This window comes from Camellia sinensis, chromosome 9 (genome assembly GCF_055761805.1).
Source record: "Camellia sinensis isolate YWXY chromosome 9, ASM5576180v1, whole genome shotgun sequence".
In the NCBI taxonomy this organism is placed as follows: Eukaryota; Viridiplantae; Streptophyta; class Magnoliopsida; order Ericales; family Theaceae; genus Camellia; species Camellia sinensis.
The window spans coordinates 98,315,948-98,388,036 of NC_138969.1; the positions used below are offsets into that span (position 1 = coordinate 98,315,948).

At 38.7% G+C, this 72,089-nt stretch overlaps 1 pseudogene across 1 annotated transcript; it reads left to right on the top strand.

Moving 5' to 3' along the window:
* Positions 1-6,965: 6,965 nt before the first annotated feature.
* Positions 6,966-49,217, top strand: LOC145799644 (ABC transporter C family member 2-like; annotated as a pseudogene). Its single transcript, XR_014341302.1, has 13 exons — positions 6,966-6,974; positions 8,952-9,008; positions 11,228-11,293; positions 12,813-12,887; positions 13,807-13,914; positions 14,765-14,953; positions 17,971-18,035; positions 19,675-19,855; positions 20,138-20,481; positions 21,290-22,044; positions 36,445-36,566; positions 48,239-48,484; positions 48,578-49,217. The product of XR_014341302.1 is annotated as an ABC transporter C family member 2-like (transcript).
* Positions 49,218-72,089: the final 22,872 nt, after the last annotated feature.

Consider the following 72,089-nt stretch of genomic DNA (forward strand, 5'->3'; position numbering starts at 1 on the left):
TGGCCCCCGATAGCTTATTTTCGAGCTTAAGTGTAAAAAAAGTGCATTTTTTGATTTAGTTCTCAAACCGAGAGTCCCGTGCTAGTTCCGTAATTCTCCGCAACTTATCTTGGACCCTCCCGAGGTGTTTGGGGCATTTCCTGGTCCTTCTCGTAACTATTACACGATTTTGGCCACCCCGGTGTTCCTATTTCCAAGCTTAAGTGTGAAAAAAGTGTCTCTTTCTAACTTAGTTTTCAAACCGAGAGTCCCGTGCTAGTTCCGTAAGTTTTCACAACTTGCGTTGGTCACTCCCGAGGTGTTTAAGGTGTTCCCGGCCCTTCCTACGACTGTTACATGATTTTGGCACCCCAATGGCCTACTTCCAAGCTTAAGTGTTAGAAAAGTGTATTTTCCGATCTAGTTTTCAAATCGGGAGTCTCGTGCCTGTTCGTTAAGTTTTCACAACTCAAATTGGTCCCTCCTGAGATGTTCGAGGTGTTCCCCAGGCCTTCTCGTGACTGTTACACGATTTCGGCCCGCCGAGGACTATTCTCAAACTTAAGTGTGAAAATAGTACCTTTTCCCACCTAGTTTTCAAACCCCGAGTCCCGCGCTAGTTCCATAAGTTTCCCCAACTTATATCGGTTTCTCCCGAGGTGTTGGAGGAGTTCCATGGGCCTTCTCGGAACTGTTACAGGATTTTGGGGGCCCCCGATGGCCTATTTTCAAACTGAAGTGTTTAGGAAGTGCATTTTTTGACTTAGTTTTCAAACCAGGATTCCTATGCAAGTTCCGTAAGTTTCCACAAGTCGCTTTGATCCCTCCCTAGGTGTTTGCGGTGTTCCCCGAACCTTCTCTTGACTTTCACACGATTTAGGCCTCCCGATGGACTATTTTCAAGCTTAGGTGCGAGAAAAGTGTCGCTTCAGACTTAGTTTTCAAACCGAGAGTCCCGTGCTAATTCTGTAAGTTTTCACGACTTACATTGGTCCCTCCCGGGGTGTTTGACGTGTTCGGCCTTCTCGTGACTGTTACATGATTTTGGCCCCCGACGGCTTATTTTCGAGCTTAAGTGTGAAAAAAGTACATTTTTTGATTTAGTTCTCAAACCGAGAGTCCCGTGCTAGTTCCGTAAGTCCCCGCAACTTACCTTGGACCCTCTTGAGGTGTTTGGGGCATTTTTCGGTCCTTCTCGTGACTGTTACATGGTTCTGGCACCCCCGGTGGTCCTATTTGCAAGCTAAGTGTGGAAAAAGTGTCTCTTTCTAAGTTAGTTTTCAAACCGGGAGTCCCTTGCTAGTTCCGTAAGTTTTCACGACTGCATTGGTCACTCCCAAGGTGTTCGATATGTTCCCGGCCCTTTTTGCAACTGTTACATGATTTTGGCCCCCCGATGACCTACTTCCAAGCTTAAATGTTAGAAAAGTGCATTTTCTGACCTAGTTTTCAAATTTGAGTTGTGAAAACTTAACGAACAGGCACGGGACTCCCGATTTGAAAACTAGGTCGGAAAATACAGTTTTTTAACACTTAAGCTTGAAAGTAGGCCATTGGGGGGTCAAAATCATGTAATAGTCGCAAGAAGGGCCGGGAACACCTCAAACACCTCGGGAGTGGCCAACGCGAGTTGTGAAAACTTACGGAACTAGCATGGGACTCCTGGTTTGAAAACTAAGTTGGAAAAAGACACTTTTTCCACACTGAAGCTTGGAAATAGGACCACCGGGGGTGCCAAAACCGTGCAACAGTCACGAGAAGGACCGGGAAATGCCCCAAACACCTCGGGAGGGTCCAAGGTAATTTTCAGAGACTTACAGAACTAGCACATGACTCTCGGTTTGAGAACCAAATCAAAAAATGCACTTTTTTCAAACCAGGATTCCCATGCGAGTTCCGTAAGTTTCCACAAGTCGCGTTGATCCCTCCCTAGGTGTTTACGGTGTTTCCCGGACCTTCTCCTGACTGTCACACGATTTAGGCCTCCCGATAGACTATTTTCAAGCTTAGATGCGAGAAAAGTGCCGCTTCGGACTTAGTTTTCAAACCGGGAGTCCCGTGCTAGTTCCGTAAGTTTTCATAGCTTACATTGGTCCCTTCCGAGGTGTTCGACGTGTTCCCCGGGCCTTATCATGACTATTACACGATTTTGGCCCCCGACGGCTTATTTTCGAGCTTAAGTGTGAAAAAAGTGCATTTTTTGATTTAGTTCTCAAGCCGAGAGTCCCGTGCTAGTTCCGTAAGTCTCCGCAACTTACCTTGGACCCTCAACTTTACATCACTCAAATATATATAAAAAACCTAAAGTAACAATATGACCATCGTACCATCAACTTAAGTAAATATTAACAAGAGAACAAAAATAACTAAAAGAACTATTCTAACACTCCCCCTCAAGTTGGAGCATAGAGATCGAACATGCCCAACTTGGCAGACAAACGAAGAAATGAAGGCCGAGCCAAAGGTTTGGTGTGAATATCACCCAATTGATCCTCAGAACGAACATAAGGAGTCACCAGTTGCTTGCGGAGTAAGAGATCACGAATAAAATGGCAATCAACTTCGATATGTTTGGTGCGTTCATGAAACACAGGGTTATTGGCAATGAAGTTAGCAGCCTGATTGTCACAAAACATGCGCATAGGAGTGGAAACAGAAAAGCCAAAATCTTGGAGAAGAGACTGAACCCAGAGCATCTCAGAAGCAGTATGAGCCATGGCGCGATATTCAGCCTCGACACTAGAACGAGCAATGACGGTCTGTTTCTTGCTACGCCAAGTGACAGTATTACCACCAACAAAAGTACAATAGCCTGAGGTGGAACGGCGGTCAGTCGTATTACTAGCCCAATCAGCATCACTGAAGCCAGTGACAGACAAGGAGGAAGATGGGCGATAGAGCAACCCCCGACCTGGAGCACGCTTTAAGTATTGCAAGATGCGACATACAGCCACAAAATGGGGTTGGCGGGGAGCATGCATAAACTGACTGACCACACCCACAGCATAGGTAATATCTGGACGAGTGACAGTGAGATATATTAACTTGCCAACCAACCTACGATAACGACCAATATCAAGAAAGAAGTCGTCAGTGTCACCAGCAAGCTTGACACTAGAATCCATGGGAGTATCACTGGGGCGAGTGCCTAAGAGACCAGTCTCAGTAAGAAGATCAAGAACATACTTCCGTTGAGAAAGAAACAAGCCCTGAGAAGAACGGCCAACTTCAATCCCAAGAAAATACCGAAGATGGCCCAAGTCTTTGGTGTAAAATTGTTGTCCCAAATACTACTTCAAATCAGCAATACCATTGGAGTCACTCCCTGAAATGATGATGTCATCCACATAGACAATAAGAACAATACTCCCAGTAGACAAGTGGCGAACAAAAATAGAGTGATCAAAAGTGGAACGGTGAAAGCCATAGGCAAGCACAACAGCACTGAAGCGATCAAACCAGGCACGAGGGGACTGCTTAAGACCATACAAGGCCTTCCTCAATCAACAAACAAGATGCTCTTGGCCGGGAACAACATAGCCAGGGGGCTGATCCATATAGACCTCCTCGTGGAGATCACCATGGAGAAAAGCATTCTTGATATCCAGTTGATATAAAGGCCAAGACTGATTAACGGCAACAGAGAGAAGAATCTGAACAGAGTTAAGACGGGCCACAGTAGAAAAGGTCTCCAAGTAATTAACACCATAGGTTTGGGTGTAGCCTTTAGCTACCAGGCGAGCCTTAAGTCACTCAACAGTTCCATCAAGAAGATACTTAACAGTATAAATCCAACGACAACCCACAATAGATTTGCCAGATGGCAGAGGGGTAAGGTCCCAGGTCTGATTTTGATGAAGAGCATGCATTTCCTCATCCATGGCAAACTTCCAACTAGAGATGGACATAGCCTCAAGATAGGTGCGAGGAATGGAAATACTAGACAAGCTACAAGCAAAAGAGTGAAGGCCAGGAGAGAGGCGATCATAAGAAATGAAATGAGCAATAGGATGTTGAGTGCAAGTGCGTTTACCTTTGCGGAGGGCAATAGGAAGGTCATTAGATGGTAAAGCAGCAGGTGGAACAGGGGCCTCAGACGAAGGAGATGAACTGGTCGGGCCACAAGACACAATGCGACGAGCTTGAGACCGTTGATAAACCTGCAAAGGAGGGGTAGAAGTGAGAGGAGAGGGAGAGGATAGAGGAGTGGATGTGGAAGGAGCATAAGAGGGAAGAGTAGGAGTGAGAGAGACGGGCTCCCCCTCATGAGAAGAGAGAAGATCAGTAGATAATTGTTGCCCAGAGGAAGAAAAAACGGAGTAGACTCAAAAAACGTTACATCAGCACTAACAAAGTAGCGACGAGACTCAAGATGATAACACCGGTACCCTTTTTGAGTGCGAGAATAACCTAAGAACACACACTTGCGTGCACGAGGAGATAACTTATCCAACCCAGGGTCAAGAACATGGACAAAGGCCACACACCCAAAAATGCGAGGAGGCAAGGGAAAAGGAGATGTGGTGGATATAACAGAGAATAGGGAGATGTGTGTACAACACTAGAGGGCATGCAATTGATAAGCAAACAAGCAGTGAGAACAGCATCGCTCTAAAACTGTTTGGGGACATGCATATTAAACATCAGGGTGCGAGCAACATCTAGCACATGGTGGTGTTTCCGTTCTGCAACACCATTTTGTGGGGATGTATGAGGACAACTAGTTTGATGAATAATACCATGAGCATCACAAAAGGTAGTTACAATAGATTGCACATATTCTAAGGCATTATCAGATCGAAATATCTTAATACGTTTGCCAAATTCAGTAAAGATTTCATTATAAAACTTAGAGATGATGGAAGGCAAATTAGATCTTTGTTTCATTAAAAACAACCAAGTCATCCGAGAGTAATCATCCACAAAAATAACAAAATAAAAGAACCCATTAACAGTGGGAGTTCTAGAAGGACCCCAAATATCTGTATGGACAAGAGCAAAAGACTCAGACACACGACTAACACTACGACGAGGAAAAGAACTACGATGATGCTTCCCAAATTGACAGGCTTCACACTCAATCTGAGAAACATGACTCAAACCCGGAACAGCTAACTTGAGCTTGGCCAAGGAGGGATGACCCAAGCGAAAATGCCACTGAAGAGGAGATACACTAGTACTCAACACAGCAGATGGAGGAGGAGACGTCTCAGCGTCCAAAAAGTATAAGCCATCCTTCTCATGCCCCGAACCAATCATTCTCTTGGTCTGGAGGTCCTGCAAAACACATGAAGTAGAAGAAAAGGTTATCAAACAATGGAGAGCTTGAGTCAATTGGCTAACAGAAAGCAAATTAAATGGAAATTTAGGAACATAAAGACCAGAAGGTAAGGACATGGATGGAGTGGGATGAAGAGGACCTTGACCACAGACAGGCCGAGAAGATCCATCAGCAAGTATAGTGGTATGATCAACAGGTCTAAGAGAGGAATTACCAGAGACATGAGAACTAGCACTAGAGTCTAGGAGCCAAGGCTGAGAGGACTTAGCCACACATGCAATATTACCTGAACTAGCCATGGTAGCAGTAGAGGAAGAAGGTAGACTAGGCCGGAGAGACTGGACAAGGGTAGTAAGCTCACTAATTTGAGTAGTAAGTGTCTCATGCGAAGTAACAGGAGAAGCATCCGAGCCAATGGACAACAAAGAAGACTGTGAGGAGGGGACATCCATAACCTGATGGACATGATTAGGTCTGCCATACTTTTGCCAACACCAAGGTTCAGTATGACCTTGGGAACCACAATGAGTACACTTGCGATCGCCACGTATACGAGAACTAGGTCCACTACTACTTCCACCACGGAAACCACCACGTGAGCCACCACTACGAGAACCACCTCCACGAGAGCCCCGTGAACCAGAAGAAGAGCTCCGGGAACCAAAAGAACTATGAAAACCCCCGCGAGTAGACCCATGATCACCACTACTAGAAACCAATGCAGAAGATGATAAAGAAGAGGACCCAGCAGTGGATTGTGCTTGTCCCAATGAAGAGCGTAACAGCCTAGAATAGGCATTGGCAGCTGAAGGTAAAGTGTCACTGGCAAGAATCTGATCTTTGAACCCTCGCAACTCAGGATCTAAGCCAGAAAGTAAAGAAGCCATCATAAACTCCTCCCAATGTTGTTTCTGGGTGGTCTCATCAGTAGTGAAAGGTCGATGCTGCAGTAACTGATCCCACAAAGTCTTGAGACTACTATAATAATCAGGGAGAGACCGGCCAAATTGACGCATAGCAAAAATCTGTTCATATAACTCGTAGACCCGAGAGACATTACTTTGATTTGAAAAAGACTCAGCAAGGGAGTCCCAAATGGCCTTAGAGGTATCACAAAATTCCACGGTAGTAGCAACCTGTGGTTCCAGACTATGCTAAATCCAACCCATCACACAAGAATCCTCACAACACCAATCATCATAATCCTTATCATCAGTAGGAGGAGGGAGTTGACTAATATAGCGGGACTTCTTCTTACCTCATAAAAAAATCTTGACAGCATGGGCCCAAGCCAAATAATTAGCACCATTCAATTTCTTTGTAGTGATAGATTTAGGCATGTCATCATCTTTACCCATAGTTATAGCCTTAGCCTCAATCTCAACCATAATGATCAACCAGACTTGCAAACAGCCAATACCCACACCCACAATCACCAATATAAACACAGAACTAGCTCAACAACCAAGTTTGGACCCAAATGAGACCAACACATCAACTCAACAGTAGCAATCAATAAAGAGAGGACAAATATCCCCTGCTAGAAGGGTTTTAACCCTTATAGAGGAGCCTTCAATAGGTAGAACCGAAGAACACAAGGTGACTGGACCAGAAACAGCCAAAAATCGAACAGAATATCAACCCAACAGGAGTAAAACGACAAATTAAGATCAAGGACCCTTGGAGGGGTAATTGAAACTGCATAATGGATGAGGTAAATAGCCTAAAGGGGAGGGAGGTGAATAGGCTTCAATGGTAATTATACCATTCAATTGAAATTTCTATGATAATTGTTAGGAAAGATAGTAAACAGTAAATCAAAGCATCCACATGAATGCACAAAAGATTAATAGAAAAACCCTCCAAAATAGAAAAACCAAAGACACCTTTCCGGTTAAGATAATACACTATTCAAAAGATTAATACAAGACCGAAGTTAAGTGACTTATAACTAGTACCTCAGATGCACGCACTTACCACATTTGAACTCTTGTAGTCCACGAAAACTCATTTCCTCCCAAACACAACGAATCTTATAGCCACAACCCACATGACTTTGAAACCCTTTTTCTTGAATGTGAACTCATCTTCCATGGATTTTGCAAAATTCGATCCTTGTTGCAACGTCTCTAACCAATGGCAATCAATGGTGCACTCCGATGATTTTCTCTTTCAACTCTTGTTGCCTTTGGAGTATAACTAAGACACCTCAATTTTGTTACAAATGGTGATGAGGTGAATTGGAAGAATTTCGGCATAGCTCCTCTCTAAAAGATGAACGCTTCGAAGAATATAGAGAGGTTGGAAAAACCTTTGAGTGCTTGGAGAGGTAAATGTGGAGTATCCTTATCATGTGTTTCTCTCACCGAGTTTCTAGAGAACCTCCATTTCTTTTCTCTCTGTCTCTCTCTCTCTATATATATAGAATGTCCATCTCACAAATCTCCAAGACAAGGCCATTTGGACTTCATAGATTCTACAATAAAAGCTTTATTCATGACTCCATAGATTTTACTCCATGATTCATGACTCCATATGCCATGTTCCATGATGGCTTTACCCCATCCTTCCATCCACGTTTAGGGAAACATTCATTAGATTTTCTCTACTCCTAGTGAAAGACAAATTAAAGTTGTGTCATAAATCCATCTTTACCTCATGTTCCTGTGAAATCCACCTTTGTTTTTTCACCGTACGGCTTTGTCTTCATAGGCACGCGTGGAGACATTTTTATAGAGAATATCAATATCTTAGCTTCAAAAGATGTCATAAATATGATAAATAGCTCTATCGCTTGGCACTACAACAACAGTACCAGTAAACATTTCTACGGTACCTGAATAGTGTCATCGCTCAAGCGACTATCTAATGTAATTTGAGCAATGTATGTGGGCTCACATTTTTATTGAGTTGAAGTCCACAACTTGAGCAATTGATCCACCTTTTGAGCGATTGCTCTTTATCCTAGGCTAAGGTGTTGCTCTTCTAGTAGGAGAGACACTTTCCTGTTTGTGCCCCATCTCGCTTTGTTAAGTCTTCCAGGCACATTTACAACTCACTCATGCATCTGCAAAAGTACAATTGAACAACCAATGCTCATTTCAAACAGAAATTGAGTCATTAACAAAAAGTTTTGTCCCTTGAAATTGTTATCTCCATTTTCTATGATAAAACTTGACTCAACCAAATACCAATACATATTTACGTAGACTAAGTGTTCTCAAATACAAATGAAAGGGAAACAATACATGACAGTGTACCATGTTTGTTCTTCGAAATGAATCCTGCATAATAAGTTAGAAACTCAACACAACAACACAAGTGAGTATGTCCAATGTAAACATCATATAAATCAAATCAAAGCAGATTAAACAAGACAAGTAGAACCTATAACAAAACATGTGAATAATCAACACAAAGATTTGTCCACGCAAATTTGCCAACCCAAAAAAACTAACAGAGCTCGTATCATGTGCATTCATTATGGTTATTTAATTTTGTTGTAAAGTATGGCTAGAGCTTGCATTACATTTCTTCAATGTAGTTGTCCTAGGACAAATAGTCAACCTTGGTGAAATTTTTATTAATTTGCTCTTTGTTTTTCTTCATATTTTGAAAATCTTATGATTCGTATGATAATCACTTATATTATGTTTGTTGTCTTACTCATCATTCTTCAACAATCTTGTAGATTGGGGATGATCTTTCTCAGTTTGTTGGGCCAGTTTTGTTGAATCATCTCTTATAGGTTAGTCTTACCATTCAAATGCATAGTGATGCATCCCATCTTTGTTCCTTTGTGATCCAAGGCCCATAAAAGGGCCTTTGACTTATTTGTACACTAGCAAATTACTCGTGCCTAAAGGCACTTACGACACAATTTGATCCCAGGTAAATTAAACACCCTTTCATGCCTTTGACCAATCATAGCCCCCACAGCTGAAACCAAACCAACCACTACTAAAACCCAGATAAACCACCAGACTCTTGAAATCCGGTTTAATCTGCCGCTGATGAAAAAGGTTGTACCATTGCTTGACATCGTCAGCCATCACTGCTATTGTCACATCTACTACTATCACCTAGTTGTTGGAAAAGAGAAATCACAAGTAGAAGAAAAAGACGAGAGTTCAAAAATTAGAATTTGGGGCACAACCAATTATCAAGTAATTACTAGAAATTTAGGTTTTACAATTTAGGAAAGTGGATGTTAGTATTGAGTTTAATTCGACTCATTAAAATATTTAAATGAAATTTTATTATCACATATGGGTTTTTTTTTTATTATTTATTTTTTATGGAGGAGAGGACTATTAATTTGAAAGAAAATATTAAAAATAGTTTTAATAATTGATAGTAAAATATTAGTATTTGAACTAAGAAGGTTCATTAATTGTTAAATTCTAAATTTGAAATGTATAACTCATTTTCAATATAAAAGTTTTGGAATAACAATTATTTAAGAAAAGTGAAAAATTAGCATATATCAAAGAACCCGACACATAATTCATGTTGAAAGGCCATAAAATTTAAGAAAACTTGAAAATATTGCCTTATAAAAGGGTTGAAAGTTGAAAGTGAACAAACTACATTAACAGTAGAATTGAAAGCAAGATTAATCCTACATTCTAACCAATTGTATTTCATAGACATTTCAAAAAGTGATGAGTTTTATTATATAAATTTTCAATATAAAAGTTTTGAAATAACTACTATTTAAGAAAATTAAATTTTTATTTACTTTTATTGTATACATGTTGAAAGTCTATAATTTAAGAAAATTTAGATCTATTGCCTTATAAATCAATTGATCAATAATATCAAGATGAGTATAGATTTGCTAAAGTTGAAGATCGCAACTTCACTGTGAAGTTGACCCATTACAGGGCAAACTTGGACCTACTTCGGTAATCTAAACCGTTCATCTCATACAACTAACAGAGAAAATTATCCATGCAAAAAATCAATTTGATCCAACATCGATTGTCATACCATTATATTGTTTTTATCCATATGACATACATGTTTTTTAGAATGGACAGTTCATTTGTTATAATATATATGTGATTACTTACGTTTGATCAACCAAATTTTTTGCATGCATGTTCTTCTCTACTTATCATATGAGATGAGCGGTTCAAATTATTGTGATGAGTACAGATTGGTCCCACAATGCACCAACTTCATCTATGGAGTTGAGATCTTCAACTTCAAGAAATTCGAACTCCATAAGGACATATTTATTTATATTTTATAAATTCAAAATTCTATTAAAATTGATTAAAAACTTTCAAATCCAAATAACTAAAAATGTTTTGTAATAATCTATTTAATTTGCTGAATTAACAAATTTGTTGAATTGGCATGGGTAACTATAATCTATAATTTATATTTGTACCAAAAAAATTAGTTCCTAAAAATTTGCTTTTTTATCAAATTTTATAGTGCTTAATACTTTCCTAAAAGTATTCATTTTAATCCTAACACAACCAATAATGCAATATGAAGCACTTCCACTTTGCTTTTTGAGATATAATATGGATCTTGTAATTCTAAGCAATTTTTCAAAATTCCATGTCATCTTATTGATACACATGCTTTTTGGATGTTTGTCCATCTCCTCTTTTTACTTTTTTTTTATTATTATTTATTAATCCCTTATAAAAGATTGTGCAAAAATGTACCTAAAAATAGTTTTGTAGCCAATTAAATCATTCACAGTTAGGAACACTTATATATTGAAAAAAGTAGGTTGAGCTCATGAAGTCAATATTCACTGAAATAAGAAATTATAATATATACTTACTGGGTAAGCTCATAATTTCTTTATAATACTATAAATCTTGTATATTTTTTTCCCACTCTTGTGTTCGCCCTTTACTTCTCATTTTTATGTATGCAAAGGATGCCATTTGAGCTTTATAGTTTGTATTTGGCCTACAAAGTTTATGATACTACTGATTACAGTCAATGGAACGAGGTGATCCAGCATGGGTTGGCTACATTTATGCCTTCTCAATCTTTGTTGGGGTGGTATGATTTCTATCCTTCTTATTTTTACAAAGTATTTATGTTAAAAAAAAATATGTATCAGATTTATCTCATATTTATTTTTCTCAAGGGAGTAAATTGCTCTTCCTTTAGTATTTCTTTTTATTTTTCCTCCTTTGCATGCTATTAATTTCATTAAATAATCACTAATAAATATTACATGTCATTTGGCATTCTGGAGATATCACATGTACGGGTTTAGTATTAATTATCTGGGTCATTTTTCTTCTTTAATTTAACTTCAACTAACATCACAAAATTTATTAATTGAAATTAAATTCAAAATCCACTAGGAAATACAATATACATAAAAAAGAGAGAGGAAATCATTCGAAACAGGACCAACACCGGCCAAAGTTGTGGAGATGCCATTGACAGCCATCACATTAGTAGAAGAAGGAGGAGAGAAAATAGAAATAAGCAAAGAAGGATCATTTTCCATATGGTGTGTAGCACCTGAATCAAATACCCAAGTGGAGTGAGATGCGGAAGACAAACCTAATGAATTGGGATTGGTCCTCTACAGATGGGGCAGTAGCTGAACCTTTCTTCCAAGGCAACTAGTGTCCAAGATACCTATCTCTGTTGCTGCCCAAAATTCTGTCAATGTAAAAGTTTAGGACACTGAGCCTTCCAGTGACCTTTCTGGTGACAAGAACGGCATTCATCCAAATGTGAATGAGTGAATGATTTGCCTTGTGTACTAATTCGATGGCCAGTAAACAGTGTCCAAACTTTTTATATCATGACCATAGGATGGGCTTGGATTGAACTTGAAATTTTGAGGAAGAATAGTATCTTGCAATTATCTTTCAGACTCAACATCATAAGGCATACAATTAGGTGTTTCAAATATTTAAAGCAATTACTCATTTGAAGTTGCCAAAAGCTGTCTAAGTCTTGAAATGGGAGATGCACCCTAAAAGATATACGAAAATGGCAATGAGACATGAATGGGAAGACAATCTGAGACATTTGTTGAAAAATAAAAAGGAAAGGGAAGAAAGAGATCTATATTCAGACGTTAATGATATTTGACGTTTTTTTGGGAACTAAGTGAAACTCAGGCTCTTTCCGAGGACTTAAAATTTCTTGGGAGAAGTTTTTGGAGGTTTTATCTTTCTTTTATTTTGACTGTGCAATCTAACCCCTTCCAGACCCCCATCAAATAGAAACTAAATTGGTTGTGTTTTTATTCTCTTCCACAATTTATTAATTCTGTCCTTATATTTATGTTGTTGAATATTGAAGTCACATTCCACAGTTTTCGGATGAGAGCAAAAAGTCCTAGGACTGCATATTCTTGAATATGTTATTTTGAATGTTCTCTATGCTGAACATTAAACTGCCGTTGTTAATCTTTGTTACTACAAGATTTAAGAAGTTGCTTTCTATAAGCATTCTTTTCTAAGATAATTTATGCCTAGAGTACAACTGATCATGGAAGTTGTACTTGTAGTTTGTGATCATTGCATTGACTAGATGATTTTCCATGGTTCAGTCAGTTGGAGTGCTTTGTGAAGCTCAGTATTATCAAAATGTTTTACGTGTTGGTTTCAGGCTAAGATCAACTTTGGTAAATTCTCTTTCTCCAATAATAGTGTTAAGATCTGCATGTGGTTTATTTCTGTATTTCTCTTTCAATTTTGGTTGTTTTTTTGTATCACTTAACATGTTTCTTTTACTGCATTAGCATTACTTGTTTGACCCGGGGCGGCCACAAATACAAGAAAACCAACAGTACACTGCATACCATATCAGATTTTGGGGATAAACTAGATTTATATAATCGGATTAGGGGTTTCTTCTAGCATACCGAGGGCTTGGGTGGAGAGTTTGAATGAATCTGCTTGTGGCAGAAGTTTGTTCTCTATTCAATTTACATCATCCGGCATGTCTATTTATCAATTTTTCTCTAGGTTTTGATATGAACAGACCAGGATTCTTGAGCATGTCTTATGCCTGAGGTTTAAAACTTTCTGATTTTTGGCAAAAAACTTTGGCTCAAGGAGGAGGCTGAATGATATAGTTTAGAAAAGTCACTGACCAAGAGAAGAAGCATAAGATAGAAAACAGCTGGTATATTATTCTAATTGTGTGATAGGTATTTTATTTATTTTGGTGAGAATGGTGCTCTTGAAATAAGTAATGCATCTCTTTTACAAGAGGAAGAAAATAAAACTCTACGTAAACTGTGGGCCCTTCAAATGCCAGAATAGATATTAACCATGGTCATATTATTAGTTTTCTCATGAAAACTTCTTGATCATATTTCCCTTTTTCAAACTTTTGTGATGCCTGACCCAGACACTTGTCCAAATGCTGTCAAATATAGCTCACAAAGAATTTTCATTTCCCATTTTTAGATGTCAATGAAATGTTAATCAGTTGTTATGGTTGGTGATATTGGTAATGTTCAATGTAGATTCTTTTGGAGTTCTATGATGTCTTGCCAATTTGAAAGCACCAACTTAATTTGACTTTCTCGTTTGTAGGTGGCTGCTGTATTTCACAAATCCTTAAGACTAACCCATGAAGGTCACAAGCAGTTCTCATCTGGAAAGATAACAAATTTGATGACAACCGATGCTAATGCACTTCAGGCATGCTATTTTTAATAATTATGCACATGCACACAACCTCACATGTAAATAAACCTTATTATGCCCAATGCTAAATTCATTATGCTTTTATATTATACTCTATTTGAGGACACTACAAGTATGAAATTTTGATGAAGCTTTGGGAAGTCAGACAATGGTTTGTCCTCTTTCTATTCTGAATAATATTATGATATCATCAATTTCACCATGATTGTTTCCAAAGAGAATAAGTTGACAATTCTCAATTGTCAGAACTTTTCATGGGACTTCTCTGTATGTATGAAGAAAACTAGTGATGATTCACATGTAATTGCATTATTTGGGAAATGTGTCTGCAACAAGTATGCCATGTCTGAAAGTATACGTGTCAAGTAAAAAAATTCTTGGATTTTCATTTTTTTGAAATTCAGCTGGTAATTTTTTTCTTTCCAGTCCGTTGTTTTTTATTTTAAGTTGGGAATCGGAACCTAGTTGGTCTCTCAAACAAAATATCAGGGGCTCTAGTCCCCTTGTCTTTTGAATACAAAATAATAATAATAATATTAATAATAATAATAATAATTGTTATAATAATAATAATTTTGACCTTATAGTTTTAAAATGAAGTCGAATTTTCTGTCCCCCACCAAGGGTTATAAATCTGCAATAGTACAACTTATATAAAAAATTAAAGACAATCTGCAATAATACAGACTCGTTATAGTTAGAAATTTTGATTTGCAAGGTATGCATTTTATGATATGACTGACTTTGGTCTATACTTGATTTTGGTACCAATCATGTCTGCATATTTTGGTAGTCTTTTGCAGTTGCTTGGATTGAATTATAAACTCGTATGTCCTTTGTTCAGCAAATATGCCAACAACTTCATGGTTTATGGTCAGCTCCATTTCGTATCATTATTGCTATGGTTCTTCTTTATCAGCGATTGGGTGCTGCATCACTTCCTAGTTCCCTAATGTTAGCTCTAATGTTCCCCATACAGGTAACCATAGTTTTTCCTGCTGCTTTGAAGCTGCATATGGGTTTTGTCTTAATGGTGTGTTGCATGTGATGATCTTTTTCTTTCAAGTCTTGTCATTACTTATTAATGTTGTTTCTGACTTCTTCTTTTTTTTTTTTTTTTTTTTTTGTGTGTGTGTGTGTGTGTGTGTGTGTGTGGGTGGGTGTGTGTGTTTTGAAAATTTTTGGATTCCATGTACTTTGAATAAAATCTTAACCATCTTTTTTGGTTGACCCTGTTTAGCATTTTCTATTCCCATTCTATTTTGTCTAGGGAATGGTTGTTAAATGGCCTCAGTAGCTAGGAAGGCACCCAGAATTTCATAAGCACTCCTCTTGTTCATCTATTTGAATGTTTTTCTGATATTATACTATTTTTGATGATTTAACATTTCAAAATATTTTAAGGAACAAAAGTCATGCTTGTGTGAGTGTTCTTAAATCAAGGAGCTACAAATTTTAGAAAGAGATGAAAGTTAGGCATGGCTCAAAATGAAATATTGAGGGGTTCTAAAAGAAATAATAGAAAAAAGAAAAGAAATAAAGGAGGTAGGAGTAGTGTGCGTGTGTCCACGGTTTTGAAGTAAACAGTTCAATTAAAGTCCAATTATCCAATCTACTAAATTATCATACTTCTGTATGCTTTAGTTTAATTGTTTTCTACGTCTAAATCTGCTTTATTTATTCATTTGAGCTGATAATATTATCTCTATTATCTCTCTATATTCAACCTTAATGCCTTATTACAAAATTCAACTGTCAGTTTATTTTATGGAAGAACCCCTGGTGTCTTTGAAGGCAGATATAGTAGTAATACTCAATAGGGGCCACCACCGCCCTCCCCTCCCCTCCCCTCCCCCCCCCACCCCCACCCAACCAAACTTTTGAAAAATTGCATTTTGGCCATGCAATTTTGAATATTTATAAAAGAAGTTTGTATTTTGGAACAAAAGTTACAATCAGCAAGATCAAACAAAGTAAACAAAGCAAACTAAAAATGATTTCAAGATGAAACCACCAATGTTTAAAAAGATGACAAATTACGGAGAGAAACTACTTCTAAACTAAGAAAGCTACTCCTAGATTATGCCAAGTCTAAAACTAAGTTGTTGTATTGTTGATGATGTCCATTCCCTTTGGGCACCTTCTGCTTTTATACCTCCCCATTTTTCTCTGGCCCATGATTGCATGATTCCCCTATATCCTGCAACTGCTACTGCACAACTGCTGCAACTGCTCTCGCTTCCCAACCCTCAAACTTCGCCAACTCTTCATTTCTATCTGTCGAACCACCTCTCCTTCATGTTGCCACGTGTCCCTCAGTCCTTTGGACCTTCCATCGACAGAGAAAAACTTCCATTATGCACATGACTCTTCTTGTAAGTTGCCCACTAAGCCCATGACCTAGCCTGATAACTGCTCCATCATCTGGACTTATCCTGATAATTGCTCCATCATCTGAACCATCCGATGCATGTGATTAGCCTCTCTAATGCCACCAGCCCCTTGACTGCTGAAAGACTTCATTTTGACTTCATTGCCACATGCCATCATCCGATTAATCCACCTGTCGATAGGAATTTTACAAAAATGGGTGCAAACGCCACCCCAAAAATAAATAAAATGGTAAAAAGGTAAAACTTCAATCAAAATAGCAGTCTTGGTGTCTCAATCACAAGATTAAAACGTTGTAACGAAGGGAATGAAAATAAAGATAGTTCAATCGGACCATCGGCTGACTAGATTTACTTGTCGGAGCTGTATGGAGATGAGAGGTCGACCAGACAGGCTAGTCGAAGTTCCAAGGCAGACCAGAAGTGTTAGTTGGAGTCGCATGAGTGACTAGATGGTTTGGGTTGAATCATGAAGCAGAGTTGGATGACCTAGGTGAATCACAAACTGGCCAGAGGCCTGGGTGACAAGCGACGAAGGTCAGAGGGGATCTAACGAGTGTCATGACCCCTCCTAGGGCAGGAGGAGCAGCCAAAAAACAAGTACAATCAGTCGTAGGTGATGGGTAGCCTTCGAAATTGGCTGGGTAGTGGTCTGTGCTCTTTGATTGGTGTTGGGTGATGATGAGACGATGATGGGTGCTAGGATTAAAACCCTAAGGCTCTGATGCACTGTTTGATTTAGAGAAAAACTTAGGGAATGATACTGATATCACCCCCTTTTATATTAATCAACCAAAACTATTACAAAGAAAATCCTAAGGCACTCACAATATAATCTAAATAAGGAATAAATAATAGAATGATTCTAACATATATTCTAACAAAACTTTGATTAGGGCTAGAGAGAAAGAGATGAGGAACAAAAAGAAGACTATCTATTAAATGTATGTTTTTAGGTTCTTGAATAAACCTAAAACCATCGGCAAATATTTATATAAAATACAATATGACCATATGACCATAGTACCCTCAACACAAAAATAACATATATCACTGTATATTCTAACATGTTCATTGATTTCTTAATTGCTTCTAGGGAAAACAAAATTAAATGACCAAAATTAATATGAATCTTTTCTTGAATAGGTTTGCAATTGTGTTATGTTGTATGAACTTATATGATTTTAGGTAACTTTAAGTATATCTACCTGGAAGTGGTTTTGTGGTATTTTTAAAGAAAAAAAAGGTTGTCGGTTTTGGCTTCAATAAGGTAGGTAGAATGAGTTTCACTGCTGTAATAAATTTTCAAACACATTAAATAAACTCATTCTGTTTCAACCTCTATATTTCAGCTCAAAAATAAGAATCCTAGAATACTTGATCAAAATCTCATGTTGTATGTTGGACATGTGACTGACAATGATTGAAAATGATATCCACTGACATTGCTATATTTTTCATATTCTCTAATAAAAACATGTGATATTAGGGGGAAAATCCTATGTTATACATCCAAAACATGGACCATGATTAAAAAAATGTAGAAGTAAAATAAAATGATGGTTCAGATAGGAGATCAACTTAAAACGTGTCCTATTCTTTTGAATCGTTGTGTTGCTAATCCAAGTGACAGTTCTAATTTTTGTCTGGATTTCTTCAGAGCTGCTCTGACAGAATAACAGTTCTTGTGAACCTGATAGAAATCATCTTCTTTGCTTGTTTTGTGTATTCAAAGCTAAAAGTTGGAAGTTACATTAAAGTCATTATGACATAAATGTCCAATCTGAAGCAATTTTATTTTTCTAATTATAGTTTATACACTTATGAGTCATTTAAAAAATATTGTGAAGCATCCAACATCATTAGGGATGTTTCTTTTTCTTTTTATTTTCTTCTTTTTTTTCTTTCTAGTAGGAAATGAAGATGTAAAGTGGAATTCTTTGCTTAAGCAAAATGATCTAGAAACATGTTTTTTAATGAACAAATTTGGGTCTTCTGACTGATATTTGGTTAAATCACTCAAATAGAGATCCTACATTCATCTTTGTCACCTTCTTGGATGCACAGATTGTACTTAAGACAAAGATAGATATTTTTAAGTTTACACTGCTTAAGATTAGATGTTCTGGGTCAACTTTCTTCAAGGCCAACATAAAGAAGTCCATATGATTTTATTTGTCTTCTGCATGTGCATTGTCATAGCAGCTGAAGACTAGTCCTAATGAGATTGGCATTTACAGCGGTGGCAAAATTGGTAAAACACACTGTATAATGAAAAACAGTTGAAGAAAATAGACGGAAGTATGAAGTTGGAACTTGGTTTTGTGTTGATTGCATGCACATGGCATGCCTCAATTTTCATAATCATATCTACTCAGCTGCATAACAACAGATGAAACATCATAAGTGATTCTTTGAAAAGCAATTTGTAGATCAGTTAAACTGACACTACACAAAGCCATTTCCAAAAAAAGCGCATGAGAAAAAATTGAATGAAATTATGGAATCTTTTTTCAACTAGATTCATTATCATTTGTCCATGAGATGGAGATTAAAAAAGTCACTACCCTTTAATTTACTGTGAGATCGATATAGTTTAGAACATTCTTCTTATCTTCCTTCCTGATCGATACATACATACATACTTATATGCCTATACTTTTATTCACTCAACAGTAAGCACTTACCTTATCCCTCTAAATGCCATTATAGTAATGTTACTGTGGTGGGATGAAAATTATGCTCTTGCTTTCCCTTGTTGGCCGATAACTCTTCTTGACTCTACACCTGCACACAAGAAAACAATGAAGCCCTGACGAGTTGTTTTCGCTGGGTAAGTCCTCCGACGATCAGATTAGTTCTCTTTTGCTTTTCTTTCTTGCTTTGTGCTAATTTCTACTACTTGCATCTATTTTTTCACATATCTCTTCCTTCAGTTCTGAGTCCCTATTCATAGAATTCCTTCCTTTCAATTCTTCGTCATAACCTTTCTTTTTCTTTATCATGTCAATCCCATTTTTTCCCTCTCGATGGGACGTCCTCCCTTATACGATATTTTCATACACCTCCTTTTTCTCTTCGGTCAACCTCTCTTCTTCGGAAATCACTCCGGTCAGGCCTAATGTTGGTCGCCAAAGAACGGCACAAATCTTTGGCAAATGTTGCTGAAGAAGATGGATTTTCTTGTTCACCACAATCACAGTAGCAATACATGTCAATAGAGTAAGTACAGCTAATTGGTGAATATTATCTATACATAGGAGGCAAATAGTTGTGCTGTACAAGTCTCTTCCAATGTTGCCTCTTGAATTAAACCTGTTTGGAAATACCATGTCTTAATGTGTTTATATTGCTTCTCTTCCAGGTATAAAGATGCTTTAGGAGGTTTGTGGGTTGTCATGATACTGTTTATGTGCTACATTTTAACTGAAGTTCTTCGAGTCTTGAGTAGCACGTGGTTAAGTGTTTGGACAAAACAAAGCAGCCGAAGCAGTTTTGGACCAGGTTTCTTCATTCTGATTCACGCACTTTTGTCATTTGGTCAGGTATTTTGCCAACTTCATCTTTCAACTTACCTTCACCCTCCTGCAATTGCTTATCCCAATTTTCTTTTCTGTATTGTTTATCTTATTTAACTCAATAATTTCATGTGTTTATAATCATCTGTCCAGATATTATGTTCTTGGTTGGTAATACTAAAACCAAGTAGGAAAGAATATTGCACACACACAACATATATATATGTTATGCACAACAATGCCTATGCACTGGCTATGTTAGTTGAAAACAGAAAATGAGGTTTCTTACTCTGCATGTGCTGTATTCAGGTGATTGTGACACTGACAAACTCCTTTTGGTTGATTACATCAAGCCTTAACGCAGCTAGAAAATTACATGATACCATGCTACAGTCTGTACTCAGAGCTCCTATGGTATTCTTCCATACCAATCCAATTGGGCGGTTAATCAACAGATTTGCAAGGGATGTGGGTGATATAGATCGCAATGTTGCCAGTCTTATGAATTCATTTCTCAGCCAAGTTTGGCAGCTTCTGTCAACTATTGTGCTGATTGGCATAGTGAGCACAATCTCCCTCTGGGCCATAATGCCACTTCTGATTTTGTTTTATGCAGCCTATCTATATTATCAGGTTGGTTTTCTTTCTCTTCTGTTTTATTTTTTGATTTGTTGGTTTCCAAGTTGATAGCCTAAACCTACAATCCTGAGCTAACTTCTTTACCTGCACTAATTCAAAAAAGAACAGGGAACCTAACTTATTTTTCAGCGATGCAGCGCCCCTTGTCCATTTTTTGAAATGTCTGAAGGCAGGCAGAAAGCATCACTTACAGGAAACGACCTAGCCCTTACTCATATATTCATATTGGGATTCATGTTACAATAAGGCTGCCTAACACAAAACCTCCTTAACCAGGCTTGGACCAGCTGTGTAAAAGATGAAGCACTAAGGATGACACAGTCGGAGTTAGAAATTTCATTTAGCCAAAACTAGTAAAAGTGTCTATACTAGGCTAGCATATGTAGAAGCTTAAAAAACTCTCCAATTGAACTTGGGATTTCCTAAAACTTCCTTCTAGAAAAAGGATATCCAAAACTAATTAAGACACAAACATAATCCAATTAAAATTTCTCAGTTCACATTACTTTTCCTTTAGGATATCAACTTTAGAACAAAAAAATTAGGGGCTGATCCTCGTCAAAATAGGAGGTACATCTTTGGTCCCCATGGGAAATGTGTAGTGAGGGAAGGCAAAATAAAATAAGAAAATACGGGGCTAGTATCTTAAATCTGTCATCTTCAGCCATTCCTTATAGTGTATTTTTTGCAAATCAAACATTTACATAGCTTCACATATGCTTGTCATATCAAAATTGAAAATCATCAAATATTTCTCACATTGCTCATTTTATGTCAATTGAACCCTTGACTATAAACAATATATATGTCTGTTTCCCAAAGCACGAGCCGGGAAGTAAAACGCTTAGATTCCATTACCAGATCTCCAGTTTATGCACAATTTGGGGAAGCACTAAATGGTTTGTCAACGATTCGTGCCTACAAAGCATATGACTGGATGGCCAACATTAATGGAAAATCTATGGATAATAATATCATATTCACTCTTGTCAACACAGGTTCCAACTGCTGGCTTTACATAAGATTGGAAACATTGGGAGGCATCATAATATGGTTGACCGCAAGCTTTGCCGTCATGCAGAATGGAAAAGCAGAAAGCCAGTTAGCATTCGCATCTACGATGGGTTTGCTTCTCAGTTATTCTCTAAACATCACAAATCTACTGAGTAATGTTTTAAGACAAGCAAGTAGGGCTGAAAATAGTCTAAATGCTGTTGAGCGTGTTGGCACATATATAGATTTACCTTCTGAGGCTCCAGCTATCATAGAGAGCCATCGTCCACCACCTGGATGGCCTTCATTAGGATCGATTGAATTTGAAGATATTGTCTTACGTTACAGGCCTGAACTTTCTCCTGTCTTGCATGGATTGTCCTTCACTATCTCACCAAGTAAGATGGTAGGCATAGTAGGAAGGACTGGAGCAGGGAAATCTAGCTTGGTCAATGCTTTCTTTCGGATTGTAGAACTGGAAGGAGGAAGAATCTTGATTGATGATTGTGATGTTGCAAAGTTTGGGTTGATGGATCTGCGTAAAGTTTTGAGTATTATTCCACAATCACCAGTTCTTTTCTCAGGTATGCATTGTCCATAAACTGGGTTGCAGAGAATATAAGTTCCAAGTATACCCTACATTTTTTTTAATTATTATATTTCTCTTGAACTAGCCTCATTTGCTTTCCTCTTTGCGTAATTGGTACTTTCTCAACATAAAAGTCACATGTCTAGTATTATTTTGTCCTCACTTTTAAAAAATTGTTCAAGTTGACATCAGCCTTGGGATGAGTAGAATGCCTCTCCTGTGGTTCAGGAAAAACTAAATCCTTGACACTCTTTCTAGAATTTCAATTTCTTACCTTATAATTGTAGAATATTGAAATTTCCTAGATACTTTTGATAAATTAACTATCGTTTGCCGATTGGCAGTCTCCCAATCACCTTTTTCTATATGTGGGTGTTGCAACTGCTGTCTGCCTATTGCATCTTAGTAGAGGGTAATATAATGACATAGAAAACACAAGAAATGGTAGTTTGCTAGGTTGTGCATTATCCTGCCACCTCAGGCTAATATATATTTTCATGCACGTTTTCTTGCTTGTGATATTCTTTTGTTTATCTTTTGTACATAAGGACATAAAAATGTTCTACAATTATAACATGGCTGGTATTAGTTTTGCACACAGTTCATATTTGTCACATAAATCCTATGAAAAGGATGCTAGTATGCTACGTAATATATTTGTGCATGGAAGTGCAGGGCCAGCCCTAGCCCAAGGCAAGCAAGGCGGCTGCCTTGGGCCCCCAAATTTTGTCAAATTTTAACTCTTATGACATTTATTGGTTTAAAAATTAAAACCCAAATTAACTAATTTAACTTCACAATCGAAATTAAAGATTCTTAGAGTATTTCCAACCCTTCATAACTTTTTTTTCATCTAATTTTATTCTAAATTTGAAAAAAAAAATTTGATTTGATATAAACAACTCCAACCCTTTCATCAACTTTTAAAAGGATGAAAAGAATGATTTGGCTTTCCAATGAATAAGGAAGTGGCCATGTATATATAATAGAATCATGATACAATTTAGGAAACGATATAAATAAGGCACCAAATCAATGATTGACACAATTACAGATTATATACATAATACTAAAAATAAAAAGATTCTATATATTCTAATTTATATTCAACACTCCCCACTAAGCTGGTGTGAAGATATTCAACAATCGTAGCTTGCCAGTGGATGACTGAAGCAATGTTGGTCCTGCAAACTTTGTGAACATATCTGCTAACTACTGAGAGGAAGAGACAAAGGATGGACTCACAATACCAGTTCGAACATTTTCTCGAATGAAATGAATATCAACCTCTATATGCTTAGTAGTTAGTATGCTCATAAAGGACAAAATCAGAGGACAACATAATAGCAGACTCGTTCTCACAAAACAAGGAGGCAGGACCAATCTCCTCAAAACCCAACTTTGCTAAGATAGAATGAAGCCATAGTACCTCACATGTTCCCTGTGTTATAGCTCGATACTCAGCTTGTACAGAAGATCTAGAAACAACTGTCTGCTTCTTACTCTTCCATGATATAAGATGATCACCATAGAAAGTACAGAAGCCAGAAGTAGCACGTTGATCAATTCTAGATCCTACATAGTCAACATCAGTGAAAGAAGAGAGCCCAGATTGAGGAGCGACTGTAAAGAATAATCCGAAGCCAGGAGAGGTCTTCAAATATCTCAAAATGTGATGAACCACATCAAGATGTTCTGTATGAGGTGCATGCACGAATTGACTAACAACACTGACTGCAAATGTGAAGTCAGGTCTAGTGTTAGTCAAATAAATTAGACGTCCAACAAGATGCTGATACATGCCTGGGTCCTTTAGCAAATTGCTAGACTCTGATGTGAGCTTGACATTGCGATCCATAGGAGTAGAAGTAGGTTTACACCCTAACATACCAATATCCTGAAGTAGGTCAAGAGTGTACTTTCTTTGAGATGAGGAAATCTCTTGCTGTGAGCAAGTCACCTCAATCCCAAGAAAATACGTGAGACTCCCCAAATCCTTAATATCAAAGGTGTGTCCCAAATCCCTTTTTACTTGGTCAATGCCTACAGAATCATCACGTGTAAGAATAATATAATCCACATAAACCAACAAGACTATACACTGACCGGCTGAATTATGATGGATAAAGCAAGTATGGTTTGAGTGGCACTGAACAAACCCTATGGAGATAATGACAGAACTGAACCAAACCAAACTCGTGAAGACTGTTTCAAGACATACAAAGACTTGGGCAATCGACACACTTTTCCCAAATACTCCCCTTCAACCCGAAAACCAGGAGGTGTAATTTAAGAGGATACAAAGCTTGGGTGATGATTATGATATCATCACCTTTTATATTAATCAATCAACTATTACAAAAGGAAGCCCTCAGGCACTGATTAAGTAATCACCTTTTATATTGATTGATTGATTGACTGATTAAGGAATCACAATCAATCAATCAATCACAATCTAATCTAAATAAGGAAATAAGAAAGTATTCTAATACTCTCCCTCAAGCTGGTGTGAAGATATCTTGCATGCCCAGCTTGCCTAGAATGTCATGAAATGGTTTACTCCCAGCTCCCTTGGTGAGGATGTCTACAAATTGGTCACTTGACTTCACAAAGGGAGTACATATCATGCTGCTGGTGAGTTTCTCCTTGATGAAGTGGCGATCAATCTCAACATGTTTTGTCCTGTCATGTTGAATAAGATTGTGAGCTATGGTGATGGCAACTTTATTATCACAATATAGACACATAGAGTCTGTCTGGCCTATCCCCAGGTCACTCAACAACAGTCTAATCCATAAGAGTTCACACACATATTGTGCAATAGCTCTAAACTTAGCTTATGCACTCAATCTAGCCACCACATTCTGTTTCTTACTCCTCCAAGTAGATATCCTATCAGTTATTGACACTGCCCAATCAGCATCTGTATAGGCTTCCACTCTAAGGTGATCATGTCTGGAAAAGTAAAGGCCCTTTCCAAGAGAAGATTTCAAGTACTTTAGAATTCTTATAACAGCCTCTACATTTGATGAAGAGTATGCATAAACTGGCTAACCATGCTAACAACAATAACAATATCAGGACGAAAGTGAGATAAGTAAATGAGCTTACCCACTAGTCACTAATAACTCCCCTTATCAACAGTTGCTCCTCCTTCATCATCGCCAAGTTTCTTATTAGGTTCCAATGGGGTATCACATGCCTTACATCCAAGCATCCATGTTTCCTTCAAAAGGTCAAGAACATATTTCCTTTGTGAGATTAAAATCCCATCCTTAGAGTGAGCAACTTCGATTCCCAGAAAATACTTCAAGTTCCCCAAGTCTTTGATTTCAAACTCACTAGCTAAATATTTATTCAACAGGGGTATTTCCTCACTATTATCGCTTCTAAGCACTATGTCATCAACATAAACAATGAGAGCTGTAGGTCTTATCATATGAGGAATGTTTCACAAACAAAGTGTGATCTGCCTGACTTTATTTGAAACCATATTTAAGCATAGCTTGAGTGAATCTCTCCAACCAAGCCTTTGGAGACTGTTTGAGACCATAAAACGACTTCTGAAGCCTGCATACTTTACCCTTTGTCTGATGATCCTCAAAACCAGAAGGAATGTCCATATATGCCTCTTCTTCTAGATCACAATATAAGAAAGCATTCTTTACATCAAACTGATAAAGTGACCAATCTAAATTAGTTGCTAGAGAGAGAAGTATCCTGACTGAATTCATCTTAGCCACACTGGTGCAAAATTCCCCTGATAGTCTACTTCATAAGTCTGAGTGAAGCCTTTTGCCATAAGTTGAGCCTTGTAATGCTCAATGGAACCATCTGTTTTGTGCTTCACAGTATACACCCATTTGCATCCTACCGATCGTTTACCCTTAGGTAACTCAATTGATTCCCTAATACCATTCTTACGAAGTGCTTTCATTTCCTCAATCATGGGAACTTTCCATTCAGAGGCAGCGAAAGCATTCTGAAAATGGTTAGGAATACTAACAGAGGAAATCTTTGACATAAAGGCTCTATAAGAGGAAGACAAATGAGAGTAGGACAAGGTTTGAGATAGGATGTTGAGTACAAGATCTCACACCCTTTCTTTTGGCAATAGGAATATCAAGATCAGAAGTGTCAAGAATAGTAATATCAGTAGACTCAAGAGAAACAAGAGGTTTTTTATTAGAAGCAGAAGTGGTCTCTTGTATCCAAGAAACTTTTTATCTGTCTTTGTTCCTGACATAAACTTGCCATTCCTTGTCCTTGGTGGCATTGGATTCTATAGTCCCAGTAATAGGTGGTGCAGGAACAACTGGTTCCACCATAGGAGCAACAGGGATAACAGGAATCTCTTTACACCAAGGCTCCCCCCGAAAGGCTGATTGTGACACCGGAGAAGACAAGAAGTATGATTGGGACTCAAAGAAGGTGACATTCATGGACACAAACCACTTACGAGAAGGAGGGTGATAACACTTGTATCCCTTTTGAGTAGGCGAGTATCCGAGAAAAACACACTTGAGAGAACGATGGTCCAACTTACCACGAGTGGGAGAATGATTGTGGACAAAACAGACACAGCTAAATATTTTAAGGGGAATGGAAAACACTCTGAACGAAGAAGGACTTGAAGTGGATCTTGTTTTTGCAAAACCTGGGTAGGAAGATGATTAATGAGCTAGGCTGCGGTGAGAACGGCCTTGCCCCAGTAGGACCGAGGCACACTCATAGAAAAACACATGTAGCGAGCCATATCAAGAAGATGATGATTCTTGCGTTCTGTAACCCCATTTTGTTGAGGGGTATTGGTGTAAGATGTTTGATGTATAATGCCATGAGTGGAAAAATATCTCTAACCCCGAATCGATGTATTCACCCCCATTATCAGAATACAAGATTTTGACAATTGCCCTAAACTGGGTACAAATCATTTTATGAAAATTTTGAGACATAGGGAAAACCTCACTTTTTTCTTTCATGAGATACACTCAAGTAGTACGAGAAAAATCATCGATAAAGGTAACAAACCATCTATGGCCTTTTAAAGACACCACACGAGATGGACCCCACACATCAGAATGTATTAAAGAAAAAGGAGCTAAACTTTTATTAAGACTTGGAGCAAAAAAAGCTTTGTGTTGTTTGTTAAGTTGACAAGACTTACAAAGAAACTCAGACACATTATTGTTTGTAAAAACAAACGAAAATTAATGCCTAAATAAATAAAAATAAGGATGCCCAAGACGCCGATGCCACAACCATAAACCCTCCTTGGTGGTTGGGAACTGGATGGAATGATGAGCAAGCTTGTTCGGATGATCCAAGAAATAGAGACCATTTTCTGCACTACCACTGCCAATCGTCCTCCTTGTGACAAGGTCCTGAAAAAGACAATGATCAGGAAAAAAATGTCACACTACAATTCAAATCCCTAGTAATACGACTCGAGGATAGAAAATTAATAGAAAAATTGGGAAAGTGGAGCACTGAAGACAGAGGTAAACCTTTCCCAGAGATCGAAGAAATAGTACCATCTGCAATCCTAACTTTGTCTTAATCTAAAGAGGGCTTGTATGTTGAGAAAAGGTCAGAAGACCCATACATATGATCTAAGGCACTAGAATAAATAATCTATAGCAAATACTTATGGGAAAGAAAAGCACTAGAAGAAGAGGCTAAGTTACCTGCACGGGTAAACGACGAGGAAGATGCATTGGGAGCAGTAGAAGACTGGTGGGCCAGTAAATGATGCAAAACAACCTCAAGCTCAAGAGAAGTCATGCTAGATAAACTATCAAAAGTCGAACCAACTGAAGCGGAAGTAGAATCAAAGGTATCAACAGCACTAGATTGATGGGCCTGTGGATTAGAGCCACGTCCTCTAGACTAGCCTGATCAGCCACCTCTAGTACCAAACCAATCACCCCGACTCCCTAATGGAGCCCCATGAACCTTCCAATATGTCTCACGAGTATTCCGCAGCTTGCGGCAGTAATCACAGAACACAGTATCCTTACCTGAAGGATGGGAAAGAGGTAGTGACAAACTAGCTCCATCTTGAGAAAGAGCAGAAAGTATTGCTGAATGGTCTCCAGTAGCCGGTGGTAACATAACAGAACGACGACTCTCCTTATTCTGTACATATGCAAAGGCCTCTTAAAGAGATGGAAGAGTATCTATGCCAAGGACACGACTTCGGACCGGATCAAACTCCACGTTGAGGCCTTCCAGAAACTTGAAGACCCTTTCCTGTGCAAGAAACTTCTGGTAACCAACTAAGTCAACTGTACAAACAAGCTTGTAATCTAGGAGATGATCTAGGCTTTAAGGTGTAATACTAGAGAACTGTCTGCTCCCCTTATACTGAGTGCTCAATAGACCGGTGCAGCTCAAAAGATTGAGAAAAATTCCCTTTTCGAGTACGTAGCAGCGACTATTTTCCAAATATCCTAGGCAGTATCCATGGATAAATAGCCTTCACCATTCTCCGGAACTATGGAATGAATGAGCTACCCCATAATTAAAGAGTTGGTAATCTCCCATTGGTCATAGCCAGGATCCGTAATACCTGGTGCTTGAACTCTCTCGTTAACATATCTCATCTTTCCCTTACTCTTCAGAAAAAGTGTCAGACACTGAGACCATGAAACGTAATTCTGACTATTAAATAGAGCAGCGGTGATTTTGAGGCTAGGGTTTAGATTCTCAGATGTAGTAGAACTGGACTAGAGCTCTCCCCTTTAGATGGGTGAGAAGTAGTGGTGGATTCACTAGTTAGGTCAGCCATAAGAACTCTACAATTTCAACCCAAAAAACCTTGCATGAATCATAAGAATGAAAAGAGGAATGAAATAAGCTGAAACAAGTAAAATCACATACAGACCACTTTAGGAGCATAACAATCAAATTAATGGGTCATCTATGAACCCAAAAAATAAATCAAATACAGAAAAATGAACCTCCAATCAAAACAAGTGTTGAATTGTGTTCAAGAAAGTAGAGGGAAAAAAACTTGGGGCAACAGAAGATGGGCAGCCCTTAAACACTCATCCACAGGAGCTGAAATACACAAAGAGAGGCTAGGACAACCCTCACAACGGTTGACTAGGCCAGAAGGGCCTTCGGTTGAAGCTGAAATAGCTCTGTAGGACCTTGACTGGTTTCGACAGAGAATCAGGGACCAGCAGTGGAGGATGGGTGGTGATACGTGATGGCTGGTTGGTGCCAGCGGCTGTGTGGGTGACAGTTTTTAGGGTTTTGGCTCTGATGCCATGTAATTTAAGAGAATACAAAGCTTGGGAGATGATTAAGATATCATCACCTTTATATTAATCAATCAACTGTTACAAAAGGAAGCCCTAAAGCACTGATTAAGATATCATCACCTTTATATTAATCAATCAACTGTTACAAAAGGAAGCCCTAAAGCACTGATTAAGGAATCACCTTTTATATTGATTGATTGATTAACTGATTAGGGAATCACAATCAATCAATCACAATCTAATCTAAATAAGGAAATAAGAAAATATTATAACAAGAGGAGATGCCATATAAATCGTCTCAAGAAGATCCCCATAAAGAAAGGCATTCTTGACCGCAAACTGATGAAGAGGCCAAAAATGGGATGCTGCAAGAGAGATAAGAAGACGACCGAACGTAAGCTTGGCAACAAAGGCAAAAGGTGCGCCAAAATCCTTGCCAAGAACCTGGGTGAAGCCCTTCGCCACTAAGCGAGCTTTGTAACGGTCAACGAAGCCATCAGCTAGATACTTAATAGTGAATACCCATTTGCAACCTCTAGTCAGACGGTAAAGGAACCAGATCCCAAGTATAATTTTGTTCTAAAGTTGTCATCTCAACTTGCATAGTCTCCACCCATTTTGGATTCTGAAGGGCCTCTGACACAAAACAAGGAATGACCTTTGATTCAAGCTTGCCAAGAAAAAAATGATAGGTAGGGGAGACCCTGTCATATGAAACATACTGGAAAATGAGATGATTAATACTACTCAAATAACCCCAACAGTCTGGAGGGTGTCGATCCTGAGGAGGATTACGAAGAGGAGGTGGAAGGGATGTATATAAAGGAGAAGAAGTACCTAACCCGAAGACCGGAGAGGTGGCAGGGGGGAGCTGAGAGCGAGGATGACAACAGTATACCCAACTTCCAAAACTAGTCGTAACCAACTTCCAAAAATATATACTAAATGGAACACAAATCACCCATAAAATAAAATAATTCTAACTAAAATCTAACCACAATGTATGCACAAAACCGACATAACAAACTAAAACAAAAAAATGAATGTCCTAGAGGTCCGTGTAATTGAGTCCTCGCTATGCCATGAGTCCATTCTAAGTCCTAACACCTGGAAATGATAAACAACTAAGTCAGCTGATAGTTTAGTGAGTAGCAACATGTATAGTTAAAATATACAGTTTGAAAACAGGGATCAATTTCAAAATAAGATATATATATATATATATCACAGAAATTAGATTGGCATACAGTTTGATAAGGATAATCTGTTTCAAAAAGAAGGTTCCACAGTTCAACAGTTAAAATACTCATGTCTCTTAAGAACATGATAAATGACATTTTTCACTTAAAACATATTACAACATGAACACCAATAATTTTCTGGGTACTAAGAATAACAAGTAACATGCCACACAGTTCTCAAGACAATAAGCCCTTTGGATCCAATATCGAACCAAGAGTCATCCTCGGGGTGGCAACCCGGGCCTTTTCTCTAAGACGATCAGATTGAAGGTCACCTAGCCTGCCCTAGGTCTTTCCTTACAATCGTTAAGCACTAAAGTCATCACAGCTCAACCTGGATCTGTTCCCTAGTGGCCAAAGTCACCTCATACAATGGAATAATTTCCCTGGACTAAAATATACAGATGGTCCCAATAATCAATACAATTTAGTTTAGCAAAACATGTTGTTTCACCATTATAAACATGAGACCATAACAAATAGTTTACAGTATGCCAAGTTTACACATGTTTCAGAAATAGTTTAATTCCATTGATAATATAATAGATTATCAAAACAGTTTAGTCCTGAAATAACAATTTAATTTTCCAACAATTCAAGGTAGGGGAACATTTATGAAAATATGTAGCATGAAACTACTCAATTGAAAACGGAATAATGTAATCCTCGAATAAAGTATAAATGTCCAACTAGTGTCTTGAACCAAGTATGAAAACTACACGTCACTACTAATTTAAAAATACTAAAGAATAAGAAACTAGGGAACCTCAAACTAAAGCGCACTAATACGGCTCAACCCAACTCACCGTTACTCTTAAATATTACCTAAACTCATGTTCTTCAAGGTCTAAAATCACCCAAGACAGGTTCAAATCGAAACTTAATTAAAAGTAACTTTAAAATAAAATAGAATTTTAAACAAGCTTTCCCAATCCATTCGCTAACTTTGAAAATTACAAAACCCACTCCACGCTATTCGAAAAATTCCAAAACCCTACAGATATCAATTAATATATCCTAAGTTTCAAATCCAATTGGTTTTACTTGATTTGCTTATCAAAATAATTATTTACAATTAATTATATTAAAACAGGTTATTTTTTGCAGCACTTTAAAGAAATTAATGGTTCTCTTAGTATACACGATCAATCAATGCAAGGCCAAAAATGTAAGAAACTAGACTTTTAACCGGTTCTAATGATGCTGATTTGATAAATTTCGGATTTATACCCAAAGAGAATAACACTTTTGTAGTTACTGTTTTACACTAGTTTTCTGGACAAATTTGAATGCACCAGTTAATATAGATTTTGACTCCCACAAATTATATGAAAATTTTGGCATGCAATTCCATATGTAATTAATCTATTGTAAAAATTTCAATTCAAAATTCATTCGTTTGATATGGTTTCTTGATTTTTAAATTTTGTAGTTCTGAACAGATTTTCTTTTTGTATTAAGAAATACTCCGTTGTTAAGTTACCAATTTAAGTCCTATTTTCCAGCACTCAACTAGTACAACCTCCAAACACAACACTTAACTATGCACAACTATTTAACATCCACTATTACACTTTCTACAGTGGAGAACCCATCAATAGAATTCACAAAAGGAACACCTATACCCCACGTGTTGCTAGTTCTAAAATTCCATCAACACTACTTGTATGAGCACCAAAAAAAATATTAATAAAATCCCAATCAAACACCATACTATAGCACTGCTTCCTCATGACAACGCTCAATCAATGAAAATATGATCATAGATAATAATAAATCAAGAAAACAGGGAAGGAAAATGGTGAAAAATGCATACCAAAGACAATGAATTCACTCGAAAATCTAATGGTGTGCCTGCTCACCACTCTCTTCCCCTCCCTTTTGACTAAACGGCTGCTGTTAACTTGTGGTGAACAAATAAGATTGTAGGGTTTGTGTTTATTTTATTTAATACTAGTGGTTGGGCACACCCAAAGCATGTGTAGGTCAAATAAATAGATAAATATAATATATATATATATATATATATATATATATATATATATATATAAGTTATATGCAACTCAAATGGTAACAGCCTTAATTATTAATTTTGTAGTCAAGAGTTTAAGTCACACCCTCTTCTCTATTTTTTTTTTTAAAAATAATTCTTGCCTCTAAATTAAAGACTTTAACCATAAATTTATTTTAGGTTTTAAAATTAATTAAAAGACCCTCCAAATATTTAATTTGCATTAGGATTCACCTTCAAAATATTTGAGAATGTAAAATTATTATTATTTAATTATTTACTTGATTTGTATATTCGGGTTCTCACAACCCATGTCTTAGGTGATTTTGGACCTTGAAGAACATGAGTTTAGGTAATATTTAAGAGTAACGGTGAGTTGGGTTGAGCCGTATTAGTGCGCTTTAGTTTGAGGTTACTTAGTTTCTTATTCTTTAGTATTTTTAAATTAGTAGTGACGTGTAGTTTTCATACTTGGTTCAAGGCACTAGTTGGACATTTATACTTTATTCGAGGATTACATTATTCCGTTTTCAATTGAGTAGTTTCATGCTACATATTTTCATAATTGTTCCCCTACCTTGAACTGTTAGAAAATTAAATTGTTATTTCAGGACTAAACTGCTTTGATAATCTATTATATTATCAATGGAATTAAATTATTTCTGAAACATGTGTAAACTTGGTATACTGTAAACTATATGTTATGGTGTCATGTTTATAATGGTAAACTACCATGTTTTGTGAAACTGAATTGTATTGATTATCAGGACCATTTGTATATTTTAGTCCAGGGAAATTATTCCAGTGTGTGGTGACTCTGGCCACTAGGGAACAGATCTGGGTTGGCCCGTGATGACTCTAGTGCTTAACGATTGTAAGGAAAAGACCCAGGCTAGGCTAGGCTAGGTGACCTTCAATCGGATCGTCTTAGAGAGAAGGCCCGTGTTCATCCCGAGGATGACTCTTGGTTCGATAATTAAATCCAACAGGCTTATTGCCTTGAGAACTGTGTGGCATGTTACTTGTTATTCTTAGTACCCAGAAAATTATTGGTGTTCATGTTGTAATTTGTTTTAAGTGAAAAATGCCATTTATCATGTTCTTGAGAGACATTAGTATTTTAACTGTTGAACTGTGGAACCTTCTTTTGGAATAGATTATTTTTATCAAAATTGTATGCCAATCTAGTTTCTATGATATATATCTTATTTTGGAATCGAACCCTGTTTTCAAAACTGTATTTACTATCCATGTTACTACTCACTGAGCTATCAGCTGACTTAGTTGTTTATCATTTCCAAGTGTTAGAAGGACTTAGAGTGGACTCATGACGTAGCGGAGACTCAATTGCATGGACCTTTAGAACATTCATTGATTTTGTTTTAGATTGTTGTGTCAAGTTTTTACATATTTATTTTTATTTTTATTAGAGTTCATTTAGAATTATTTTGATATGTGGGTTGTTTATATCCCATAAGTTTGGATGGTATTGATTACGGTTGGTTTTGCCGTTTATACTTGTGGCATGTCACTGGATTGAGCTTTGGTTATTTATTACTGGACTATTATATAGTTATTCAATGTGTTTATGGATTCATGTTTAGGCTTATGTGTGCCTTGAGCTAAGACCCTGTGGGCCACAGCCGGTCATACCCGGGTTTGGGGTGTGATAGGTAGTAAGGAGAGAGACAAGAGAATATACAAATTTGCTAAGATAAGAGAAAGGAAAATAATAGATTTTAATCAGGTTAAGTATATCAAGAGTAAGGACTCTAAGGTGTTGATGAAGGATGAATAGATTAAGGAGAGGTGGAAGAACTATTTTGAGAAGTTATTAAATGAGGAACATGGAGGAACGTTAAAAGGGGAGGAAGTAGCCAGTAAGAAGGAAAACCAAGGCTACAGGTTCTATCACAGGATTAGGAACTTTGAAGTGGAGATTGCACTTAAGAAGTTGAAATCGAATAAGGCTTTAGGACCCGATGATATCCCTATTAAAGCTTAGAAATGTTTAGGTATGAAGAGGGTTGCTTGGTTGACTAGGTTATTTAGCAAAATTCTGTTAACTAGAAAAATGCCAGAGGAGTTGAGGAAGAGTATTTTAGTGCCAATTTATAAGAATAAAGGAGATGTCTAGAATTGCAACAACTATAGAGAAACCAAGCTAATGTATCATATAATGAAAGTGTGGGAGAGATTGATGGAATGTCGATTGCGAGATATAACAGAGGTGTTAGAGAATCAATTTGGATTTATGCCTGGTAGGTCAACAATAAAAGCGATCTATCTTTTGAGGAGAGTAATTGAAAAGTATAGAGAAAAGAAAAGAGGCATTCATATTGTTTTTATCGATTTTGAGAAACTATATGATAGAGTGCCTCGGGATATAATCTGGTGGGTGTTAGAGAAAGGGGTGACAAAAGTTTATATTGATGTGATTAGGGACAAGTATGAAGGTGTGGTGACCACTATTAGATCGCCTGTTGGAGAGACAAGTGAATTTCCAATTACTGTGAGATTACACCAAGGATCAACCTTAAGGCCTTATCTTTTTGTGTTAGTTATGGATGAGTTGAAGAGAAATATTTAGGATGATGTGCTATAGTGTATGCTTTTTGTAGAAGTTATCATATTAGTGAATGAGACTAGAGAAGGAGTTAACACTAAGTTGGAGATTTGGAGAGAATCACGTGAATCTAAAGGATTTAGGATAAGCAAAACTAAGACAGAGTACATGGAGTGTAATTTTAATAACAGTAATAATGGAAGCAAAGGAGAAGTGAAGATTAAGAACCAAGAACTACCTAATAGTAAACATTTCTATTATTTAGGATTGATTATCACAACGGTTAGGGAGATTGGAGCGGATATGATCCATAGAATTAAGGCGGGGTGGCTTAAGTGGAGGAGTGCGTCTGGGGTACTTTGCGATAAACGAGTACCCACTAGACTAAAAGGAAAGTTCTATAGAGTGGCTATTAGACCAACGATGTTGTATGGGACGGAATGTTGGGCAACTAAGAAACATGTAGATAAGATAAGTGTTGCTGATGCTAAGGTGGATGTGTGGCAACACTATAAAAGGCAGAGTTAGGAATAAGTATATTCATGAATAGGTAGGCGTAGTACCTATACAAGATAAATTGAGAGAGAATAGATTGAGATGGTTTGGTCATATACAACGGAGTCCAACGGAAACAATAGTGAAAAGATGCGATATAGTGACGGTAGATGGAAGTGTTAGGGGAAGGGACAAGCTTAGATTGACGTGGGTTAGTGTAGTAAATAGAGATATGAATCTCCTTAATTTGACTAACCAAATAGTCGTCAATAGAGTCGAGTGGAGAAGAAGGATTCATGTAGCCGATCCCATTTGATGCGGCTTAAGGCTTGGTTTGGTTTATAAAGGGCCTCAATTTTAAGATTTCGCCTTGGGCTCAAAAATCTCAGGGCCGGCCTTGATGGAAGGCCTGCCATTATAGATACCACTCAAGCTAGGCATACGTGAATATGCACAAACTCAAGGAAAAAAAGTGTCAAGTAATGAAACATATGGATTTACGATAACTTAACAACTAAAAATTTATAGAATTCTGATCTTGAAATGTCTGGATCAATGACAAATTAATGTCTATGTTAATTAAATTGACAATCAAACAGTTTGATAGTCAGTAGTGCTCCTCAACCTTTCCATCAAGCATTCTGAGTACAACTCTTTGGCTATACCAAGTTACACCTGCTTATAATAACTTCCCACTATATCTTCCAAACTAATATTTGTTAATATAACTTATTCCTTTGTTCCCTGTCACGACAATATGTCGTGAAAAAAACTTCCAATAGTGACTAATTTAACACTCATTTTATTTGGCTAGGGACTATCCGATTTAATCTTGATCCTTTCAGTGAACACAATGACGCTAACCTCTGGGAGGCTTTAGAGCGTGCTCATCTAAAGGATGTCATCAGAATGAATGCTTTTGGTTTGGATGTTGAGGTATAAGCTTAATTTCTCTTTGCTCAATGTTTTGTATTTTTTTTTTACCTAAATGCTGAAACGAGAGCAGATATTGGATACAAGGTGTTCATGCAAGGAGATTCAATCTTCTTACTGATAATCTTGTTTTTCTCTTTTTGTGATCAATGCAAATGTTTTAAGTGTCTAGGGTGTAGGCATAAACAACTTGATTTTTTCTTGGTTAATGCATTTTCTATACTCTAGATCAATGTTCTAAACCACGGACTGTTCGTCAAACCAGAAAAGGGACCAAGTCAAGGGTCACTAGTTCAACGTCAAGTCAAGCGGAATCGAACCGTGACGTCATAATTACCTCATAAATATATTAAAAAATAAATTTAAAAATATAAGTATTAAAAATATTAATTATTTTTATATTTTAACATACATATATGTTAATCAAATATATAAGTTTATACGTATATATTGTTTGTAGTCAAATTAATTGAAGTTGTGTTTTGACAAAATGAGAATAATGTAATAAATAAATTATATTTGCTATAGCTAAACAAAGCTAGGTGATGGCTTGGTGGTAAAAATCCAAGCTTCTGTTGATGAGGTTCTAAGTTTGAGATATCATAACTTATGTTTTTGTTTGTACCTTATTTGGCACTGCCAATAGGAGGTCGCCACAGGGCATGAAGATACAAATAAAGGAGAGGTGGTTATGGGTCAACCCGTGGGGCTCAATGTGAGAATATTAGATTGATTGTGTAAATATATTAGATTGATTGTGAGAATATTAGATTTATTCTTATTTTCTATTTTAGTCTTGGGTCTAGAATTACTATATAAATCAGATGTACTATTTGTATTTTACACATTGAAATATACAAGTTTATTCAAAAACTTACGGTAGACACCCCATTTTTGACCGTCCTCAAGACTTGGACGTCACTGTTTGAACACTCGGTGATCATCCATGTTTGTGTTCGTTTGGAGTTCCCGGAGGTCTCGGCTCACGTGCCCTGCCTCAGGATCTCCGAACTCAACCGTTTAGTGTCTGGTTTTGCACCAAACACTTGCATCTTGCCTTTGAGAGGCAGGGAATGCCTTGTGAGGCATCCCCACACCCCACCGGCAGTGGCTAGAGGCCACCGGCTGGTCTTTTGCTGATATCGGCACTTTTGTTTGCCGGTCGGCACATTTTATTGCCGGTCGGCATAGATTGTTGCCGATCGGCACTGTTTTTTGCCGAAATGGCATTTTTGGGCAGCCGACCACTGTTCATCCACTTTATAGAGATATTTTGTGCCAGCTGTGATAGCTGGCACCAACTCTTCCCCCCTCCATACACGTGTATGGAGGGATTTCCCTCTAGCCAAGCTTGTTGAATAAGCTTTGCAAGAGGGAGTCCTATAAGAGGAGGGTCTTCCTCTTTGATCTAGGTTAGCTTCTTGCAACCAAAAACCAGACCTTTGAGATATAGATACATATTATCTCTATACCTCCACCTCTCTCCTCCTTTGTGTGTGTTTCTTAGCTCAAAAGGTGGTTTTTACCTTACTTTTGCACCATTACACACACCATCACACCTTACTCCGAGATTGAGGGGCTTGGGGGGTTGTTTCTTGAGTTTTTGGACTGGTTTTGATCAAAAGAAGGAGGCTAGACCATTTGTTCTTCAAAGGTTCTTCAAGGGTGAGCATCTTGATTTATATTCCCCAAACTTGCAATAGTTTTTTACCTATCTAGCTTGCTGTTTTAGCTCTTGTGTATAACATAAAAAGGGCTTGTATTTTCTTGCTCTAGCACTTTCATTAAGGTCATTTTGTGGTTTGAGTGCAAACTCCCCCTTCTAAGCCTTGTTTGAGCCATTTTGGTACCTCTTTCATAAGGTTTTTGTTCACTTCAGTGTTTTGGTCCTTTGACCACTGAAAATCAGTGTATTTTAGTGTCAAAAAGAGATGGTTTGAAGTCTTGCATAGGGGAGGGACACCCCTCTCCCCTCATGGTTTTTTTCCATGCTTTTTGAGCTTAAAAGGGTAGCATGTGTGCTTGATGATCCTTGGCCTCATTTCAGAATTTTTTTAGGTATTTTAAGTCATATGTAACCTCTGTTTTTGGCCGGATTTGTGCCTCCTTGTATGCTTGTAATACTTGCTTTGTATTGCTCCATTTTGCTTAAAAGTACATCTTATGATTAGGCCATGATTCTTGTGTATGTTGGCTTAGTTCCATGAGGCTTTTAGTATTGTTTTTCCATGCTTAAAGTTTGGTGGTTATCCATTTGATCATGCTTGACATATTTGTTAGGGTTGTTTTGTATTTTGGCTTGAAAGCTTTGAGCATGTTGACTTCTAGCATGCATGTTTGTGATTACCCTCATGATTTTAACATCATCAAGGACCACATTTTAGCCCAAGACTCATGTTTGTATGTGTGCATGCATGACCTCTTTCATGCTTTGAGGGTGTGTCCTCTTATGCCTAAGAGTGAGCCTTAGTGCATTTGTTTCATGGGAGGTATTTTAGCTGTTATATTAGGAGGTTTTGGGGTCACTTTTTGCATGTAAAAATTCTGTTTTTACTTTGTTTTAATCATGCCATGAGTGGTCATGTTGATGAGAGTGAAATGTTTCCCTTTTGTGCCTTAATCATAGGACTTTTGACTTGCATGTTGGCATGAACATTGGTCCATCTATCGGACACTTTCGGCCACTGTTTTGAGGGGGGCGAGGGTCTGCCCCTTTTGCCATTTTAAGTCATCTTTGCATGATTGCTTCATGATTGATGCATGGTTGCTTCACATGTTGTTGTAGCATGAAGATTCTATTGCTCAAAGCGTCCATGTTTACATCACATTTGTGCCTTGTGTGTCTAATATTGCATGCTTGCCATACTAGTTGCATGATTCTTGGCATACCTTGCACATTGATATCATGTTGCATTTTGAGCCATGTTTTGCATAACATGCATTGCATTACTTGGTTTGGGGTGTCAAACCAAGTGTGAGAGTTGAGGGGCGTTCATACCACAAGTGATATAACGCGTCTTAACTTTCGGTCCCCGAGGCCTTTGACTTCGCCATGATAAGGTTTCGGAGTTCATTGCGTTTGTTGCATACATCCTTACATTAAGTGGCAAATTCGATTCCTTGAGTCATCATGCGCCATTGATGGCTCAAAGATCGAAGGTCATGCTTCTTTGAGTTCAAAACATGATAGGAAGTATGACCACGCTTACATGTGTCCAAAAACTCCATGCCATGCACTGTCTGTTCTCTGTTTGCTGTCAAATTATCTTCTGCAGGAAGTTTCTGCCGACCGGCAGAATTTAGTGCCGACCGGCACTATCTGGAGTGCCAAGGAATCCAACAAATGCCGATGGGAACTGTGAAGTGCCGGTGGTAATTCTGTCCGGCCGGTGGTGCTCTGCAGGATGCAAGGAACTTGCTCCAGTACTTTGGCAATTTTCAGAAAGACAAGGCAGTACAAACAGAGGCGGCAGGAGTACAGTACGGGTTTTCCGGACGAGACAGATTCGAGCATGCATCATTCGTGCATCCCGAGGCAGAGACTGTGGCTACCCCTTTTCTTTCCTTTGCCACCTTTTCTTTTAAATTAAATTAGATTTTTCTTGTAATAATTTTATTTGTTTATTATTTGGGACTGTAATATTCATTCGGACCCTCTGAGTGAGGGTAAACATGTAATAAGTGTGGGTGAGTGTGTGTATGTCTTCCAATTCCCATTTCTTTCTTCCCTTTTATTTACCTGCTTATGATGGTAGATTAAGGCATTTTTGAAATTAGCATACCTTATGATATGCATGCGTGCATTCATGCATTTGTTGACATGCACCGGGCTCGGTACATCATACTAACCGCATTCGTATTTTCAAATTCCAAAATTGAATACATGAATCAGTTGGTTGCATATCGTATGCCATATTTAGGTTAACCGAGCCTAACTAAAATTGCATCTTGTATGTGTTGCATTAGGCAAAATAACATGAACTAGGACATGCACATTTGCTAACTAGTTTATTGTTTTGGCACGGAGTACAATGTAAGTAGTTATGCTTTAGCATCCAGCATGCGTGTGAATGTTGCCATAATAGTATGCTTGCCATGCAGCTAAGTGCTTACATGAGATAAACTGCTTGAATGCCTGTGGGTGGAGGTCAAATTGCTTAAATTGGGATAATGCGTTAAAACTGTGATTTTTAAAGCCCACTAGATAGTGGCAAAACCATCTTTTCCAAAAGCCCACTCGAGGGTGGCAAAATCCGTATTTTAGCCTACTTGCGAGTAGCAAACCATTTTCAAAATAAACATAAAATGTTTTGTTCCAATTTGAGCGATTTGGTCTATACTTGTTTGCTGTACGCATAACATAGTAATTCTAGGCTAATAAATGGAATAAGAACACATAACGTTTTCAAAACTAGATATCACGGTTAGTAGAGGCCGGTCTTCGGACCGGGCGAAAGGGGGTGCTCATAGCTGACCTTCCCCGATCGTACCCAAGCTCCCGAGCCGAGATAACTCCGGTGATGACGGACACGTGGCCTTCGGCACCGAGTCAGGGTTTCCTAAATTTCCCCATTTAAAAATATTTAGGTGGCGACTCTGTATCTGGCAAAGCAGTCCATGTTTGGCACTACTTTTTCAAAAACCTGTTTCCCAAAACAATTTGCCAGATTTGGACTCTTTGGTTCGGATTAAGAACCGCGACGATTCGAGAGTCCGAGCTGTAGTAACCCCAAATGAACAGAACGGGACCAACCCTCCCGGGGCGTTCGGGGGACGTCTACACTTACATGGTATCAAAGCTGTGTGAGAAAACCCTAGCCGTGTTTTCTGTTCGTTCGACCTCTTTTTTGATCGTCCGAAGTTGCACTTATCAAAATCGCGATCAACCTTTGATCTCGTTGGAATCGCCACCCACCCACGCAACGCCGGAATGTCGATTCATCCCCTCTGTTCTCAGACCCTTGTTCGCATCTCTGAAGCTCATTGCCTCACGACCCGTCTGCTTCGCAGCCCTAAATCACAATCCATCGTGACCTGTTTGCCTCAAATCACCACCCATCTAGTGTTCGTGACCTCTATGTCTCACCTCTACTTCTTGTCTCTAGCTCATCTGGTTTGCCAACTTGGGATTCTCTCTCTGTGTGGTCCCTGTGTGTTCATGACCTCTGATTGACCCACAAATACTGACTCTATTGGCAAAGTTTTTGGTTTATTACAGATTGCCATAGTTTGTAGGTCTAATTCCAATTGAGCCCCTGTTGAGAGCTTTTACACTCTCTTTGTTTACTACCACTCTCAAGATGTTGGAAGACAAAATCCAAGCCGTCAATTTCAAACTCATTGGTGCCAACAATGCTTATTAGGCTAGTGTTACGAAGAATTTTCTTCTCAGTCGAAAAAAATTGGGGTATGTTCTGGTTCTATTTCTCGTTCATCAGATTTAAAAAAGGACGGGTATCTGATTGCTTGTGACATTTGGGATTGTGACAATGCCCAAGTTCTGATTTGGTTCACAACTCTATGGAAGATTGTATTGGGATGATGTTTTTCAAATACGCTACTGCCAAGGAGGTGTGGAACTATTTACTGGGAGTTTATCAATAGTCCAACTTTGTCAAGTGGTATGAGTTGGAATCAGCTATTTAAAGTGCTAGTCAGCGGGATCGGTCTATTCAGGATTTCTACATTGAGATAACGGGTCTCTGGGATCAGCTGGCCCTCATGGAACTATCTAGCATTAAGGTACTTGATGCTTATTTGTAGTTCCGGGAGGAATGTCTTTTGGTGCAGTTCTTAACAGCTCTTTCTCCTCAGTTTGAGACCATCCAAGGTGGCATCCTTTACTGTTCTCCTCTCCCTTCTGTGGATGCTATAGTTCATGAGCTCCTATTAGAGGAAACCCGTCTCAAGACGGCCAGTTAAGCTCTATCCCCATCTGTCTTCTTGGCTTCTATTTAGCCTCTACTATTGTTGACCCCATCTATACATCTACTGCAAGCTTCTGCTAGGCCCAAGAAGGGGCCCCTCGCTTCTGATTAGTGTGCTTTCCACAATTAGAAGGGCCATTGGAAGTGTCACTGTCCCAAGAAGGGACGTTTGCTTGCTTTGCCTTCTCAACAGTCTTAGACCCAGTTTCCCGCTCCTTCTATGAGTACTTTTCGGCCTCCTGAAGCTTGTACTGCATCTGCTCTAGCTCTTGATCTTGACTTGGCTTCCTTGAGTGTTTAAATTACTCGGTTTTAGAGTGTATTGTCTACCTCCCAACTATCCTCGTCTGCCTCCACTCTTACCTCTCTTCATTCAGGTTTGCTTGAGTCCTCTTCAGGTATCTCTCCTTCTGTCTAGCTTTTTGTCTCTTTTGTGTCTCATCATGACTCATCAAGTCTCTTTACTTCAAAACTATATTCCCCCTCCCTTTCCTATTACTGTTAATGCTGCTAATATGTCTAGTATATCTGTTCTATCCATTGGGTTTATCCTACCATCTGACATGTCTGCCGCTACTATTCCATCTGTCTTTTATATTCTTCAGTTATCAGTCAGTTTACTATCAACTAGTCAGCTTGATGCTTCCGATTTTGATGTTATCTTTTTTTTTTTTTTGGTTATGTGCAGGGATCGGATGTCCAAGTAACAGTTTGAGACCTTTATGTAGTGGAAAGCTTGCATCTCCTTTTGTCCACCTCTCTAACTACTCTTTCATCCTTTCAGTTAGATTCTCAGTCAAGTCAATTTTATTTATGGAATTCTAGATTAGGCCATTTATCTGTTGACTTCTTAAGGTCGTTGGCTCAGTCAGGATTGTTGGGTAAAGTTTTCCCTAATCCAATTACTGAATGTCAGGGGTGTAAACTTGCCAAAATGATAGCATTACCTTTTAATATGAGTACTTCTATTTCTGATACATTGTTTACTTTAGTCCATACTGATGTTTAGGGCCCTTCTCCTGTTCTCATCAAAAAGGGTTCTGCATACTATGTGTCATTTGTTGATGATTGCACCCGTTACACTTGGGTTTACCTTATGACTCATAAGTCTGACTTCTACTAGATATGTCGTACTTTTCAGCCTATGATCACTATACAGTTTGGGTTTACTATTGAAATGTTGCAGTCTGACTTGGGTGGGGAATACTTTAAAATTGAGTTTTGTGAGTATTTAGCTAATTTGGATACCATTCACCAAATTTTTTATTCTGATACACCCACCCAGAATGGCAGGGTTGAGCGTAAACATTGTCACTTACTTGAGACTTCTCGGTCTCTGCTTCTCTGCCTCGATTTCGAACCCATTTTGGAGTGAAGCAGTTCTTACTGTTGCTTTTCTTCTCAACTGTATGGCCACTCCCCTTCTTTCTGGTCATTATTCTTATGAGGCTTTGTTTTTCCAAGTTCCCAATTACTTCCTCCTTTATGTCTTTAGGTCAGTCTATCCTGTGTGTCTTTTTTGGTTACAATCTTACTTAGAAAGGCTATCATCTCCCGTCGCCTTTATCTCTCCTGCCATATTGCCTTTCTCAAGTACTTGTCTTACTTTCAACTTCCTCCTATCACTGCCCCTATTTCCAAAGAGGATTTAGTTTACATTGATTCATGCCTTTCTGAAGTCCCTCTTGATAAGTACATCTCGATTATACCCCCTAAGCTTGTTCCCCATTCTCCTCCTACTCTCCCTTCTGCTCCTCCTCCATTGTTAATTTATTCTCATCGCAAGGCTTTTCCCCCACTAGTTGTTTTTGCCCTTACTGCTGATCCTTTTGCTTCTAATGACACTAATCCTAATGCCCGTCGGTAGCCCCTTCATCAATGTAAGGCTGTGGTAAAGCTTGGTCATAGCACCCCAACTTCTGGGCTATTAATAAATTAAATAAATCTTAAATTTACAACTCCAGATAGCTAATAACCTCAAATATACAAATCATCTCCAAAAATAATTACGTAAATGTCTCCAAAAAATATAATTTATACAACTGTGTTAAAAAATAATATGTAGTGGTGGGCTCAAAATCTCTAACTCAAAAAAATTCTTTAGTACTTCAAATATGATCGCCACTAAATTGCTTTGCACCTGAAAAATAAATTAACTCGGGAAGTATACAATACAACAGGAATAATAATGCTCGGATAGAGAATAAATCAACAGGTATCCTAGGAAGCATGGATACAGGATACGGGGATACGAATACAACGATATGTCAAAATATTAAAAAGTAGGATACATGTACAGTGGGAATACGTCCGTAATTTTTTTTTTTTTTTTTATAATTTCAATAATCTAATCTGCATGAAAATAAAACCTGAAGCAAATTAATAAATAAAGAGAGGGATTCCTATTAAGCTAAGAGTCTCCAAACATTCATAAAATATCCAAAACTAAAAGCAAAAGCAAAAGAAAATTAAACATCATCCTTGCATTCCAACACCAAAAAAAAAAAAAAAATAGCAGTGAGAAGAAACCTGTGGAGGGGAGAGAGAGAGAGAGAGAGACAATAAGGATAAATTAATTTAACAAATTCTATTACTTCAAATCTCACTATATTCCTCTTATCAAAGAACTAAACAAAGTATTAGAAGTAATATGTGACTTCGAGTATCCAATATTTCAAAATTAAGTATCCGATACTTCAAAATTAATAAAAAATTAATTACGAAGTATCCGATACGTATCCGCGAGTATCCAAGGAGTATCGATATCCGATAAATATCTGAATAAATCACCAATACCTCCCAGTAAAATATGTAATACCTCAAAAATGCGGGATTTCACATTGGTTTTTCTAATACATGTTTGTCTCCTTCATATAGCACTTTCTTGTCTGCTACTCATTCCTTTTTAGAACCCCAATCTTATAAGGAGGCCTGCTAGAATCCTGATTAGGTTCAAACTATGAAGGATGAGTTGTCTGCATTACAGAGGACTACTACTTGGGAGCTGGTTCCTTTACTTGCTGGCAAGAATCTAGTTGGTTGTGAATGGGTCTTTAAAGTCAAGACTCATTCTAATGGTTGTCCCAAGCGCTGCAAAGCTCACCTAGTTGGTAATGGTTTCTCATAGGAGTATGGTCTTGATTATAAGGAGACTTTTGCCCCTGTCGCTAAGATGACTACTGTTCGTACATTGATTTATCACTGCTGTCCGTCATTGGCTTCTCTATCAAATTGACGTTAACAATGCTTTTCTTAATAGCCATCTCATTGAGGAGGTCTACATGCGTCCTCCCTTTGGCCTTCCTCATTCTTCTGGACATGTTTGTCCTCTTCAGCATGCTCTTTACGGTTTGAAGCAATCTCCTCGTGCTTAGTATGGTAGCTTTTAGATGGTTGTTACTCGGTGTGGGTTTTATCCTTGTGCCTAGGATTCTGCTTTGTTTCTGCTCTATACCTCTGCTAGTTTTGTTGCCCTATTACTTTATGTCGATGATATGATCATCATTGGCTCTGACTTTTCTGCTATCTCTGAGGTCAAATAACATCTCTTCCATATCTTCGAAATGAAGGATCTGGGCCCGTTGCGGTATTTTCTTAGTATTATTGAGATAGTTTTTTCTCCTAAGGGGGATTTTTCTATCTCAGGCCAAGCATGCAAATGAAGTTATTCACCGTGTCGGTCTCACTTATACTAAGATTTCTAATACCCCGATTGAGCTTAATGTAAAGCTTAATCATACTGTTAATGTCCCAGCGGATGATCTTTACCTCCAATAACGAGCTTGTTGGTTGCTTGGTCTATTTGACTCTCGCTCACCCTGATCTTGCTTATGTTGTTCACGTTGTCATCTAATTTGTCTCTACTCCTCGTTCCATGCATTGGGCAGCCATGGTTCGTATCCTTCACTGTCTCTGGGGTATTATCTCTTAGGATTTGTTGTTATTATCCAATTCTTCTTTAGATTTGGTAGCCCATGCTAATTTTGATTGGGATGGTGATGTCATTGCCTACAAGCTCACTTATGGTTTCTATATGTTTTTTAATGATTCCTTGATTTATTGGAAAAGCAAGAAACAAACTGTTGTTACTCGTTTTATTGCCAAAGTTGAGTACTGTGCTATAGCCCATGGCACTACTGAGACTATTGTCTCTTGTATGATTTAAGTGTTCCTCAATTCTCTTCGACTTCTCACGACTGTGACAACCGCAACGCTACACAAATTGTTCATAACATTGTTTTTGATGAGCGCACGAAGTACATTGAGATTGATTGTCACTTCGTCGGCCAGTATCTGCAATCTGGCTCTACTTTGCTTCCATTCGTTCCATCTACTTCACAACTTGCTGATTTCTTTACCAAGACTCACACTATTGCTCGGTTTCAGTTTTTACTTGACAAACTCTTCGTGTTTTCTACTAAAATACCTTGAGCTTGAGCAGGGGTGTGAGAATATAAGATTGATTGTAAGAATATTAGATTTATTGTTATTTCCTATTTTTGTTTTAAGTGTAGAATTACTATATAAATCAGATTGTAATCTATGTATTTTACACATTGAAATATACAAGTTTATTCAGAAACTTACACTCAAATGATAATTGGGTCAACTCATAGAAGTTGCACCCTGGTCTATCCATAGCAACAAACGAAGGGTTAGACTTGGTCAAAGAGGCGGTTACGGATCCCTGGTTTTCAAGAAGCAACTAGAGACCCTGCCCTAATTTTCTCTCAACAAAATAGTTAGGCAACTATAAATGGGGAAGCAGATTACTCTCCAACATGCGGGCCACGTGTTCCCTTTTCCAGGATGGTTCACCTGTTATACAAATGCTCCCATGAGATGTAACAACCCACTAGGTTTGGCTCACTCCTAAATCCTAGGAAATAGCCATATGACCTAGAAACATAGAGATAATGGTGACATGAAACAGAGAATCATAACCTATGAACATGGGGATAATGGTGTCAAGGAAGAGAGAATGCAGGATGTCATGCAAAAATTCAACACCAATTATCCACAAATGCAGCCCCTTCTCCAAGATGGTTCAACCGTTATACAAATGCTCCCATAGGATGTAACAAACCACCAGGTTTGGCTCACTCCTAAATATGGGTCATTTTTGACAACCTAAGGACTTGATTCTATCTCGGTCAAGCAACCTATCTGGATGGTTGCTGGTTGTTAAGATATGAAGTATTTTTTGTATTAATGATTGAGGACAGTTTAGTCATTTACTTCTATTTATTAGGGTAATCATTATTTATTAGGTTTCTTTGTATTTTTAGTGGGTATTATTATGCAATAATAGCAGTGCATAGCAATTCACATGCTGATGAATCTCTCCCATAGCAACTCACATGCCGATGAAGAACTTCCATAGCATCCTTGCTTCCAAGGCTTCAAGACTTGTACACTATGCTCTGCAAAGTGATAATGAAACATGTATGATATTCGTATCTCATCTGTGAAAGTTGACTAAACTGTTAGTGATTGAAGTGAAGTCAAAATTTGACAGAGTTTTATTTTATTTTATTGTCCTTTAATATGATTACAATAGTTTGAATGACATTTTTACAGCATTTAGAGTTAAGTCAATGTGTACAAATTAAATGGAATTATTTATGTGTACAAATTATTATAGTTTAAGGTTTGACCCATTATGAAATATTTTTTACTGTCCAAAAGAAGGAATAATTACCAAAAAAAAGAAAGTAATTTTTTTTTTGTGTGTGTGACTATGTAAAGGTTACAGAGGCTGGGGAGAATTTCAGTGTTGGACAGAGGCAACTATTGACTCTTGGGAGAGCATTGTTACGCAGATCAAAAATTCTTGTTCTTGATGAAGCCACGGCAGCTGTTGATGTTAGAACCGACTCACTTATCCAGAGAACCATTCGAGAAGAATTCAGATCATGCACAATGCTCATCATTGCTCATCGACTTAATACCATTATAGATAGTGATCAAATTCTGGTGCTTGATGCTGGTCAGGTGTGCCCTTACATTGAATATTCATCTGTCTTTGAGTTGGAGTTGTTTTGTATGAATGTCAGTAGTAAGAAATTGTTAACACCTATTTTTCAGGTTATGGAATATGATGCCCCAGAGAAACTATTGTTGAATGAAGCAAGTGGTTTCTCAAAGATGATTCAGAGTACAGGGGCTGCAAACGCTCAGTACTTACGCAACTTAGTACTCGGAGGAGGAGAATGAGAGAATAAGTCTGAGGGAGAAGAGATATTTAATGGCCAGCAGAGGAGACTGGTAGCCTCTTCCCACTGGGCTGCTGCTCTGCAGTTTGCACTTAATGTTAATATGGCTTCCTCACTTCTTCAACCCTCCTTGGAAATGATAGAAGATGAGAACAATATTGTCAAGAAAACTAAGGATGCGGTTGTAACCCTTCATGAAGTTTTGCAAGGGAAACATGGCGAAGTCATCGAAAAGGCACTAGATCAATACCAGTTTCCTAGAGAAAGATGGCGGTCAGCTCTCTACAAAGTTATTGAAGGTACTAAGATGCATACAAGCATACACACATCTGCACTAATTCTACACGTGGTGTGCTTTTTTTTATTTATAAAACATATAGTTAAATTTAAGTGAATTTACACAACAATGTTTGCATGCCGATTATGTTTTATTCATTGCCGCATGCAATAGAGGTTGATTTGACTAATTGTTATGTTCCATGTTGCCTATTATACTATTATTAGTCATGAAATTGGATGAATATGGAATCATTTTCTATAAGAACTAAGATAAAACTGAGTGAGTAGCCCCAGTCAACCTTCGAACTCGCATGATTTTCTTTGATTAATTAGTCTTAATTATTTAATGACTGTTCACTTTGTGGCGATATATTCTACACATGATTTGGAAGGACAAAATTCACTTTATCCCCTTGTGATTTGAGCTTGGAACACTTTAGCTCCCTATGGTTCAAATATAGCAGGTAACTCCCTTATAAATTTAGACTAAACTGCAACACTTAATTAAAATTAGCAAAAGGTTTAATGCACAAAGTGGATATAATTTTTTTTAAAACTAAAGTAAAATAAAAATGCGAAAAGTCATTTTTACCCTTCATGTTCATCATCTACATTCAAACCATAAAAATTCTAAATCTATAAACTCTAACCCTAACATTAAATCCAACCACTGCTGCAGCCCCCTCCCTCCTTCCCCCACGTCCTTGCCTCTCCCCGACCTCTCCAATCACCGCCTCCTTCCTCCCGAATTCGCACACAATTTCAGCCATAGCTACAATTTACACTTCTAATAGTCCCTCACACAACCATGGGTTGCACAGTCACGATTCTACACCTCACACAACCACGTTTCACACCAATGTTTCAATTGGCCTCTTTCAATTATTGGGTTTAGTTATAGGCATATTTCAATTACCAGATATATATACATATCTATAACTTTAATGGCGTGTGTGTATATATGCATAGCTTTTATGAGATATATACGTATTTATTTTTAAAATGAGATTATTTTATGTATATTTTTTATCCATTAAAATAAATGGTGGTAATTGGGTTGAATACACTAGTGATAATGGTTGATTTTTTTGTCAATAAAGAAAGAGACGGAAGACAATGATGAGGGTACAAAGGTCTTTTTTTCATTTTCCATTAGCAGAGTTTATGGTGCAATTTAGTCCAAAATTACGAGGGAGCTCTGTGCCTATATTTGAACCATAGGAGATAAAATGCTCCAAGATCAAACCACAATGGGTAAAGTGAATTTTACCCAATTTGAAAAGATATATTTTTTCCCTCATGCCAGAAAAGATGTTAATCCAAAATGGCAGTGATCTAAATTACTAGCACTGTCTTGTTAGTTCTCACTGAGCTTTTTACGCTGTGTTTGGTTGGAGGATTTGGAAAAAGAAAAAAAAAAGATAGGTGAAATATAAATAAAATACATCTACATTTCACCTAATTTCACACACTTTTTCCCTTTCCGTTTTCAAATTCCTTCCCAAATCTCCTAATAATACACAACGTTAGTGAATTTATTTGCTTTGGTAACTGCATAGATGGAAACCACCAATAGGAGGTGATGATGTCCTTTCACTTTACTTTTTTTTCTTTTTTTCTTTTTTTCCTAATCCAAAATTAGCTTCTTTTTGTGTGTGTGTGTGTGTGTGTGTGTGTGTGTGTGTGTGTGTGTGTGTGTTTATTTCAAGTCTTGCTATAATGAGCAGATTGACTCACAATGAGGTTCAACAATTAGAAAATGATTTTGAAGACAGATCATGTGGTTGGGACCATGTTGAAATATAGGGAGCAAATATTAATCTGATTACATGGGAACTCTCAATAATTAAAGGTAGAGAATATTTAGTAAATAATCAATATCGTGATAATATAATTATATATATATGATTGTGTAAGCAATGTGGATATTTATGACTTATGACATAGCACCATCCCCATATTCATCTATCTACTGTCCTGAAGGCTCTCCTTCTTTCTTCCCCTTGTTATTAGAGGAGCTTTATAACATTATTTGAGAAAACAGTCACTCAAACCAGCATGTTAAGGTTGATTGCCCCTAGATATGTTGTAAGGGTGCTTCTAAATGCATCCCATTTTTATGTTGTACACGGGTAATTTCATTTGCACATCATATTTGTTTAAAAATTGATATCGAACCTGTTCATTTGCACGGGTAATTTCATTTCCAACCATCACTTTAACCCCTTATGTATCCTCTCTATCACCCCTACACACTCTTCGACAACCGCACACATTACTAGCCTGTCCATTGGAACAAAGAATGACATTTTTTTTCCAGCATTCGTGTTTTGTTCGACAAACTAGAATCACACAAATTTTGTTTGATCAGCAGGACACGGTTGAACATTCGGTTGTGTCCCACCGAACGGGCCAAAATTTATTAATTTGCTATGTTTAGCCATAAATATCTATACATACTTAAATTGTTCGGCTACCGAAGACTGAACAATCTCAAGTTGTTTGATGAACCAGAGCTACAATCTCAAATAACACAAAATTACACCAAAATGATTGAAAATCTTACCTAAACATCTTTTAAACACAAAAAAAATTTGTGTTTATTTATTTATAATAATTATATATACATTTTAACTATAAATTTTGTGTGTTAAAATCTGACTACACAACCAACTCTGATCTCCTTCCTAAGATCCAGGGAACAAAGCCAAAGAGCATGTGCACTAGATGGAATCCACAACTTGAAATAAGAAACAAATCAATTAAATTGGTTGCTACCAACTGGGAGGCACTCCGACGATCTAGTTAGTAACAATATCTCTCAAAGATAATCACAAAGTAACAACTCAAGCAATAAACTCACCAGTTAAAAATGTTCTTTTGACCCCCAGGGGATGCCTCTCTTTATATAGAACCAATGCCCTCTTCATTCTATATGACATACTTCAATAGGACACTTATTCCCCATAAGAATAACATTATTCAAGATTCATCTCTCCTAGTTGGATTGGGATAAACCTCTCATAAGAGTCCTAACTTATCCAACCATGGAGTCTGTCTTCTACTAGGACTCAGGTCCTCTTCCGAATATCTTGGATCTAGTGTGACAGAATCACACCTTGGCCAATCACATCCTTCAAGGTGGCACCTTAGCTAACAACCAAGCCACGTGGACAATACGAAAATTATGTCCCCACAAATGCTGTCACACCCCACAAATGTTGTTACACCCCAAACCCGGACATGACCGGCCGTGGCCCACAGGGCCTTAGCCCAAGGCACACGTAAGCCTAAACACAAAACCATAATCACATAGAATACATGTAACAATAGTCCAGTAATAAATAAATCAAAACTTAATCCAAAGACATGCCATAAGTATGCATGGCAAAACAAGCCATTACTAACTTCCAAAAATATATATATATATATATACTAAATGGGACACAAACCGCCCACAAAATAAAATAATTCTAAATAAAACCCAACCACAATGTATGCACAAAATCCAACATAACAAGTTAAAACAAAATCAATGAATGTCCTAGAGCTCCATGCAATTGAGTCCCCACTATGCCATGAGTCCACTCTAAATCCTTTTAGCACCTGGAAATGATAAACAATTAAGTCAGCTGATAGCTCAGTGAGTAGAAGTATGGATAGTAAATACAGTTTTAAAAACAGGGTTCAATTCTAAAATAAGATATATATCACAGAAACTAGATTGGTATACAGTTTTGATAAAGACAATCTGTTTTAAAAAGAAGGTTTTAAAATACTTATATCTCTCAAGAACATAACAAATGACATTTTGCACTTAAAACAGATTACAACATGATCACCAATAATTTTCTGGGTACCAAGAATAACACCTAACACGCCACAAAGTTCTCAAGGTAATAAGCTCGTTAGATCCAATATCGAACCAAGAGTCATCCTCAGGGTGACAAACTGGGTTTTTTCTCTAAAACGATCCGATTGAAGGTCACCTAGCCTAGCCCAGGTCTTTTCCTTACAATCGTTGAGCACTAGAGTCATCACAGCCCAACCTGGATCTGTCCCCTTGTGGTCAGAGTCACTGCACACAGTGGAATAATTTCCCTGGACTTTTATATACAGATGGTCCCAATAATCAATACAATTCAGTTTCGCAAAACATGATAGTTCATCATTATAAACATGAGACCATAACAAATAGTTTACAGTATGCCAAGTTTACACATGTTTCAAAAATAATTTAATTCGATTGATACTATAATAATTTATTAAAACAGTTTAGTCCTAAAACAACAATTTAATTTTCCAACTGTTCAGGGTAAGGGAACATTTATAAAAATATGTAGCATGCAACTATTCACCTGAAAACGGAATAATGTAATCCTCGAATAGAGTATAAAAGTCCAATTAGTGCCCTGAACCAAGTATGAAAATTACACGTCATTACTAATTTAAAAATACTAAAAAGAATAACAAACTAAGTACCCCACACTAAAGCGCACTAACACAGCTCAACCCCACTCACCATTACTCTTAAATAATACCTAAGTTCATGTTCTTCAAGGTCTCAAATTACTCAAGACATAGGTTCAGATCGAAACTTAATTAAAAGTAATTTTAAGATAAAACAGAATTTTAAACAAGTTTTCCCAATCTATTCGCTAACTTTGAAAATTAAAAACCCACTCCACGTTATTCAAAAAATTCTAAAACCTCCAAATATCAACTAATATATCCTAAGTTTCAAACCCAATTGGTTTTACTTGATTTGCTTATCAAAATAATCATTTATACTTGATTTTAAACAGGTTATTTTCTGCAGCACTTTAAAGAAATTAATGGTTCTCGTAGTGTACATGAGCAATCAATGCAAGGCCAAAATTTACGAAACTGGATTCGTAACCGGTTCTAATGACACTGATTTGATAATTTTCAGATTTATACCCAAAGAGAATGACACTTCTGAAGTTACTGTTTTACACCAGTTTTCTGGACAGATTTGAATGCACCAGTTAATATAGATTTTAACTTCCAAAAATTATAAGAAAATTTTGGTATGCAACTCAATATGAAATTAATCTACTGTAAAAATTTTAGTTCACAATTCATCCGTTTGATATGATTTCTTAATTTTCAAAATTTGTGATTTTGTGCAGAATTCTTATCCAACGACTTTAGCTCCTTAATTCGCTTTAAAATTTTGCATGATAATAATATACACTGTGGGTGCTATTTTCTGACCACACTACCAAATAGGTACTCAGTTAGAGAACACCGGCAGAATAGATTACGCCCGAACGACCTGTCATAGAAAGATGAGACTCCGGCGATGGTTCTTCCACCCGGGGGCACTCCGACGATCAAGTTAATACTCAATTATCTCTCAAAGATAGCAAATAATGCTTAACTCACTTAGTTAGAATATAAAAAGCGTACCTTAGACCCATGAGAGTACCTTACTTTTATAGTCAGCACTCACCTGATCCCTGTAGAAGCCTAGCTTCTCTCGGACTCTGGCCCAATGCTCATCCAGGACTCTCTAATAGATAAAGACAAACTCCCTAAGAGCTTTATCCTTATCCAGGCTGAGGTTCTCCCTCATTCTAGGACTCTTATCCCTTATCCGTTCATCTTGGATTTCGGTATCTTCACAGGTAACTTCGGCCTAGCCAAGATCACCTTGGCGCCAAAACCAGGACACGTGGCACCTTTGGCTGGCACTTTGGTGCCACTTTGGCCACGTGTTGTTATTCAAAAAATACGCCCCCACAACTACTCCCTAGGTTCTATTACCTCGACATATTGAGGTGATAGAACCTATATCATTCGTTCATATAGCATGTCGGCTAAAGCTTGCTCTGTCCTTCATTACCGAGGTTATCACACATCGGTTCCATATGACCAAGACTTCAGTGTGTTTTGTCAATGCCTTAGAACCAAGAGCCAAGTTTTCCAAGTTCCTTAACCGAGATCGCTCCCCTAGCCGAGGTCTTTGCTTCATTAAATCAAGAACTCCAAGAGTTTCTACATGCGTATGAGTTGTCACACACAGTAACTCAACTGTTTTCACTACGCGTCTCTTCCCTATTGAACCGTACTTGACACGCGCCATCAAGTCGCGTTGCTTCTGCGCACATTGCCTAACAGACACGTCGTCGTCCTAAGCACATTAATTACAATTTTGCCGCCTTTTCGTGTTTTGATCAAAAGCACCTCTCTCTCTCTCTCCTTCTTTTCACTTTTGCATCTTCGTTTTCGCCCAAGCTTTCTTTCTCTAACACTTATCTCCCAAATCCTCCATGGTTTCAAGCTCTCAAGCTCTGCAACCTGCTCCGTTCATCCCTTTCAGTGAAGCATTCATCGCTCCATTCCATTCACCGTCGTCATTTGACTTCGGCGAATCTCACTCCGGCACCATTTTCTTTGGTAAGTTCCTCTTTTCAGTTTCTTGACTTACTTCGAACTCTGTTACACTTGTACACTATTTTTGTGAATGCATTCAAGTTCTTGAATTCTTCATCTATGTTTTTGAATTTCATCATATTTGTTCACGATCCTGCTTCTGTGCCATCTTTTTCTGGGTACACATTTGGTGCACACACTTGCTATCTTGCTACTGTTCTTGGCTTTTTGCTCATTTGCACACACTTTTGTACAATCGTTCTGGATTTGTGCTTTCTGGGTTCTGAATCACATTCTTTTTCTGCTTTCTTTTTGTCTTATTTTCCAGATTCTTGCTCCTAATTTCTGTTTCAATAGCGCTTAGGTTTGGGATTTTCCTTAGAACTCACAAACTTTAGGGAAACTATTACAATCTCCCCTTGATTAGGATTTGCCTTAGAACTCACAAACTCTAGGGAAACTGTAACAATCTCTCCTTGATCTCTAAAAAACCCTTGCCCCCGTTTCTGTTTCAGGTTTAGCCGAGGTCCCTCAAACCCATACAAACCATTTTCTTTTGAATTCTCACCTTGCCCCTCTTAGCCGACATCATGGGTATGTTTAGGTGGAGGGTAGACACCCCAGTGAAGCTTGAATACTTTAGGCAAGAGTTCTCTATCTCTGCCAACGTTCATCTTAGGTTGGCTTGGGTGGAGGACTCCATCATGCCCAAAGACAATTCCATGCCCTTCCCAATAGTAGCCTTCATTGAGTGCGGGCTTAGGTTGCCCCTTGACATCCTCTTCCGCCAAGTCCTTCACTATTACAAGCTTAACCCGATGCAATTAGCCATTTACTCTTACAGAGTCATCAACGGTATCATTGCCTTAGCTAGTCGAGAAAACGTTAGGAAAACACTAGCCGATATCCAATACTGTTATACAATGTGTGGCCTGAAGTCAGAAAAAGACTACATCTATTACCTTAAGCCGAGATCCACAAAATACAAACTCATCGCCGACCTCCCAGACTCCGACAAGGGTGCTGGAGACGATTATTTCATCGTCTCAGGCAACTGGGAGTTCCCACCAGATGATGACCTTCACCTCTACCCCTTAAGTCGTACAGTGTTCAGAGAGGGAAATGGTAAGAGCCAAGTGTCACTTTACTTGCGTTCAAGTCTTTATTATTTTGATACTTTTGTATGTTCTAACGTCTGTTTACTTTACTTTGCAGTTCTTCCTCAGCTCCCAAAGGATTTCTACATTCCACCTTCTCAGCGCCAACGCCGACGCCGAGCTCCACTGCTCGCCCCCGTAGGCAAAACTCGTAGCCAAAGACGCCGAAGTATTGAGGCGTCAGCTTACGATCTAGCCAACCCACTAACTGCACTTCCAGCGATCCACTTCGGCACTAAAGTCACTGTCGCTGTTGCCGCTAACGAGATGGGTCGCAAAAAGGCTGTTGCAGATGACCTTCTAGCCGACATCCCCAATGTCGTCACAGTCTAATCTTCGCCTTCTCAGTCCCAGCCAAAATCGAAGCCAAAGAGGTTGAAGAAGGCCCAAGCAAAGGCAACGGTGACTCAGATTGATTCTGAGGACACCTTACCGATTTCAAAATTGGCCAAGGGTGAGAAGAGTTCCTCCGCTGCCGAGAAGAGGCCTGCTGAGGACGACCTCTCTAAATCTACCAGGTCAAAAAAATCGAGGTCGGACTTTGCAACCACCTCGGCTTCAATTAAAGCTGAAGACCCCTGGGTCTCATCCATTACGATCGACGATAAGCCAGTTAGGACTGGTGATAGTGCTGCTGACATTGAGGTCGGCGTTGCCCTCTCAACTGCACTGTTCCTTCCAAATGACCTCAATCGTATGGCCGAGGTCAACGAATATGAAAATTTCGCTCTGATGGTGCTGCATTCTGTACTGGTAAACTCCTAACACTTGGTACTCTCCATTCTCCGTTTTCATACTTACTGAATTTACTAACTTTGTTCTTTGTATTTCTTCTAGGCAATCCAGCATGCCCACTCCTTTGCAATGCGAAGAAGAAGCTGGTCCAAAAGACCAAGGAGGCTACTGGTTTGCTCAAGTCCTTAAACAAAGCCGAGGCCAAGATGAAAGCCTTGATAGATCAGGCCAAGGCAGCCAAGCAAGCTCAAGACGAGGCCGAAGAAAGGGTCGGGGCTGCAGAGGCTGTCGCTGAGGTCCTCAAGGCCGAGAAGAAAGAGGCCGAAGCAAAAACGATTGAAGCCTAAGCCGAACTCCGAGATGCCTTGGCCACAAAAGCCGCCGAGATTAAAGCGGCAGACGAGAAGGCCTATGCCGAGGGGGCAGCCGACGTCCGCGAGGACTACAAAAAATAAGTCAGACAGGCATGCAACAAGGGTTATACCCTTGGTTGGATGGCTGCTCTTAAAGAGTTAGCTGTCCCCAAGGACTCTCCTCTCAAAAATGAAGGCTGACTTGTGCTGCCATTTCCTTTCGCTTCAAGCCAATCTAAGGCTAAGGCTGGGGGGGAAGAAGAAGAAAAAGAAGAAAGAGAGGAAGCCAAAGACAAAGAGGCCGAGGTGGCTGATGCTGAAGTTCCTGCTGGGGCCAAGTCCCCAACTCTGAATGAGCAAGTCCTGGACTTGACTCAGGATGAGGAGGACGAGGTTTCAAAAGATGCCTCCCCTTAGGAAGACAACATCCGAGGTGCCAATCGCCGAGAAGAGCATTGATCAGACTCTACAAGAGATCGACGCCGAGCTCGAGGCTGAGAAGGCTACCGAGAAGATTCCCCAGTTGTCTTCTGGGGCCGGGACACAGCCTGCCACCGACGCCGAGTAGTCTTGTTAGGAGCTTTTATTTTCTATGTATTGTAATTTTTGCTTCTTGAACGATGTGTAGCTTTTATTTGACCGATGTCCTCTTTACACTTTGTAATTGAAGAAGTAATTTCTTATGTCAGGCCAAAGTGCCTTTTTATATCTGAACAACTTCCTTATCTGAATGCAAGTTTTTACATTTTCTTCCTAGTGTTTGAATGTACGCCTTCTTTTCCTCTATGTGCCATTCCATACTTAGAATATTTTTGCACATTTTCAAAAGTGTACCTTAACTGTACAATCTCCTCAGGTAAAAATACCTCGAACATAACTTCCAACTTGTTTATCTCGGTCTTGTCTTAACACTTAAAAAATATTGTAACTTAGACTTTTCACAAGTGTTTATCTGAAACTTGTCGCTTTACTTATTGTCTTCTATAAAGACTTCAGTCCCCCAATACTTTCCAAGCTTGGCAACCTGGTAATCTTGGCAAGCAAGTAGATACTTCTTTCAATATCACATCGGCTTGACTTTAACTTGTAAATTTTCCTGAAAATTTCAACAAGTGTTGTCCCAAGCATCATTCTCCAGCTCTCTGCCCCCTAATGTGAACTTAAGTTTCACTTAGGTTCTCATTAAGCACGTGGCTATGACCTTGTTGCCGAAGTTGTGTTCAAACAGAGACTAGCCAAGGTTCTCAACCTTGGTTCCTCTGTTAATCTTACTTAAATGTGCTTAGTTTGAATCTGTGTTTGACTCTGCCGATATGGCAAGTCCAGGTTAATTTAACTTAGTTCAACTCCATTATATGCAAGTGTAATTCAAATCTGCCATATAATGGGTCTAAGTTACTCGTCATGTTTCATTTAGAAACAGCGCCAACTTAGTTCAACTCTATTATATGCAAGTATAATTCAACTCAGCCATATAATAAGTCTAAGTTATTCGTCATGTTTCGCTTAGAAATATCGCCAACTTAGTTCAACTCTATTATATGCAAGTATAATTCAACTCTACCATATAATAAGTCTAAGCTATTTCTCATGTTTCGCTTAGAAACATCGCCAACTGCCTGGTCAATCGTACTACACAAGTTTGAAATTAAAAATCGAGCTAAAATTTTATTATTACTTCGGCTAATAACAAAAAAAAAACTTTAAAAAACAAAAAAATCTAATGATAGAAAAACTTCAAGTTGTAAGAATTCCAGGGTCTTGGCAACTCTTTGCATTCACTATCTTCAAGCCGATATGCCCCATTGCCCAGGACCGAGATGATTCTATAAGGTCCCTCCCAATTTGGCCCAAGCTTGCCCTCTCTGGGATCCTTCTTGTTGCCGACGACCTTTCTCCGGACGAGGTCCCCAACTTGAAACTCTCGTGGGTTGACCTTTTTATTGTAAGCCCTGGCAAGCTGCTGCTAGTATGCCCCCAGCTGAATTGCTGTTTTCTTCCTTCTTTTTTCCAATAGGTCCAGATCTCGGGCTAAAAATGCATCATTAGTCTCATTCTCCACTCCATGGGTTTTGATCCCTGGGATGCCGACTTCTAATAGGATTACTGCCTCTGTGCCATAAGCCATGGCAAATGGGGACTCCCCAGTTGATCTTCTCTGTGTGGTCTGACATGCCCAGAGTACATTTGGCAACTCTTCCACCCACTTTCCCTTTGCTGCTTCTAGCCTCTTCTTAATCCCATCCAAGATAGTTTTGTTGGATACTTCTGCTTGTCCATTGCTTTGAGGGAAGCTTGGAGTGGAATAGTAATTCTTGATTTTGTACTTTGCACAGAAGCTCTTGATTAGCTTACTGTCAAACTATGTACCATTGTTTGCTACTATCGCCCTTGGGATCCCAAACCTGGTGATGATGTTCTTCCATATGAAGTTCTTTACATCAATGTCCTGAATCTTTACAAGGGGTTCAGCTTCTACCTACTTGGTGAAGTAATCTGTTGCCACCAGCAGAAACTTCCTTTGTCCAGTCATTTGAGGCAGTTGTCCAACAAGATCTATGCCCCAATGGGCAAATGGCCAAGGGCTGGACACTAGGTTCAGATCCACTGCTGGTTAGTGTATCAAAGGTGCAAACCTTTGACACTTCTCACACTTTCTGACATAAGCTTCAGTATCTTTCTGCATATAGGGCCACCAATACCCCTGAGTAATGACCCTATGAGCAAGTGACCTACCCCCAGCGTCACTTCCGCATACTCCTTCGTGTATTTCATATAGGAAGTCTTCAACTTGTGAAGGATGCACACACCTCAAAAGGGGACTAGTAAAAGATCTTCTGTAGAGATGTCCTTCTGCTGTCAGACTGAATCTTGCCGACTTCAGTCTGATCTTGTGTGCTTCTTTATGATCATTTGGCAGTTTCCTATCTCTAAGGAATACTATTATCGCATCCATCCAACTTGGTCCCATCTTCACACACATTGTCTCATACTCTGTGTTCAGTGGTTCTACACTTGGACCTGACAAATAGTCAACCATTATTGTCCTTGCCTCTCCTGGTTTCATTGGCCAAGGCATCAGCATGGCTGTTGTCATCTCAGCTAACTTGCTGTAGTCGGCAATTTTGGAATAATGCGAATAGTCTGCCCACCTCCTTTACATAGGCCATCATCCTTTCATCTCAGGCTGCGTATTCGCCTGTTGCCTGGTTGACGATAAGCTGGGAGTCACAGAAGATCATCACCTCGTCGGCTTCCATTGCTACTGCCAACTTCAATCTTGCGATCAGTGCTTCATATTCTACTTCGTTGTTTGAGGCCTTAAATCCCAAACGAATGGATTGTCGCAGTATCTGCCCCTCCGGCGATACTAGCACTACTCCTGCCCCCGCTCCTTGTCGGTTTGAACTCTCATCAACAAATAGTCGGAAGGAGTTGCCGATGTAAATACCGCAGGGCCTGAGTTTCTTTTCTTTCTTCTGTTCTGCTATCCCCCGTTGGGTTTCTTTTTGTTTATCTGGACACCCTAAACTGCGACTCAACGGAGCCCAATGTACCTTGGCGCCTGGTGTGAACTCGGCCACGAAGTCGGCCAGAACCTAGCCTTTGATTGCTGTTCTGGGTCTGAATTCCAAATCATATTGGCCCAACACCACTGCCCACCTTGCTATCCTGCCGATCAGATCTCCTTGTTGTAATAGGGACTTCAAAGGATGCTCAGTTAATACCACAATCTTGTGGGCTTGAAAGTAATGACTCAACTTCTTGGAGGCCATTACTAAAGCTAGTGTCAGTTTCTCCAAAGGTAAGTATCTGGTCTCTGCACCTGTTAGGATTTTACTCATGTAGTAAACTGCCCTTTGTTCTCCATTTTCTTCTCTGATTACCACTGCACTCACTGCATGCTCTAAAACCGCCAAGTATAAGAACAGCTCCTCTCCAGGTACTGGATTTGAGAAAACTGGAGCGATGGTCAAGTATTTCTTCAAGTCGGCCAAGGCGACTTCACACTCTTTTGTCCATAAGAAGTCTGTAGCTTTCTTCACTAAACTAAAGAAAGGTTTGCATTTGTCAGAACTTCTACTTATGAACCTATTTAGGGTTGCTGCCCTTCCAGTCAACATCTGCATTTGTTTTGCCGATGTTGGGCTCTTCAAGTCCAAGATGGCCTTGATCTTATCCGGGCTTGCCTTGATGCCCTTTATGGTAACCAAGTATCCTAGGAACTTTCCTGACCCAACTCCAAATGCGCACTTTGACGCATTAAGTCAGAGCCGAAATGTCTGTAGGATATCAAAGACTGTCTTCAGGTCGGCCAGATGATCCTCAGGTTCCTTGGTCTTCACGACCATGTCATCAATGTATACCTCCACTATTTTGCCTATTAGATGTCTAAACATCTTAGTCACCAATCTCTGGTAAGTTGCTCCTGCATTTTTCAACCCGAAAGGCATCATTCTGTAGCAATACAGCCCTTTTCGGGTGATAAATGCAGTCTTCTCCTCATCTGGGAGGTACATGGCTATCTGATGGTACCCCCTGTAAGCGTCCAGGAAGCTCATCCTTCCATGTCCTGAGGTGACATCCACCAATTGGTCAATTTTGGGGAGTGGGAAACTGTCTTTGGGACAAGCCTTGTTCAGGCTAGTGAAGTCTACACAAACCTTCCACTTCCCATTCTTTTTCTTCACAACAACCGTGTTTGATAGCCATGTTGGGTAGTTTACCTCTCGAATGGCTCTGGCCTCCAGAAGTTTATCCACTTCCTCTTCTACTGCCTCAACATGCATTAACGTAGGCCTCCTTGCTCCCTGGATGACAGGTTTGGCCGACATGTCCACATTCAGTCTATGGCAAGTGACCTCGGGGTCAATGCTAGGCATCTCGTATGGTATCCAGGAAAACACCTCAAGGTTTGCTCTCAAGAACGCCTCTAATTCCTTTTCCTCTTCCTCAGCCAAGCCTGAGCCGAGAAGGAAGAAGCGCTCTTCATTCCCTTGCTGGACTAAGATATTCTTTAGGGCTTCCTCACTTTTCTTGGCTGGTTCTTTGCCGACGTCCTCAAGGACCTCCATGTCCTCATCCTCAATCTCTACTATTTCTGCTTCTCGTATGTTGCAGGTGGATTTCATTGCTGCCATAGAGCAACTCTTTGCCTGCACCTGATCCCCTCTGACCTCCTCAATTCCATGTTTTGTTGGGAACCGCAACAGCTGGTGCAATGTTGAGGGAACAACCCTCATTGCATGCAGCCATGGCCTTCCCAAGATAGCATTGTAAGGGGAGGGGGTGTCAATTATTGTTAACTCCGTTTTTACCTTCTTGGTGCCAGCCTGCACCTCCAAACTTATATCTCCCAGGGGCCACGTCGACATTCCGTTAAACCCAACCATTGGACCATTGGATTATTCCAGATCATCTTGGTAAAGGCCAAGCTCCTTATAACACCTGACATACATGATGTCACAAGAGCTGACCTGATCGATTAGAATTCACTTTACCTAGCACTCTCCAATCTGGAGGGATATTACCAAGGCATCGTTGTGTGGATGCTGCACCGTCTCTAGGTCGTCTTCAGTAAAGGACACCATTGGTCCCTGGCACTCGTCTGCCCTAGGTCTCTTCTGCCGGACCTGATATACATGCTATAAATGTTTTACCTTCTGAGTTTCCCAACGTATCTCGTTCTCATTGACCTTTGAGTGAATCACATTAATCACTCGAGGTCTACCTGCTTGCGGTTGTGGTGCTGGAGAAGGTGGTGCCGCCAGTGCCTGAGGCAGTCTCGCTTGCTTTTCCCTTGTCCTGGACTCATCTACCAGGTCCCTTAGATGACCTTGTCTCACTAGGTCTTCCAGATGTGCTTTTAGGGCTCTACACCCTTGAGTTAGATGCCCATCCTCATTGTGGTAGGCAGAGCGCTTCCCCAGACTTCTTCCCATAAATTCACCAGGAATCTTCTCTGGTGCTCTATAATAGGGCTGATTCTGGATTCTTTCCAAGACTTTGTAAACTAGAATTCGGAATACGGTTATGACTGCCTGTGCAGCCCTCAGTCCTGTCTCTTGCTTATTGTATCCACTATTACCTTGGCCTCGCTTCGGCGAGCCGTTTCTCTTCTCTTGTTTTGATGCCTTTGTCCCTGGCGTGTCCTCCTCGGCTCTCGCATACTTCTCTATCCTGGCCATGAGTTCCTCTATACTTTTTGGCAGTGTCTTTGCCAGTGATTTTCGAAGCAGACAATCATCGTTCAAGCCGTTCTTAAAAGACACGACCGCCACCTCTTGGTTGCATCCTGGTATTCGGTTGAACACCTCATAATACCTTTTGGCATAGGCCCTAAGGCTTTCATCCTTGCCAATTCTCAGAGCCATCAGGGACTCCACCCTCAATGGCTGTAGTTTGTTTGTTACAAACCTGGCCACAAACATCTCGGCTAGGCCTTCCCAACTCTTCACAGTTCCTTTCGGCAACTTGTGAAACTAGTCTGATGCGATTTCCCCAAAGGATGAGGGCAACACCTTGCAAAGCAACGGCTCGTTCCCGGTGTACAGTGCCATTGAGTTCAGGAACAAGACGACGTGAAAGTTAGGGTCAGACTTTCCGTCGTATGTTTGGAATCTCGGCATGTGGAACCTTTTCGAGGCCTCAAATTTGTCCAATTCTACCAAAAACGGTGTTCTCGGCTTGACCGGGGAGGTTACCTCGACATCTTGCCGCTTCCTCTAGAGGTAATCTCTCAAATCCTCCTTGGTCAATCCAGGAGCTTGGCTATCAACGGATTTCAGCCTTTTTGGTGCGCTACTCCTGGTGTCGTTATGAGTCCTCTTGGACCTCCCTCCATTAGTCATGTCGAAACAGAGCTCCTTCCCTTGAACATGCCGATGTTCTTTGGTATTAGCTTCTTTGGTACGATGTGTCTTTCGAGACTCTCCCTTCATTGACTCTCCTCGCCCGACCTCCCATAAAGGTCGGTGAGAGTGTTCCTTGGTCCTAGTGTGTTGAGGGACTGTAGGAACTGTTTTCTGCCCCCCTTTCTGGGCATCGTTCTTGGCCGCTGGAATCGACGTGTCTTGTAACGGAAACGGTGGCTGCATGACGTTGTTCTGCATCATGAAATTGACGACTGATTGCAGGTCCGCCAATTTACTCGCCATTCCCTTCATCTCTCCATCCCTCCACAAGCATCTATTTTTCCACACCTAGAGGTCGTTCTCGTTATAATACCCGCCTCGACCTACCTTCTTTGGTACGTCTCCCTCCTGGCCGACGTCTTTCTCTCCGGGATTCTGATCCCGAGTTTCTTAGTTGTAGTTATCCTCCTCTATGTTAGGGTCAATGTGTTTACCATTTTCAGCAGGGGTGTCGTCCTCATTCTTCTCTATCTGTCCATCGTTGGCCATCTATTCTCCTTTCTTTCCCACAAACAGCACCAAATTGTGGGTGTTGTTTTCTGACCACACTGCCAAACACGTACTCAGCTTGAGAACACCAGCAAAATAGATTACGCCCGAACGACTTGTTACAGAAAGATGAGACTCCGGCGGTGGTTCTTCCACCCAGGGGCAGTCCGACAATCAAGTCAATACTCAGTTATCTCTCAAAGATAGCAAATAATGCTTAACTCACTTAGTTAGAATACAAAAAGCGTACCTTAGACCCATGAGGGTGCCTTATTTTTATAGTCAGCACTCACCTAATCCCTGTAGAAGCCTAGCTTCCCTCGGACTCTGGCCCAATGCTCATCCAGGACTCTCTAATAGATAAAGACAAACTCCCTAAAAGTTTTATCCTTATCCAGGCTGAGGTCCTCCCTCATTCTAGGACTCTTATCCCTTATCCGTTCATCTCGGATTCCGGTATCTTCGCAAGCAACCTCGGCGTAGCCGAGATCACCTCAGCGCCAAGACCAGGACACGTGGCACCTCGGCTGGCACTTCGGTGCCACTTTGGCCACGTGTTGTTATTAAAAAAATACGCCGCCACATACACAAAACACTATCCTAATAAGCCAAACCGTTCCTTTTTCTTCCAACAACTCACAACACCCGCATGGACCATAACTATGTAAACAACATACTATAATAGAACAAGAATAGATTGATTGTTACCTTAGAGTTGTTGAGCCACACAAAGGTGCTTTTTCTCCCTCTCTCTTTTCTATCTCTTTCTCTCTCTTCCTCTCTCACACTGCTACTGCTACTACTGTTATAGCATTGTTAGGAACCCTAGGGTTGCTATATATATCTAAACAAAACTCTAAATAATTATCCTTTGTTTTATATTATTTTTTTCCTCTCACTATTAATTTAAATAACAATATAACTATTATTATATCAAAATATACTTACTAACTTGCCCCCTATTTTTTTTTTAAAAAATAAATCTTACCTCCAAATTAAAGGCTTTCACCATAAATTTATTTTAGGTTTAAAATTAATTAAAAGATTGTTCAGTAATATTTAATTTGTACCTTAAGATTTACAAGTAAAATATTTGAGGTTTGTAAAATAATTATTATTTAATTATTTATTTTATTGTATATTCAAGTTCTCACAAATGCCCCTAGTACCAACCTTCTAACATGTCAGCCAAAACAACTTACAATGACACCATCGACTGAGATCATGACTCGTCAACTCCAGATCTCTTAGCTTCAATGTTTATGTTCATAAACCCTAGTTCTAACAACCTACCTAATACAAATGACGTGACATCAACCCTTAGGTCTTCTTCACGTCTCTTCATTTCCATGTGTCGCTTCATCTTTGATGCCTCAACTCCTAAAAAAATTGAATTATTGTGCCGTTTTGGAGCCTCCACTTCTCTCAATACCCTATGCATCCCTTAGACTTCCTAGTTCACTCTCGCTTTCATCTTTGAACTCTCTTTCTCTCTCTCTCTTTCTCTCTGCAAACCACAAATTTTGATTCCTCAAGCTCTCAACCGCTGTTATTGCTCCGTTCATCACCTCTAGTCACCGTCGCGTCCATTATATTCCGATCAATTGACTCACCGGTCGTCAGTGACCTTGAATCAGTCCTTTGTTTTGCTTGAAACAACCCGTAAGTCACCTTTGCCTTTGTTTCCAGTCCCCCATTTCTAGGCATCTTTGTTTTTGGCTTGTTTTCTTCAATTTTTTTCCAATTTTTCCTTGATTTTGTACTCAAATCTTCAACCCAAATATGGGTTTCACTTGCAAACACGTTAGGAAAAATTATAAGCCCTTCAGAAAACTTACATTTTTTAGGCAAAAACACATTGCCTCCCATCCTTTCATATATGGGAATTCACCACTAGAGAGTAGAGAATGAAACCAACCTCCAAGCCTTTCGTTGAGAATTCCACATACCGGCCGACATACATGTACTTCATGCCCATACCAATAGTTACCATAGTTGAGGGAGGCATTGGGTTTCCCCTGAATATCCTATTTTGAGAAGTCATGCACTTCTACAAACTTATACCCATTGTGGGATGCATTTGGGGTTACCAAGCGCGCCCAACAGTTTAGACTCCTAATCTCTTGATTTGGTTTCACTAGTGCAATGTGAAACAAAAGATAAGAGCCCAAATCCATCAACTTTTGTAAATAACCCACTTTGTTGCAAATGTTTGTTGAAAGTGGACTACGTCACCAGATTTCAGAGTCGCCACCCAATCTTTTGGAAAAATTAGGAAACTCGTGCCAAAGGCCACTGTTCATTATAACCAAAGTGTCTTAGCTTGGGAACTTAGGTATGAGGGGGAATGTTATTAATTGAGCACCCTTGCTCACTCGATCAAAAGATCGGCCTTTATTAAGTCATGATGTGGTTCTTATAATCAAATATATACTCATATTTTGATTTATTAATAATGCTAATGATACTATCTGAGGCAGTCAAGTATAGATTGCGTCACTAATTTTGGTTATGCTTTGATTTCATGCAATTTTGAAAAGCCTTTTTGTACCAACTCAGAAGCATAAGAATCAATTACATTCCAATGTAAGTAACACAACCTCCATCCACTGGCGTTCAAATAGATATTCCAATTAAGCACTTAGCCTCATGGTATAGCAATGAACATGACAAGAAACACGCACATACAACATGCTAAAGCAAAGAAGTGCTTACCTAGTACTCCGAAGTGAGCCAAAAGAACAAGTACATGCATGATCCTCTATACAAGTAACTAATGCAATACATACATGACATGCATCTATAGGTCTGGTTACTAAAATATGACATGAATATCATCTGAAGACATGGGATAACGCATGTGTTTAGCTTAGAAATGATAAAGTCCACAAATATGAATGAGTCGGACCCGAATGCATGAAAAAATAAACGCAATACACGGGCATGATGAATAAGACATGATTCTATACAGAAAGCACGTAAATGAAAAGGTTAGAAAGATGTGGGGTTGGAAAATTATTATAACAATTCGAATAAGAAAGGAGGGGGGAGAGAGAGAGAGAGAGATAGATTATTACAATAATTCGAATAAATAGTAAAAGAAAAGAGGGGGGAAGAAATTATTGCAACATTGAATCGATCCAGCCAAATTATTGCTGAATCTAACAAATCATACTAAATAAGGAAAATAATTCCCCCAATAACTCCAGAACCGCCCGGGAGAGCACTCCCCAGAAACTATTTGCCCTGTTCTTGGGAAGATCATCCAGCCCGACACAGGATAGGCCGACTGAACTCTACTTTTGGGCAAGATTTAGGTCAGTACAGAAAGTCCACAACAGAAGCCAAGAACATCTTTTAAAAGGTGCTCCCTTCTATCTCTTCCACTCATAGAAATCACTTAGGGATAAAGTAGATGGCCTCTACCTCTAACAATAGCATAAATAGATATATACAAAAGATTTTTTGTAATAAATTAACAATTTAAAGAGATCAAACAAGAACAAATTCAAGCCTACGAAATAGATAGGAACCTACATCATCTCTTTGTGAATAATGGCAAGTTAATACCCAAATCCATGCTATCAATTAGAGAATGTAGATTAATGCACATCATTTCTTAGTCGATGCTTTGCTTTGAAAGCAAGGGATTTATCAAAAATCCATTGAAAACTCTTCTTCTATCCATGGAACAAGGGTGTTTCCTCCCCTTTCCATGTTCAGAAATGATTGAAACGAGAGTGTTCAATGCCCTTGACATAAAATCTCTTCTTTTGCTTCCAAAATACTCAATAAAAGGAAAGAACACAACCTTTTCAACATCAAACCCCCAAGGATCATCCAAGTAATCATATGAAACAACTCCTAGCACTCATTAACATTGAGTCAGGAGTTGAGACACATGGATTAAAGTGCTTAGATGATGAGGTATGTGAGGAAAGGATGTGTAACAAGGAAAAAACTCTATTCTACATATTATAATTGTGAATGGATGGCTAATTTATACTCCCAATCACATCCACAAGGTTCCAAAATACACAATAATGATGAATCCTAGCTATAGAAAGCAAGAAAATAAAGAAAAAACTATGAACTCAATGGATGGGTGGCTAATTTCTACTCCCACCACATCCATGAGAATTTATTACATATTTACAACAGTTATGGAATAATATTAGAGGTAGAATGAAGAAAAAGAAGGAGAAAAGTGATGAAAGTTGCAAGAATTTCACCTCTTAAAGAGGATGAACTCCGTCGTTTACAAAACTCTCTCTTGGTTCACTTAAGACCTTTTAGATATGCTTTAGAATGTTCAAGAAGCTTAGCAAGAAGCTTAAGATTAAGCATTAATGGTGTTTGGTTGTTGAAGGTTAATGGTGGTAGGTAGGAGATGGAAAATAGAGAGAGAGAGAGAGAGAGAAAGAGAAATGTCAAGAGGCTTGTATATGCCTTGGGAAAATTTTCTAACCCTTAGAAATCAGTTGTCGAGCTCTATTTATAGAGCCTCAGGTGTAAATATCTAAGATATGTATGGAAAGTGTGTTGAACAAGCTGAAATTTTTGAAAATGCTTTGTATCTGGACAATTAGACCGGTCGTACCCTTTGGTGTTCAGCCGAATTTATCTTAAGCCGGCCATCATATGTTGTCTGGCCAGTCAGAAGATACATTGTCGAACCAACAAGGTAAAGTTGGCACAAATTGAAAGGAAAAACAGGTATTTCAGAGGATTTCATCTCTTCCATTCATTCCCACTGTGTCCATTGCTTGGTCTATTTCAAAGAATACAACATTTTGATTTTGAAAAGATGAGTCTCAGGACATATTGGCAATGTTTAGAATTACACAACTAAACTCATTTTGAAAAAGGTTTTCCACTGGTCGAAAAGTATTTTGGCCAAAATAGTTGTTTGGTTGGTTTAAGAGCTCAACCTTTAGACTTCTTGCCAAGAGGTTCATAGGACTAGCACATCTTGTTTTCATCATTGGATACCCAAGAAAAAGTGCCCAAGTCTTAAAACCAGTCAAAAATGAGGTGTCTACACCCATATAGCTCGCTGCCAACACCTTTAGGCCTTGTTTGTTTGGCAGATTAGGTTGGATGAGATTATGAGTACAATGGGATTGAGTGAGGAGATTATTGATGTGGTGGTATTAGGTTGGAGATGTAAGATAAAGTGTGTTTGTTTGTTACTAGTGGTTGTGAAATCCCATATTTTTGAAGTGTTAATATTTTAGTGAGAAGCATTGGCAATTTATTATAGTATTTTAGTGATTTATTAAATTCTACACTTAAACAAATTTTCCAAATCATAAAATTTAGCCCTAGCTGTGATGACCCTGACATGCATATCATTTTTGTATATTATTTTATTGAGAGAATTTGCCTAATTATGTGTTTAAATTTTGTGCATATCTGTTTGCTTATGGAATATCTGTTCGAATACTTACTTTGAATCAGAATTGAAAGCCCAAACGGATTCAGAAACCAAAATTGACTAGTTCAATACGCTAATTAGAATATTTAGAACCATATGGGAGGTTTGATTAAAATTTGATTTGGATTAATTTAATTAGATTTAATCATTAGAATTGATTAAAATCAATTAGGACTAAGCTAGATTAATTAACCCTAAGCTTGATTAATTAGTCTAGCTTAATCTAACCTATATATATGTTATAAGCTTAAGGAATGAACTCATAAAATCATATTTTGACTGAGATTTAGAGTGAAAGGGAAGAAGAACTTCCATTTTGAGAGAGAGAACTTGGAGAATTGCGTAAGAAGAATGAGAATTAAAGAGAATTGTGTTAGAATTCATCAATTAAAGCTTAAGGTATGTATTTGATCCTTAGTTCTTGTAGACAATCCAAATGAGAACTAAATTCATTAAATACTTTGAGTAAATTCCATGTAATTGCTAAGAAGATAATAGAATCAACTTGAATATGGTGAGAGTGAGTTAATTATGGACATGCATGCATCAATTCATCTTTGAGTTTGGTTTTCAAAATCCTTTCATGCATGAAATTCATACTTGTTGATTTTGAGAATTCTTCATGATTTTCAACCCACTATTTCAAATGATGGTAATTTGAAAGAAAAGAATTGGAATCTTTATATGTGGGGCAACATTATGAAGTTTTGGGTTTTGTTTTGATAATTGAAAGAGGTTTTAGGTCTATGGTTTGAAGATGATCAAGTATTCAACATTTGGAAAGTGTTTTTACATGTTATACCAGCCATGGAAGCTTTTGGGCTTAAAACTTATGTTTTGAAACTTGAACTCTATTCTAGAAATTCTAGAATTTGACCACTTTGCTTGAGTGATGAATGCTTGAGCGCACTTTGCAGGCATCTAGTATTTTTGCAGAACACGACACAATTGCTCGAGCAATGAAAAATTAGCTCAAGCGACCTTAGTTCATTTTGCATAATTGACTCGAGCGACCTTCGAGCCTACATTCTAATGATCCTGAACTTTTGCAGACCAGGTGGTCCGCTCTAGCGACCAATAGTACGCTCAAGTGAACTGCCCTGTTTCAGCAACCTTTGAAAAATGCTTTTAAGTGCATACTTCCATTCTCATGCACCTTTAGGCATTCTTGGGTATTGTTTAAGCATTATTAATGAGAGAATAAGCTAGAAACACATTTAAGGAAATTGAATTAAGATAGGACGTTTGATTAATTCAAAGTGTTTCAATGTGTATCTTTGTTATGTGCTTTGTGTAGGTCGGTCACCCGAAGCTTAACATCGGTACAAGCCCACTGTGAGTAATATCTTTATGAAGACATGTTTGAAAAGTATTTTGAGTTGTTCAAGAATGTTATTTTGAAATCTTATTTTGTTATCTATGAATGATGATCCTTTTTTTTTGAATTTGTAATCGTGGCATCCTTTAGTGAGGCCCTCGCTTGGGGGAAACAAAACCATGGTCCATTGGATTAAGTGAAACACAGAGATCTCTGATATTAGACCATGGTGGTCCACATTGAATTACCTGTTGTGGTTTTATTGATTGACCTGTTGCGGTCCCATTGAATAGACCTTAATGG